Source organism: Gymnoscopelus braueri (genome assembly GCF_963280865.1).
Source record: "Gymnoscopelus braueri genome assembly, chromosome: 9".
NCBI lineage: Eukaryota > Metazoa > Chordata > Actinopteri > Myctophiformes > Myctophidae > Gymnoscopelus > Gymnoscopelus braueri.
In genome coordinates, this window is record NC_137610.1 from 41,792,359 (window position 1) to 41,863,761 (window position 71,403).

The 71,403-nt window shown below is 39.7% G+C and overlaps 7 protein-coding genes across 8 annotated transcripts in view; 6 read left to right on the plus strand and 1 right to left on the minus strand.

The window, feature by feature from the left end:
* Window positions 1–3,457, plus strand: part of LOC308091891 (integrin alpha-11-like) — a 53,578-nt gene extending 50,121 nt beyond the window's left edge. Inside the window, exons 27-30 of the mRNA XM_080437636.1 lie at window positions 8–118; window positions 1,443–1,538; window positions 2,420–2,533; window positions 2,614–3,457. Of these exons, the coding sequence (XP_080293762.1) occupies window positions 8–118; window positions 1,443–1,538; window positions 2,420–2,533; window positions 2,614–2,700 (408 nt within the window). The 3' untranslated portion in view covers window positions 2,701–3,457. The remainder of the gene's footprint in view (window positions 1–7; window positions 119–1,442; window positions 1,539–2,419; window positions 2,534–2,613) is intronic.
* A 4,881-nt stretch (window positions 3,458–8,338) lies between these two features.
* Window positions 8,339–16,935, plus strand: actr6 (actin related protein 6). The gene is made up of 11 exons (XM_080437738.1): window positions 8,339–8,480; window positions 9,652–9,769; window positions 10,490–10,558; window positions 11,491–11,614; window positions 12,499–12,634; window positions 12,841–12,897; window positions 13,143–13,241; window positions 13,379–13,457; window positions 14,750–14,921; window positions 15,165–15,303; window positions 15,765–16,935. Exons 1-11 carry the CDS (start codon window positions 8,413–8,415, stop codon window positions 15,892–15,894), a joined length of 1,191 nt encoding a protein of 396 aa, XP_080293864.1. The 5' UTR covers window positions 8,339–8,412; the 3' UTR covers window positions 15,895–16,935.
* Window positions 16,936–17,749: 814 nt separating this feature from the next.
* On the plus strand, window positions 17,750–23,874 carry sycp3 (synaptonemal complex protein 3). Its single transcript, XM_080437854.1, has 9 exons — window positions 17,750–17,814; window positions 18,455–18,605; window positions 19,946–20,033; window positions 20,595–20,629; window positions 20,809–20,926; window positions 21,488–21,587; window positions 21,937–22,035; window positions 23,174–23,278; window positions 23,381–23,874. Exons 2-9 carry the CDS (start codon window positions 18,476–18,478, stop codon window positions 23,432–23,434), a joined length of 729 nt encoding a protein of 242 aa, XP_080293980.1. The 5' UTR covers window positions 17,750–17,814; window positions 18,455–18,475; the 3' UTR covers window positions 23,435–23,874.
* A 2,788-nt stretch (window positions 23,875–26,662) lies between these two features.
* Window positions 26,663–36,873, plus strand: LOC308091941 (uncharacterized protein). Of its 2 annotated transcripts, none has more exons than XM_080437711.1 (12): window positions 26,663–26,761; window positions 27,974–28,155; window positions 29,070–29,127; window positions 30,500–31,019; window positions 31,497–31,612; window positions 32,655–32,732; window positions 33,359–33,451; window positions 34,006–34,096; window positions 34,956–35,059; window positions 35,175–35,296; window positions 35,433–35,532; window positions 36,218–36,873. In XM_080437711.1, the coding sequence occupies exons 2-12, from the start codon at window positions 28,016–28,018 to the stop codon at window positions 36,284–36,286; spliced, it is 1,491 nt and encodes a 496-aa protein (XP_080293837.1). In that variant the 5' UTR covers window positions 26,663–26,761; window positions 27,974–28,015; the 3' UTR covers window positions 36,287–36,873. The 2 variants fall into 2 exon arrangements, with proteins under 2 accessions (XP_080293837.1, XP_080293838.1); XM_080437712.1 differs by having other exon boundaries at window positions 33,365–33,451.
* A 5,102-nt stretch (window positions 36,874–41,975) lies between these two features.
* LOC308091484 (RING finger protein 44-like) lies at window positions 41,976–43,888 on the plus strand (the record flags this gene model as incomplete). Its single annotated transcript, XM_080437123.1, has 4 exons — window positions 41,976–42,074; window positions 42,190–42,311; window positions 42,448–42,547; window positions 43,233–43,888. The coding sequence occupies 4 exons, from the start codon at window positions 41,976–41,978 to the stop codon at window positions 43,299–43,301; spliced, it is 390 nt and encodes a 129-aa protein (XP_080293249.1). The 3' UTR covers window positions 43,302–43,888.
* Window positions 43,889–49,015: 5,127 nt separating this feature from the next.
* On the plus strand, window positions 49,016–50,928 carry LOC308092087 (RING finger protein 44-like; the record flags this gene model as incomplete). Its single annotated transcript, XM_080437888.1, has 4 exons — window positions 49,016–49,114; window positions 49,230–49,351; window positions 49,488–49,587; window positions 50,273–50,928. The coding sequence occupies 4 exons, from the start codon at window positions 49,016–49,018 to the stop codon at window positions 50,339–50,341; spliced, it is 390 nt and encodes a 129-aa protein (XP_080294014.1). The 3' UTR covers window positions 50,342–50,928.
* An 8,841-nt stretch (window positions 50,929–59,769) lies between these two features.
* LOC308092328 (protein FAM3C-like) lies at window positions 59,770–68,387 on the minus strand (the record flags this gene model as incomplete). Its single annotated transcript, XM_080438180.1, has 11 exons — window positions 59,770–60,299; window positions 60,972–61,098; window positions 61,697–61,781; window positions 62,632–62,682; window positions 63,222–63,280; window positions 64,659–64,767; window positions 65,085–65,144; window positions 65,570–65,656; window positions 66,662–66,697; window positions 67,988–68,179; window positions 68,369–68,387. 11 exons carry the CDS (start codon window positions 68,385–68,387, stop codon window positions 60,189–60,191), a joined length of 936 nt encoding a protein of 311 aa, XP_080294306.1. The 3' UTR covers window positions 59,770–60,188.
* Window positions 68,388–71,403: the final 3,016 nt, after the last annotated feature.

The window sequence follows — 71,403 nt, forward strand, 5'->3', positions numbered from 1 at the left end:
GTTGTAGAACCAAAGTAACAGTGTGAGTATAGGTGTTGAGTGCAGACTGAGTGTTCCTGCCTACAGAGAAGTCAAAGTGATGGTCAGAGGACAACTACAACTCCACACTCTACTGTCTGTAAGTCGGTGTGTGTGTGTGTCTGTCTGTCTGTCTGTCTGTCTGTCTGTCTGTCTGTCTGTCTGTCTGTCTGTCTGTCTGTCTGTCTGTCTGTCTGTCTGTCTGTGTGTGTGTGTGCGTGTGTGTGTGTGTGTGTGTGTGTGTGTGTGTGTGTTGTACCAGGTGAGGTTGTAACTGTCTGTCTTACTCTGTGTATTGTTATACAAGGTTATGTTTGTCTGTATTGTTCCATATGTCCATCCGTGACCCAGGTTTATTACTAGCTAACAACATGAGCCCTAGTGTCTCTGTTCTGGGGTGAACAATCTCATTAGCCAATCTACTTCACTGGTTTCTTTGCCTCAAGATGACGTCTTGCTGGCATAAGGGTCAGTCCACGGGCCAATCAGGCGCCATTGGGAGGCAAAACTGGATCCGGAAGTTCTGTGAAATACATTGGACTCAATGACAGCCAGCTGGACCAGCTTGTGAACAAACACTATTTCCTGTTGCCTCCCACAATTTTCGAATGTTTCGGGTCATACAGTCTGGGACTTGGATGCTCTGATCATGATTAAAATATAAAGCGGATATGAAGCCTCCTCCCCACTTCCGTTTCGTCTTTACAGTCGTGCAAAATTATCCTAACATGAATCAAAATCATCTAAGTATATATATCTTGCTGCTTAGCAGAAATGGAAATAAAAAAATTAAATGTAAAGATATTTTCAAATATATTTTCGTGAACGGAAGTGCCAGCTTCTTCTCTCGGATTTTGGGAGATGTAGTTCCAGACTCTATATAGTATTCGGAGATTGTGGAACAGTTGTCTGGCTACGCGAGACTAATGATCGACAGTCTCGCGATACTTTGGCACGTTCAGAAACATACTTTGTGCTCTTTAGATAGGCTACCTCAATAAAATTATACAGTGTACACATCGAAAAGCAACACAGCAGAAAACGATGTCTTCTTTTATTTTCCTGGGCCGAGTATTTTACAAAGATCGCAGTCGTTCAATCGTGTACGTTCATAAGCTGGTCCACCTGGCTCTCATTGACTCCAATGTATTCAACCAAAATTGGCTACAGTTTGCCTCCCTGTGCAACAAATCTGTCCTTAAATACACAGTATTTATAAAAAACAAATAAATACACACATACAAAACAATAATGGTTTAATCCATTGATCAGATCAGAATAGACGTGTAGTCTATTCTGATCTGATCAATGGATTAAACCATTATTGTTTATGTGTATATTTCTGTACCATTGATTTGATTTATATTGTGGTACCAAGTGATGTAATCATTCATTGTCTGTGTGTGTGTTGTATGGTGTACCAGGTGAAGTTCAGATCTCTAGGCATGCTGGTCTCTGCTTCTATCCAGCTGAGTCCCTCCAGTCCCATGTTTCTACAGGAGGACCGGCCGCTTCGACAGGTATCACACAACATCACACCAACAAAATACATTGACACACAACTACAATACAGTACAACACAAGATGATGTATCACTGCTTCAGTTGTGGGAAAAAAACACAACTGTCTCCATCTCTCTCCCTTTTTTCTTCTGTCTGTCCCTCCTACACTGTCTCCCTCTCAGCTTTCCCAACCTGTCTCTCCTACACTGTCTCCCTCTCAGCTTTTCTTCTGTCTGTCTCTTCTACACGGTCTCCCTATCAGCTTTACTACTGTCAAAATAAAGAAAATGCTTTAACAAATAATGCAATAACTCTCCCCTAATAGCCTAATTTCTGTTGCATTTCTGTAGCACATTGATTGACAGTGGAGAAGTATCAGAGATACAACAATGCTGCCATCTGCAGTCCAAAATGTGTATTACAATAATCTTAATGTATACATACTACCATTACCATATACGTAATCTATGTATATTCCATTATAATATAATGGAATATACATAGCTTAAATTGAATAGAAGAATATAATTTTATACTTTATGTTCTTCATCATTCTAAAGTCAGAAAACAGTAAACGGTTTTCAATGCCGTGATGGTCATTTGATATGTTCAGCCATGTGATCACTTTTTCCTTCATCTTGAAAACTCATCACTCAAACATCATAAAACAACCAGAAGAGATGATAAACTCCAGGAAAAATGTTTCTGAACAACATGTTTAATGTCCAAACACACTGTTAAAGCTGTGTAGGTCTGCCTTCACTCCTCTAACTTATTAAGGTGTGTGTGTGTGTGTGTGTGTGTGTGTGTGTGTGTGTGTGTGTGTGTGTGTGTGTGTGTGTGTGTGTGTGTGTGTGTGTGTGTGTGTGTGTGTGTGTGTGTGTGTGTGTGTTATATAGATTGTGTTGGAGATGCGTAGAGAGGATGAAGTGACTATTCCTTTCTGGGTCATACTGGGCAGCTCACTGGGAGGCCTGCTGCTATTGGCCTTACTGGTCCTAGCTCTCTGGAAGGTACTCTCACACACGCACGCACAGTTTAGAATCTGCCTTTTCTTTCCATGCATATTTTAATTATATTTCTAATCTGTCAGCTGGGCTTCTTCAACCGTCGGAGGAGAGAGGAGGAAAAGGAGGAACAGGAGCCAGTGACCAATGGGAAGCCAGCAGCTGAGCTATAAAGGCACCAATTGGCTGTATGACTCTTATAGACAGCCCACTTCACTCAGGGACCCTACAGCCCCAGACAGCCAGACTGTTACTGCCCACCAGCAAATGTTTTAACATTTTAATTTGCATTATTAGTGAGAGCAGAGGAGGAAAGTATAGAAGGAGAGTTCTGGTTTGTCAGGAGAGCGGGGGATGTGAGGTATTTTGTAAAGAGATGAAATGTAGATCATGACAGAGAGAGACTGGACTGACAGTACCTAGTGAAAACTCACTGGGTCATTTTACAAAAATGTTTGCACAGCTTCTAGCCGGCTTTTGCATCATGGAACGTATAGCAGCTCACAAACCAACTTCCACTGTTACTGCAAGACATTTTGAATTTCCCTAGTTGATATCAAGTCTGATTTATTCGCCAAAAATAGCTGCCCTGCAGATGCATTGTAACTTGTAGCCTGTAGATCTGCTATTTTCAGACAGCCAGTGGTGGAAAAAGTACTACATGTTTTTACCTAAGTAAAAGTATAATACTGCAATGTAGAAACACTCTGTTACAAGTAAAAGTCCGTTAATCAAAATTAAAAGTACAAAAGTATTGGCATCAAAATATACTTTACCAAAGGTACTCATTATGCAGAATGTCCCGAATGTCCCGTTTTACAAGTTATCATTATGTGTAAAATGTATTTAAAAAATCTTTTGAAAATAGCAGATCTACAAGCACACAACATGTCGCGATGCGATGTGTTGTGAGCTTGTAGATCGGCTATTTTCAAACGATTTTTTAAAGTATGTTTTGTAATAATAATCAAAATCTACAAAGTATTAGTAACTAAAGTTTTCAAATAATTCTAGTGGAGTAAAAGTACAATATTTGTCCCTGATATGTAGTGGAGTAGAAGTAAAAGTATAGAAAATTGGAAATACTCCAGTGAAGTAAAAGTACCTCAACATTGTACTTAAGTACCGTACTTGAGTAGTTACTTTCCACCACTGACGACACCCACATGCAACTAGAACTCAGGCTTTAGCATCCCATCTTTCAGCTGAACCCATACCTTCAACTCAAAGCACATCTCATTATGTAAAGGATAATGCACAGTGAGAGGACATTGTATGCACATTTGCCTGCTTATTACACTGCTACTTACGAACAAAGTCAATAATTTGACATGAAATATGAATTTAAAGATGATATTATTAGCTTACAAGCTTCCGCTGCCAATAGCAACGTAATCAGAGGCAGAGCAGTGGCCTACAGAATGCAGATTACCTTGATTGACTAATGAGAACCGAGTTTAGAGGATATGCGCATGCTTAAAGTGAATGGCACATCGAGTGGCAAAGCAACATGCAAAGTGAGTTTAACATTGTTTAATGTTGTTTAATGCAATCAGATATGACTTTTCTGTTTGGATGCATGGGCTGTCAAGGCCAGAAAGTATTTTTTTGACACTCAGTAGGCATTCCTGCATAACTTCCGGGTTTGATGATGATGTCACACGCATATCCTCTATTCAACAAAGCTGTGTTATAAGTAATTATATTATAGAGGTCTGTGTAAAACCTAGACAGGTAATGTGAGGATCATAACAGCCAGAGTGACCTGGTACAGATGTTTTTATATGTAAATAAGAGAACTTTATTCTGATAACTGGTTCAGAATACGACACTACCTAAAAATGGCTGGTTTTTAGTATCAAACGCTCCCAAAATGTAAATGTATCTTTATGACGCATTGTATATTAATGTCAGTTTTATATCTGATGCACTTTGGTTGTATAAAGCTGAACTTGAAGTTTGTTTTGTAAATATGCGACTGTACCGTCACCACTAAAAGTTGTCAGAGAATTATTAATAAGGATAGTGGCATTATTGATAGAATGAATCATGTAACTGTGGTGACTGTGTTTTATCAGAGTTATCAGCGACCAACATGACACGGCTCTGTGGTGTCCAACCTGTGGATTTGTCTGTCATATAAAGTTATTTGATATAAAATAGCATCTGTGTACAGGAGTTTTACTTTGATAGAGCATTTGGGATCTCTTTCTACGGCACCCTGCTTCTATACAGTTCTATACAGTTAAACAGGGCTGACATCTTTTCAGAAACTTTGGAGTGAGATCTGATGGTATGAACACTGCAATTTCTTTTGTGGCCTGTTCGGGGTCGCCACCGCACGCCAAAGACATTTTTTTTAAAATATATTTTTTGTAAACAAGAATAGTTGCCTACAAATATTTGACTAAGATTCAAGGCTGACATTGTGAGCTTTTTCAATCTTTCTTCCAGGAGTTGTCTCTAAACACTCGTTCTCTAATTAAATACTTAAAAAATGACTACACAGGTTTGTTAAAACTTTGCAAGAGAGCACAAAAGCACTGAAAACAGAGGCTCAAATTAGATCAAAACGGTATGTTACTTTAATAAATAAAAGCCCTGGTCAGTGGTCCTTAAAATGCAATACTACCAATACAACCAATAAAAGTATCTAACACTTCTAGGGCGCCAACTAACGAACTAATCTAAAAGTAAAAAATGGTACGTGAGGAGGGGAGCCGACAAGGAGACGTTCGGGTCCAGGGAAATCCTTCTGGTCACGGCCATGCACACCCAGCGCTATCTGCAAAAGAAAGGCCACATAATTGGACACAATTGCAATGGCTTTGGTGTCAGTCAGTGGACAAAAATATAAAGTTAACAAAAACAAGTGGTGGAAAAAGTACTACTAGTATTACTTTAGTAAAAGTATCAATACTGCAATGTAGAAATACTCTGTTACAGGTAAAAGTCCGGAATTCTAAATTTACTTGAGTAAAAGTACAAAAGTATTGGTATCAAAATGTACTTAAAGTACCAAAAGTAGAAAGTACTCATCATGCAGAATGTCACACATTTTCAAATGTATAAAAATCTTTAGAAAATAGCAGATCTACAAGCTTACAATGCGTCACATTGTGAGCTTGTAGATCGGTTATTTTATGTATATAGGGCTGAAATGGTTAATGTATGTTTTGTAATAATATTCTAAATCTACAAAGTAACTAGTAACTAAGGTTTTCAAATAATTGTAGTGGAGTCAAAGTTGAGATGTAGTGGAGAAAAAGTAAAAGTACTGAAAATTGGAAATACTCCAGTAAAGTAAAACATACCTAAAAGATTTTACTTACGTACAGTACTTGAGTAAATGTACTTAGGTACACTTTACACCACTGACAAAAACAACATACAAAACAAAAATCACACAACTAACTAATGAGCCAAACATGAACCAAAGCAAACACAAATCATAATATCTATATTCCACAAGCATGCACTTCAGTGAAAGATTAGAGCGAGGTACAAACTTAGGGGAAAAAACTTCCTACGTTTTGAACCAAGAGCTTTCTGTTTACAAAGCACTGGCATATCTCCTGCAGCACAGAGGCATGGGAGATGTTGGAAAGTAACCATTTAACTTTGTTGGATTTGGGTGCAAATTGAAAATATTCCAAGTGGTGGCCTTGAACAAAAAACATTAGACATATTTTCTGTACCACCACTGAACAGTGATAATGACCACTGAATGCCTGACCATATTCTTTCTGAAAACGGTCTGCAGGCAGTCTGCAGAGCATGTCACACCAACATTTCACAGCACATACTGTACTTGTATGAGTGTGTGACAAATAAAATGTATTGAATCTTGAACAACAACACCCATTTTAACCACTTTAACCCTATATACTTTATTTACCAGGGTCCCTCGGGGTTTGTACTTAAATCTCTTCAGCAAAAGCTTTTCTACATGCTCACAACATGTCACAATGCGATGTATCAAGTCAAGAGCTTGTACGTCGCTGAATGTTCGCCTTTTTACTGAATGTCCATCTTGTATATCATGCCCAGAATAGGGATGATAGGTTTCATGTGGTTAAGATAGCAGCAGCTCCGATATGTAACACTTAAGGTCTCTTCTCCAAACTCATTGAGACTGAATACCTGCAGTATGGCACTGTCATCGTACAGATGTTCTTGAGTAGACTCCTCCAGATGTGCACGTCACTGAGGGCCACAGGCGTGACTCCTCCTGTCAGCGGGTCCCTCGTGTTGTAGGCGTTTGGAGTAGGACTCCTGAAAATGACACATTTCTGATTTAAGCCTGATTTATACTTTGTCGTATGTCGCCGTCACTTGCCAAAGATATCGGATCTACAAGTTTGCAATGTGTCATGAGTCATGACTCGTGATGTTGTACGAGACAGTCATTTAAGCATTACTGTTGTAGTCATCAGTAGTTTTTCCTTAATATTTGTAATTATTGTAAAAGGGAATTATAGTGCTTTGTCCCTTTATAATAAAATACTGTATTGCTGATACAGTAATACATAAATCTAATCTCTGCTTACCAGTGTGTGCTGACAACTGTTACACTACTCTACAAACAAAGCTGTTTTCAGTCCTTTGAAGTATTTCAAACATCGATTTGCATGTGTACGTAACCTTATCAGAAAATGTCAGAGACTAGATCACAGTAGACTGGCTCTATACACTTCATTCATTTCAACAATCTCTAGACTATTTAAGTTCAGATGCAGTCTGACCATGCGATATATTTTGTGTGTGTGCATGTATAAACCATATATCTCAAAATGATTTTCAGTTGTGATACAGTAACTCTCAGTCTGCTACCTGGCTTGTTGACCGGCGAGGGTTGGAGGAAGCTAGCAGGCATCGACCTGAGGCCATCATTGAGATCATTTTGTAGAGCCACCATGAAAGGTTCTCTCATGTGTCCTGGTGGTAGAGGCAAAGACACTACTGTATTTAGAGAAAGAAAGACAGAGAGAAACCACAAACAGGTCAACTATTCAGCTATTCAACACCTTGGATAAAAACTTTTCAGAGCATGCAGGGCAATATGTCGTCTTTGATTTTGGAAGTGTGAATTTATTAACACATTAACATGGCTGAGTTCTGACATTTCCACAGGCCCTCTAGCAATGTGCACAGTGCACAGTGCTTTGATGTTGTGTTTGTGATATATAAGATGAATGGCTAAACAAACACTATGCACATCTATGCCTGTACAATCAATAGCAGGGCAGCATCTAGCATCTATATGAATAACTATTATTACTGACATCCCACAGTATTTTAATATGCTAATCAAAAAATACAAGAGAGAAATCCTACATCTATGTTCTGACTATAGTCAATACACTGTAGGCCTATGACATTATACATAATTACCAAATAAGTGAACGAATTCACACTAAGTATCATTATATTATAGTATGATTAGGACTAATAATAAAATCCCTGTAGTTTTCAGTGTATATTTATGATAATAAAGAGCGGAACTGTTCGTGGGTGACAGGTTTCATTGGGGGGTTTCTTTCTAGGCGGACTGAAATCTAGACTCTTGATTGGTCCAAAACCAGGGTTGCCATGTCCGCTTATTATAAGCGACTTTGGGCTTCTTTTTCCTGTAAAGTTCCTTGTAAAAATCTATTTTCAAATAGCCGTGAGCTTGCTATTTTCAAATAGCCAATGCATATAGGTTTAACGTGCTCATGTGGCAAATAGTTGCTTCTTTTGGGCTTGTTTTGATAGACCTGGTTGCTTATTTCTCCCACAGAATCTGGCAACACTGGACGGAAATGAAGAGTTGCGCTGCATGTCTGTAGCTGTCTTTACATTGTTTACATTTTGGTGTTTTGCTTGATAAAAAGAATATAAAAATGACAACATTGGTTCTGGACAACGGCGCGTATACAGCCAAGATAGGATACAGTCACCAGAAAGTCAGGTAACAATGTTAAATGTCAGCGGTATATTGTTTTAATCGCACCTTTCACACGTGATTTACGAAGCTAAAAGCTACTGGGAAATTTAAGCAGTACAATATCAGATCAGTGGTGGAAAAAGTACTACATTTTGTTTTACTTAAGTAAAAGTATCAATACTGCAATGTAAAAGTACAAGTAAAAGTCCAGAAAATGGATTTGAATAAAAGTACAAAAGTATTGGTATCAAAATATACTTAATGTACCAAAAGTAGTAAGTACTTAACTTATTATGCCGAATGTCCCATTTCACAAGTTTTGAAATGCATAAAATGTAAAAAATAAATAAAAGAACTGCGACACATTGTGAGCTTGTAGATCTGCTATTTTCAAATGGCCGAAATGTATAGGGCTGAAGACGTGGGTTATTTATGTTTTGTAATAATCAAAAGTAACTAAGTTTTCAAATAATTGTAGTGGAGTAAAAGTACAATATTTGCCTCTGAGATGCAGTGGAGTAGAAGTAAAAGTACAGAAAATGTGAAATACTCCAGTAAAGTAAAAGTACCTCAAAATTGTAGTTAAGTACAGTACTTAAGTAAATGTACTTAGTTACTTTACACCACTGAATAACATAAATTAAATAATTATTGAGTATCGGTTTGTTTTCAGTAGTGGTAGCAGGTTAGCCACGTTGTGTAATACTAGTATTACATGGGCTTTTAGTAACGTATGTGGAACATGATTGAAGTAAGAGGGGGTTCCCAGCTAAATGATTGATTGTTAATCTTCACCACCTGTACAACTACGAGAAAATGGGGAAGAAGGGATGTTTGATTTGATCAAAGTTTCACTGTTATCTCTATACCATAGGACCACAATGGGAACAAGTGCCCAGGACATTTTTGTGTTATCCTTTTAGCCCAAATGTCTGACTGTACCACGTGCTGTTTGCATTTCGGTCTTATAAAGTATTCAGTCAATCAATCAATACATACATTAGACAGTTATGGAATTCTGGACCAAATGACATTTAGTTTGACTCGGTTCCACAGATAAATGTTTGCCCCTTTCTTACGTAATATTTGATAATTTGGCCAATTTGGTATGAAAACGTTCTTAAAAGTCTACAGTGATAATGTATTAATAATGCCCTAATGAACTGTAAATAACGCCTCTCTCGCTCTGTCACAGTGTGGTCCCAAACTGTCAGTTTCGCTCCAAGACAAACAGACTGAAGACGTTCACAGCCAACCAACTGGACGAGATCAAAGACCCATCTGGCTTATTCTACATCTTGCCTTACCAAAAGGTCACTGGTTCCTATTCGTTCAGTTCAGTCATCCTGTGAAGTGGAGCTGTCTTTGCGTGTTTTTGTCTTTATTGGGTAGAGATTGGGTAGGTGTTGTACGATATAAAAAAAAATCCGTTGTGATACCGATTCCGATAACTTGCGTATCGGTCGATACAGAGTACCGATCCGATACCAGTGTTTTAAAAATAATCTAGGACATTGTTTCTCAAAGCGGGGTCCAGGGACTCTCTGAGTTCCTTGAGGGGGTTCCAAATGGACCCTTACAGGTTTGTAACTCTGAATGGAACCAAATAGACTCTTACGGGTCCATTTGGTTCCATTATGGGGGTCCTTGAAATCAAAAAGTTTGAGAACCACTGATCTAGGAATAATAATGGTAAAATAATCATGTAAATAGTACAGTAAGAGTATAAAACAGTAAACTGAAGCATTCAAAATACAAAATAATTGATGACTATAAATGACATATCATCATGTGATAAAATGACATGGTATCGGACTGGCATACTCGCCGATACCAGAATTTTAGGTTGTATCGCCCAGTATTTTCAGATACTGCTTGGTATCAGTATCGGAAGATTCGGAACAAACTTTATTATTGGCACAGTTGTGTCTGTGGTTGTATTGTTGTGCTGTTGTGTTATTGTATTGTTGCATGTTGAATTTTACGTTGTTTTTTTTCTTCTTTGTGGTGTTGTGTGTTGCTGCTATGTACAGGGGTATCTGGTGAACTGGGATGTACAGAGGAAAGTGTGGGACCATCTGTTTGGGAAGGAGATGTTTAAGGTGAGGAGTTCTATTTTTCTGCGGTAGTAAAGCTACAGTAACACGAGACGCTAAGAGCCTGTAGATCTGCTATTTTTGAAAATAAAGTATAACAGACCGGGCTTCAGTGGTTCAACTTCTTATTTGGCATTAGTAAATATAAGCGTAAATGTTTACAGAGTGATAAGAGTGTTATGGAGGCTATTTTGTGTAGCATTTGGAGTTATGGAGGCTGTAATATGTGTAGCATTTACAGGTGTGTAAATGCTACACATATTAATAGGGTACCATCCATTACAGATGCTATGCCATGGCATACAGTAGACTAGAGAATAAAGCCAAGTTATGTGATCCCCAGAAAACTTAATATCCATTGAACTGTGTTGGTATACTTGTATTATAATGAGCCTTATATGAGCCTCTTTCACTGTTTACTTTGTGTTGCGAGCGCCGTGCGTCGCAGCCATCAAGATCAACACATTCTCAAGTAATCCGGGCTCATTGAACTCCTCTCCTTTCATTATCGATAAAAGGAGAGAGTTTAATAAGACTGACTCTGACTCAAGCCTGATATATTAATTTAAAAAATGGCCTGAGCCCAGCCTTAATGAACGAGTCGAGCTAGGCTATGGGGCGCCCTTCACATTGTTTTATTATGAAGGCTCAAACAAGTAGCTTATATCTGACCACGAGACCAGCCCAACAGGGGCTGTAGGATTCCTCCTCTCAGGTCCGGGCAGAATCTTAGCTCTTACACAGATTGCATTGTAGACCAGGCATGGTTCAAACGTGTGGTATCAGTGGCACTGGAGTGCAAAATAAATGGAGCAGGGGTTAAAAGGCTCATCATTGTATGCTGTGGGGACAATGTCTATAAAACACTACACAAACTATACTACTGCTCTCAAACCTCATTCGTGTCGTTGATTGGATGCTTCTCTTATCTTATCCAGGTGGACTTTGCAGAGAGCAGTATTGTGATTACAGAGCCGTATTTTAACTTCTCGTCCATCCAGGAATCTATGAATGAGATTCTTTTTGAGGAATATCAGTTCCAGTCGGCTCTCAGGATCAATGGTCTGTTTAATTTTAAACTTTTGTAAAATGCAGTTATTTCATAGTGAAAACAGCACATTGTTCTTGTTTATTACATAAAAAATGCAGGCCAGATAGACTTGAGCCCTATTTTCCAAGTTGTTTCCACCATGCTGAACGGTTATGATGAAAATGTCATCACTTCTTCGCTGTCAAATACATATGGTGGTGGACCAGATGAACCTTGAAAAGCATTTAAAACATAACACTCACACAACGGGTATATATATACAACTATCACAGTAAATATCAGTAATAGTAACCCATTTGATACTTTTTGAGCACACAAAGATATTTCTTTATGTGCTCATGCTAGTATAGTGCCAGTCGAATAACTAATACCAGCCAGGGAGCATGAGTGCCGCAGGGGTAAAGTACCTGCCCACCACCACGGAGTCAAGGGGTTCGAATCCACCCTGGTGCATCTGAGACTGAGCGTCTTCTACTCTATACGAACACAAGGGAGGGGAGCCAGGCGAGAAGGATTTTATTTGTCTGTATACTCCTATGGGCAATGTGGAATGCGGGAGGAATTAATTGGTATAACGACTAAATTGGGGAGAAAAGGGAAAAAACAGCAGTTAGAATTTAGTTTTTTTTTTTTTTTACTTATTTTTTATCATTTTCCAGGTAGAAAATTCAGTGAACAAAGAATCAAGTGTGAGAATGACACAAACTCAGAGAAATAAAATGAAATGAAAATAAATAAAGTAAAGACAAACAAAAAGGCAAACAACATTGTGTTGAGGTGGGCGTTAGAACACAAGGATTAACTAGAATTTGGTTTTTTAAGGTTTGTTTTGGTCGTTGTTTTTCAGTGTGTATAGTAATCATTAATGGGGGTGTAACAACTGTTTGTCTTCCAGCTGGTTCTCTTAGCGCCAATCACTACTTCCTGTCACATACATCAGAAGTCTGCTGTCTTGTTGTTGACTCTGGCTTTTCATTTACCCACATCGCCCCCTACTGCCGCGGCAAGATAATGAAGGAAGGAGTAATAAGGTAAAAATAACAATGACCAACAATAATGGCAATAATTATAGTACTTTACTGCTGCCACTATAATGATCAATAATAGTAACAATACTTTTTATACTATTAAAAAAAAATAGTACTACTACTGTCTGCTATTAATAACAAGTAATAATGATAATTAGATCCATAATTGTAGAAACAAAAGGTTTATTTGGGTGTGTTTTATGTTTCAGGATAAACGTTGGTGGGAAGCTGCTAACCAATCATTTGAAGGAAATCATCTCGTATCGGTAAACGACTGTCACTCTGTTGGACAGCTTCCGCTGTCCTTTCTTCGTTCTAAATGATTGGCTGTTAACTTGTCGATTATGATTATGTTGTTTTGTCTGGTCTTGGGAGGTCCACTCTCCCCTCTCGTTTGAGAAAGCAAGTTTGGTTCTTTACAAAACACTTCTGTTAACATTTCTTCTTTACCTTCTATTCTTCTACTGTACTTTTCCCCTCTCTGTTTCCCCTTCTCTCTCCTCTCCTTCAGGCAGCTCCATGTAATGGATGAGACTCATGTAATTAATCAGGTGAAGGAGGATGTTAGTTACGTTTCCCAGCAGTTCTTCAAAGACATGGAGATCGCTCAGTAAGACATGCCTCTCTCTCTCTCTCTCTCTCTCTCTCTCTCTCTCTCTACCATGAGCTGTGTTGTATAGTGGTGGTGTGTCATTGAATAATCTACTGTATGAGGGAAAAGTTTAATTTGTATGTTTTGTGTTTAAGGTTAAAAGGAGAGGAGAATTCTGTGATGAGAGATTATGTTTTACCAGACTTCAGCTCCATCAAGAAAGGATTCTGTAAGGTAGGAATCGCATACCGACGCATACCTGCTGACAGGTGTGTGCCAGACCAGTCACAGGTGTGTGACTGGCACCTGAGCATTGGTCTTTTACAGAGATCTGTCTGTGGTACCGTTGTGCAGATCTTGCCTGTAAATCTCTGGAAGAAAGTCTATGGTTCCTCAGTGAAGAAACCAGTCTTCTTGGGGTGTTGTCTTCCTGGGACGGCCACTGTCTTTGACTTCACCAGTCTCACGAAACTTGGTCCTAAGTTTTGAAATGGTACCAAGGCTGACACCAAATAATGCTGCCACTCTGCATATCGGAACACCAACTTCCACTTGCCCTATTGCACAGGCCTTACCCTGAAGGGACAAACGTGGCATCTTTCTATGTGGGCAGTGTTGCTGCTTGGAACATACACAAACTCAACAAAGTTGCAGGACCCATGCTCAGGTGCCAGGCAGCCGCAGGTGTGAAATGAAATGCTCAAAGCATGGCAGAGTTTGGGACCATTTCACAAAGAAGGACGATGACAAAGTGGCCTGTAAACTTTACGAAACAGTGCTCAAATGTCACAGCAGCACAGGCAATGCGCTGAATCACTTAAAATACTAGCCCCCACACATCCAAGTGATCCATTACACACAGATCTGGACGTAAAGAAGGAGGTGAAATAAATGTCTACCATAAATAAATAAATACAATTTAAATAAAAACAACGGTTGCAAAACTATACATTTATCATCCCTAATTCAGTTACATTGAAGGCAGGGACATAATATACAGGTCAGATGTATTAACTCATTCACTGCCACTGACGTAAAAAACGTAATTTGTCCCGTTTACCAATCCTGCCACTGACGTAAAAAACGTAATTTTTTTTTTTTTTTTTTTTTTTTAGTTTTTTTTTCAAATTTGACCCAAAGACCAAGGAGATATGATTTGTTAAAGATCTACACTCCCATCCACTTCCTTGTTAACTTAAAACTTAAAAATTCTGTATCTCGGCTCCTGAGTACTTTTTTTTTTAAATGAAAAATCTCTGGCAGTGGGCAAACGCGGCCAGCAATAATTGTGGCAGTGAATGAGTTAATGTAGTGAAATGCTTATTTAAATATAGTTTTTGCTTTATCTACATTTGACATTGGAGAGACCGGAAACAGAACAGAGAGGGGAAAGGGACATGGAACCCGGGACTCAAACCTGGGAATTTGTGATGACGTAGTAGTGTGCACTATCTGGTCATGCACTGGCGGCACACCCCTAAATGCTTATTTAAAACCGTTAAAAGAAAGTCTTTGTTGTGTTTCAGCCACGGGAGGAGATGGTGTACACAGGGAAGTATAAGTCAGGAGAACAGATTCTGCGCCTGGTCAACGAGAGGTTTGCGGTTCCTGAGATGTTGTTTCAGCCCTCAGACATCGGTCTGCAGGAGATGGGAATACCTGAGGCTATAGTACACTCCATCCACATGATGCCTGAAGGTTAATACTACTGCTGTGATCCTGTTACTACTGCTGCTGCTGCTATTACTAATAATAACCTTGTCCATGATTATTTATTCTACAAAGACATTTCCATCCATGTTTATTGCTATAATTCCTTTATCAATAAAAAAGATTCTGTCTGAAGTGAGTGTTAAATAATTTCACTGAAACACAGACAAACAGTGTGTGTTGGTGTTGAGGTCGATTATAAACTTGATATGCGTGTTTTGTGTGTTTCAGAGATGCAGCCGCACTTCTACCAGAACATTGCGTTAACAGGAGGAAACACGTTGTTTCCTGGTTTTAGAGACAGAGTTTATACCGAGGTCAGAGCTCTTGCTCCTACTGAGTACAAAGTAAATGTACTACTGCCTGAAAAGTAAGTTTTTCTGCCTGTCTCTGTCTGTCTGTCTACTTACTACAGTGCTAGGTGTCTTAAAATCTTTATTTTAAAGTACTTTATACTGAGGTATCAGCCAGTACATAACGAGCTTACGAGTCTACGAGCTTACAGTTCTCTTGTTCTGTTGCATGTTTTACTCTCTCATAAGTTAACCATAACTTGAGTTGTTTCATACTCTGTACAGTGACTTAAAGCAGCACACATCATTACAACAAAATACAGTATGTCACAACCTGCAGAATGTAGATAAAGCCTCCATTCAAGAATCAGCTCCGCTTTAGCTTAAAATTTAGCTTAAAATACAGTTCAGATGTATTGTGTGTAAAAAAGAAAATCAGGTGGATCATGGGTAAAATAACAGTTCAATTCACCAAAACCTTTCACTACGCTTCTGTTCTGTCTTCTACTCTACTCTACTATGCGTCGTTGTGTTCCAGTCCCATCACATTCTCCTGGGAGGGGGGGAAGCTGCTGGCAGACCACCCAGACTATGATGAGATGGTCGTGACCCGCGACGACTATGAAGAGAACGGACATTTCATTTGTGAAGAGAAGTTTGATATCTGACAGTGCAGCAACGTAACTGACTTGACACCGGGTTCAACGCAGTATCAGGGGTCCATTAGTCCTCTGCTCTGCCCCTTACATTTGTCTTATAGAAATGTTTTTATTCCCTTTTCTCCCAATGTAGATATTATGCCAATTCCCAACAAATTTCCCCTCATGTGAACATACGGTAACAGGAAAAGTGGGCACCTCACTGTAAAATTGGCTATTTGGTCCAAAATGTTAAAGTAAATTTTTGGAAAACGGTCTTAAGTAATCTAAAGTATACATGATTAGAACATGATTGAACATTTGACAATTAAGGCCTAATATTTCTACAATTGCTACAAATTGCTACAAAACCTGTATATCCAATCATTTTGGGCATAAACAAGAACTTGAAGGGTAAATTTAAGTCTGATAATGATGTACCGAGCATGTTCACATCATGTATACTTTACATTACTTTAGACTATTTTTAATTATCTTAATTCTTTAACATTTTGGACAAAATAGTACATTTTACATCGAGGTGCCCACTCTTCCTTAGTGCCCACTCTTCTTGTATCCGTAGTACCGTACATACAGTCCATGTCACTTCTAACACTTGCAGTTGGTCATGTTAGAGACGAGCATCTCTCCTCCACTCCAACACACATGAAGTTGCCAGTTACCACTTGGCCTGAGGAGTTTGCCTGGGAGATAGTAACGTGCATAGAACACACTATGCAACCTGGTTTCCCTCCCTTGAACACAGCCAGTTGTGTTTGAGGGAACGCCTGGCCTGGTCATCCAGTTGGCTACGAGTAGACCAACTGCTTATGGACGGCAGAATCTCTAATACGACTGATTCTTGTTAATCCAAACCCTTCCTGAACCCTCTTAATCCTTGCTTGTTGTGTTTCGTCTGTTCTGGTTCTGTCACCTGCTCTTTTCCATGATCTTTCTAGAATCACAGGATTGTCATCTGTCCAATTATGTCTCTGATAATCTCTCTCCTTGCTGTTGGATGCGGTTTTGTTTTGTTTTGTACATCTGGTTTGACTTATTTATATAATAAAGTTTTTCATATAAAAGTGTCTGTAATTAAGAAGTGTACTTAAATACTCACATTTATCACATCTGCTGTTATAGTTTTTTATGAAAGGGAACTCCCATCTCATCTAAGCATTGAAAATCGAAAGCAATTTTTCCCCCACAATAGGTTATTATTTTTGTATTTATAACAGATTCATTATAGTTGCAGTATTTATACAATAAAAAAAAGTTCATTGGTAGGTAGATCAATATAATTGGATCAGATTACAAATCCGTGTGTAAGTATATTTACTCAAGTACTGTGCTTAAAGCTGCTATAAGTAGTTTGGTCAAATTTTTTTTTATGTATTCAGACAGCTAACAATGGGTTAAATACTCCCCCCCAAAAAATCACTAAATAATACTTAAACCTACTTTAAGTACACTTTTGAGGATTTTTTACTTTCAGTACTTTTACTTCTATCCACTACAAATACAGTCAGTAACCACTGCAGTTATATAATATTTTCAAAAGATTTTTATGCATTTGTAAACTTGTGACGTTCAGCACAATGAGTACTTTCTACTTTTGGTACTTCCAAGTACATTTTGATACCGATACTTTTGTACTTTTACTCAAGTAAATGTTTAATTCTGGACTTTTACTTGTAACCGAGTATTTCTACATTGCAGTAGTATTGATACTTTTACTTGAGTAAAAAAAATGCTGCTCAGTAATTCTAAAATGTTTTATTCATTGTTTTATTAACGAGCCTCTATCTCCCGGGCAACCCATCAGCCAATCAACGGCACACAAAACGGCGGCAGCGCCGTGCCCTTCCAGTCTATGGGATACAGTCCAGACACGACGCTATCTCCCACTTTTTAGAAAATTGCTTTCGTTTATTAATCATTACTAACAGAGTAAGTATATCTTAATGAATTAAACTCGTATTCGAAGGCTTTATAAACAAGAACTCAACGAAAAACACCTCAAATAATAATAACATAGCCTACTTACTTGGTAAGCTAACTTAAGCCAGGAGATAACATTAACTAAAGCACAGTGAGTGAAAGTGAAGTTGTAAAGTTAAAAACTAGCTAACTACTGGTGCTAACCTTGTTGTAACCAGCAACGGTGTGAAGTAAGTACAGTTACTCAAGTACTGTAGCCTACTTAAGTACAATTTTGAAGTGTTTGTTTTAATTTACTGGAGTAGGCCTATGTCCAATTTTCAGTACTTTTACTTCTACTCCATACATCTCGGAGACAAATATTGTTCTCCACTACTTTTATTTGAAAACTTAAGTTACTAATTACTTTGTAGATTTTGGTATAGCAACGCTATTTTCAAAAGAGTTTGAAAACTTGAAGAGGGACATTCTGCATTATGAGTACTTTAACTTTTGGTACTTTTAAGTACTGATACCACTACTTTTGTACTTTCACTCAACTTGTAAACTTTGAAAACCAAACTTTTACTCAGAGTATTTCTATATTGTGGTATTGATACTTTATTTAAGTAAAACGTTTGAGTAATTAACGTGAACTTTATTTCTCCAGGTAAAAAGGACATTTTACAACATGTCGTCAGCTAGAGGGAAACAACCCAGGAAAGCCAAACACTCAGAAGAGAAGAAGTCAGACTCCAAACTCTTTGACTTTGCTCTGGAAGAAGGAAAGGATGACGCCATAGACTACAGCAGCAAACATGGTAAGATATAATGGTTTACTTTAGGGGTCTTCAATAGGGGGTCCGGGACCCCTTAGGGCAGTGGTTCTCAAACTTTTTTCATGTCAAGGACCCCCAAAATGTATTTCGCTGCGGACCCCCCCATTTAAAAATATTTTGTTCCAGGGACCCCCAGAAGCAAAGATTTGAGTTACAAATGTTCTCTTTAAAAATATATATATTCAAAGGTTTGGACACATTTTCACGATAAAAAAAAAAAAGCAGATCTACAAGCTCATAGCACGGCACTCGGTGCCGCACTATGAGCTTGTATATCTCTGCTTTTTTAATAGCCAAAGTATAAAAGGTTAAAGTGGTTAACATTATTGTGATGCTATATTAACACATTTTGCTGGGGACCCCCTGAAACCCCCCAAGGACCCCTGGGGGTCCCCAGACCCCACTTTGAGAACCAATGCCCCAGGGGGGTCCTCAGAGTAACTACAGGGGGTCCATCAAATCTTTGTGTGATAGGAGTTTTTTACTTCTTGAACCCTAGCATTCCTATACTGAAGAGAACTTTAGCCAAAAATAGCAGATCTACAAGCTCACAACGCCTCGATGCAATGCGTTTTCGGCAAAGAGGTTTGGTGTAGAGGGAAAAAAGAGCAAATCAAGTTGACAAAGTATTGAGGGTGTAAGTGGTTAAATGTCTCAGTGCTGTCAAACAAGTCTATGAAGCTATCTATGAAATCTATGAAAAAGTTTAATCTGCAACAAAATTTCATACAATATGTAGTGGGGGTCCCGGTTGGACCCCCTGTACTCAAGTAAAAGTATCAATACTGCAATGTAGAAATACTCTGTTACAAGTAAAAGTCCGGAATTCAAAATGTACTTCACATTTAACCACTTGAACCCCAGCATCCCTATTCTGGGGGTAACATTCGCCAAAAATAGCCAATCCACAAGCTCTCTCAAAGAAATTTGGTGTACTCGAAAAAGAATGCACCTACAGTGCAACTCAGGTCTGTTTTTCTAAGTACTGTATAGAGGGTGTAAGTGCTGAAAGGATATAAATTCCAAATATTATCATAGTATTCTGCGGCACCCCTGGACTTGCGCTATGGCACCTTAGGGTGCCACAGCAGTGACGGCACCCACTTTGAGAAACCCTGGTCTACATACAGATTTGTTAAATGTTTTATTCATTCAATTAAGTTCTTGATCGCAGCTTAGATTTACCATATTTTCATGGTCTGTAGTATTAATCCCCAAGTAGTCTGAAATACATACACATTTTGATTATGAAGATAGGCCAAATGTTTTTTTTACAGCCGTGGGTGGTATCATTAGTCTTTTTGTAAATTGTCATCACCCAGATGGAACTCCAGTTCCTGACAAGGCGGGGAAGAAGAGATCAGCTGATTTTGAGGAGGAGGATGAGGTGGAGTTGCCTTGTGGGGTCGGGTATGTATTCTAAAATTATATTTATAATATGAACATAGGGTCATTTAAAAAGCTGAAAAAAAGTATTTTATCTATTCGGGTTCTGTTACTTATTCCTTCTATGATTCTTTCTTGAATCACAGGAATATTGTGTGGAGTATAATACAAGAAATTGAGGGTAATCAATGTAGATACAGGAACTGGAAGATTATTCTAATGTTGTTGGGAGTATCCCTGCAGCTTACATCAATCATTTGAAACGGTTTTACTTTCAAGGACCCCCAGTTTGATTTGCATTAGGCCACATACCCCCATTTGATATTATAATGACTTTTTATCTCTGGGATTGCGATACACTTTATTGAGAGTGAGAGTGCACAAATGGAACCAAATGGACATGCCAGGATCAATGTGGTTCCATTTGTGCACTTTCAGGATCTGAAAGTGTCCATTTGGTTCTTAACTTTAAGTAATTTAGCTGGGGGATCCCCTGGAACCCCCTCAATGAAAATCTGAATATGATGTCGGTACCCCTCAAAATGTTAATATATATTGAACTCTTCTCCCATTTCACCTCTGAAGGAATGAAGTCCAATCCATGCTGGAGAGATTTGGAGGTGTGTACCAGGACAATACAGTCTCTCTCTCTCTCTCTCTCTCTCTCTCTCTCTCTCTCTCTATATATATATATATATATATATATATATATATATATATATATATATATATATATGTATATATACACACACATTGTAAGTTTTTATATTGAAGATGATGGATTTTTCCTGTCATGTAGCTGACATCAGTAAGGCAATGCAGGCCAAGAAGAAGCGGGTGGAGGTCCTCACCAAGAACACTCTGAAGGGAAGTCAACAGAAACTGGAACAACTCTGGAACTCCCAGCATACACAGAGGTCTGGTACAAGTACAATTGGCTGACCAAATAGTTGACTGATTGCCTGATAGATTGAGTTAATAATCTAATTGCATAGATTATTAGATTAATCAACGCAGTCAATGACATTTTAGTGAAATAAAGTCATTATGTTTTAAATTGTGTTTGATGGGATGTGAATCACAAGTTATCGAGAACTAAACTGACATCTTGAAATTACTTAAAGGCCCAATCCCTATGTCCTGTGGTAATTTGAAGTATAATGATACAATTATTTATTTACAGCAGATACAGTTTTTTTTATCGCTTCACCAGCAGACAATAACTCTCTACTGGTGACACCCACAGCTCCACTACATGGTTTCTTTTTCAAATAAACATACACAATCCAAGATCAGGGCGAACGAATGGTGTTGTTTTGAAGTTGTGGATTGGGACTTTAATATGTTTTCCCAGCAGTCAAAAACATTACTTTTCATTTATGGAACAAAGACAAACATTAGCATTTTGGTGAAGTTGTAAATTGCACATAATAGAAATGTCAACTTGTTGTGTTGTGTTGTGTTGTGTTATGTTGCAGAAACAAACAGACTCAGGATTACTCCCAGCAACTCTCTGCTGTCCTACAGCATTGGGAGACTGAGGCTCACAAGGCTGACGAACAAGAGGAGAAACTCAATGTATTACTGCTCTCATCTAATATGATTTACTCTATCAGTTTGTATGTTGTAGTTAGATAAACTGTCCTGTAACCACATGGTCTCACATTTGAGCAGAATACAGGAGATTTTTTATTCTTTTCTCACAGCTAACCTTTTATTATTGAATTTGTCTGATATTTTATGGAAATATTAAAACATAACGATCTATCATACAGGATAATTCAATATATTTCCTAGCCTTTGAGTGATTATGGTTTAAGTGTTTTGCTAAAGGGTACGCACATTGACTGTTATTTAGTCATGGAGAGGAGAGACAGCAACATTTTCAGTGACAAGCCTGCCTGTCCTGAATGTGTTCCTCCCATAGAACCTGTTCCGACAGCAGCAGAAGTTGCTCCAGCAGACCAAACTGGCCCAGAGCCAGAAATTGAAAGCCATCAAGGAGTTGCTTGAACAGTTTGTGAAGGTAAGGATTTGAGGCATGTTTATATACCATTTTGCACATTGTGATCAGCAAACAAACCCCCCTCATTCAGGACAGCAGCTTTGCTCCCTATTTTACACCACACTATGAAACTCACCTCGAGACTTCAGTCTCCACCTCACCCCCAGCATTCCTTATTTCCTTGCATCACTACTTGTTGCCTATTTTGTGAAATGTTATCCAGATATACTGTGTACAGTATGTTGGTTGCTTGCTCACATACTGTATGCTAAGGTCAAGTTCAATGAGTTTTATTGTCATTCCATGCAAGTACAGAACAAAATGTGTTACTGTTTCCATGTCTTTTCTAAATAAAGTATTCAATCAATCAACCCAGGTCCCGGTCATGGCAGAATAAATTAATATTTATGTATGTAAGTATGTATCTATGTATGTAGACAGGCTAGGTTTGATGTTTACCTGCTATCCTAGGTAAGGCAAGACAAGGCCAGTTTATTTGTATATCACATTTCAACAACAAGGCAATTCATTGTGCTTTACATAAAACAGTAAGCAAAATAATTAGAATTCAGTTAAAAGAAAAAGTGAAACACCTATCTCCCTAATAGGAAACACATATTCAGGACACAGAGCAAAAAAACACAATATAAAAATACATTTATAAGAACCAAAGAAGTAAAAAAAATGTATTAATAGAAAAATAAGTAAGGACATTTCAATAAAAGGCAGTGGCACTGTTTTTTCATGTTGCGCAGAGCGTGCTGTTTTTCTTTTGTTTATCTGATGGCGCTGGGTGTGTATACAGGATTTTGGTTTATAAACACAATTCTGTGAATCCATCATGGATTTTTCAAAACGGCTTATCTCAGGCAAGGTGCAATTGCGTTGAGGAAATATGTTATTTATATTATATATTACGTATATTGTATATATATATATCAATATTTCCTCTAGATATCTCCAACTTATTTATGCTAACACAGTAGAAGTGTTACATTTTGGTTTAGAGACTAACAGTGTGTGTGTGTGTGTGTGTGTGTGTGTGTGTGTGTGTGTGTGTGTGTGTGTGTGTGTGTGTGTGTGTGTGTGTGTGTGTGTGTGTGTGTGTGTGTGTGTGTGTGTGTGTGTGTGTGTGTGTGTGTGTGTGTGTGTGTTTTAGAGCGTGGAGGAGCTGGACAAGAGCCATGAGGGCTGCCTTCAGGATGCTCAGCAGGAGCTGAAGAGAGAGATGCACGCTCTGCAGAAGAGAATCCTCATGGAAACAGTGAGAAATAAATACTGACATACAGATTACATTACACACAGCTACAACAAACTCTCTTATCTAGAGTGAGCAGGACATTTATCAGCTCTCTCGTTTCCACAGCAACAGCAGGAGATGGCCACTGTTCGCAAATCACTCCATTCCATGCTGTTCTAGACTGCACCACGCCGAGGCAACAGGATACCTGTTACCGCTGTTTTTCCACAGTTACAGCTCTCATCTCAAAACCACAGTACTAGTGTTATTGTTTTTGTTGCTGCTTTCTTTTGTAATAACATTTGTAATGTCTGTTCTCTGAAGTTGCATGATTAGTTAGCCTAATTTGACAGCCCAACTGTAAAGTTCACGCGTTATGCAGGTTTTGCTGTTTCCCTTTTTTTCTGTTTCTCGGTTGTAGGGAGTAGCTTTTCATGAATGTTATGACATTTGAATTTGGTTGTGGATGTGATTGATTTTAGCTGCAACTTGTGCAAACAATCTAAAAGTATTGAATAAAGATATATGATATTATAATTTATTAACTCATTGAGTGCCAATGACGTCGCAGACGTCACGTTTTTCATAAGCCCAGAGTGCCAATGACGTCTGAGACGTCATGGAAAAAAAAAAAAAAAAAAAAAAAAAAAACTCAAAAAAAAATCTTTTTTTTTTTTTTTTTTTTTTTTTTGAAAAAAAAGGTTCAGAACCCAAGATATGATGATTTGAAGATTTGCTGCTCCATTCACTTCTTGTTTAACTTTTTACTGAAAAAGGCTGTATCTCGGCTCCAAAGCACTTTTTTTTTACAATGTATTTTTGGCCTTGGCACAGGGGTGATATAGCCAGAAATATTTTTGGCACTGAATGAGTTAATTTATATAACACCAATAAAAATCTAAATATCTATAAATGCTTGGAATCTGTTGTGTCTTCCTGTCCCTGGCATATCTCAAGAACCATCTGACCGATAGACCTCAAACTTGGCCGAAGATCCGAGGGTGTGTTGTGCTGAGTGGGAGGTCGGCCAGACTGAAAATCCAAACATCTTTGTATCTGTCTGTCGGTCTGTGTCCCTTTTATGCCCATATGGAGATCGGTGATGTCATCAATATGACGTGATAGTACTGACATCATCATCATCGGACTGGCCTCCAAGTACAATGATAATGGGTGCTGCAATAATTACTCTGACCGAACAGGTTCAACAGGTATTGCATACCCAGAGGGGCATGCGTTCCCAACGGGCATCATTCCCAGACTGGGTATCGTTCCCGACCGGCATCGGCCTATTTAAAAATGTTTCAAAGGTGTTCATTTTAGTGTCATAATTGGCTTCGGGTCAGAAATGTTCTCAGTATTTCATATTTCATATGTTTCATGTGTTGAGTTGTGAACTGTCTGATGCCATGTTCAGTATGGGTAAAGTTAAGAGCAGTCTTTAATGTGAATGCCATGGCATGACAGTTAAAATGCTGACTGCCGTGAATAAAATAATACTTTTGTTTAATCACTCTGACATTCTGCAATTCAACCACTAGATGACAGTAATTGTCAATTAACAGACCACGCCATAGAAAAACTTTCATTAATGGGATGGATTCTAGCCATCTGCACAAAATTTATATTCCGTCAATATACTTACAAATGTACATTGTATCACCTGTAGCCTAAATATGAACATAATTAAATAAAGTGGATTTATAATGAGGCTGTAGTCACCATTTGGTGGGTATGTATATTGTGGTGTAAAGTAACTAAGTACACTTAAGTACACTTTTGGGTTACTTTGGAGTATTTCCAGTTTTCAATACTTTAACTTCTACTCCACTATATCTCAGAGGCAAATATTGTACTTTTTACTCCACTACAATTATATGAAACGTTAGTTACAAGTTACTTTGTAGATTTCGATTATTATTACAAAACATGCATTAACCACTTCAGACCTATGCAAACAGCCGATCTACAAGCTCACAACGTGCTGCTTTGCGAGGCGTTGTGAGCTTGTACATCTGCTATTTTCAAAGCATTTTTAAACATTTGGAAACTTGTGAAATGGGACATACTGCAAACTGACTACTTACTTTCAGTACTGATAAGTTTACTTTCAGTACTGATAGTATATTTTAATGTGAACACTTTTGTACTTTTACTCAAGTACATTTTGAACTCCGGACTTTTACTTGTAACAGACTATTTCGACATTATGGTATTTGTAGAAAATCCCCTCATGCTCAGTCCCAGGTGGAAGGAGACTGAGTAGTCACACTGCACACCTGATTGGGATGGCAATGGCAATTAGGTGCAGATGGTGCTATTATCACAGTGGGCCGTTTAAAAAGCAGCCACTTCCCTGGAAAGATACATTATGCCATTTGTGTTCTGTTCCCAGTTATTTTTATTATTATTATCCTAGTTATTTTCCTGCGTTTATCATCCCTGGGTTATTTTGAGTAAGTACCAATTTGTCATTTGTGGTTATAGTTTGTTCCTGATTTAATCCTGTTAATCATCATGTTTCCATCAGTCCATCATCATGTCCAACCTGTATTAACCTGACTCTGCCAGATGGGAGCGGTATTGAGTAACTACGTTTCTCAAGACAGAAACAAATGTGTGACGTAAGCTTCTTGGATCTGGAAGCGTCAGGTTAAACCAGTATGCCAGCGGCAATAAATGAGAGACTTTTAAACCCATCCATTTGATCCTGCCCTCAGTGCCCTGCCTGCCTGGTCCTAATACTTTTACCGGTATACCAATGTCTGAGTGCTAACCCAACTACCAGCTAGCATAGCCCACGAATACAACAGTATTGCTACTTTTACTTGAGTACAAAATGTGAGTACTTTTTCCACCACGCTTTTTTTCAAATAAAAAAATGAATTTTCTGGCCGGAAATGTATGTTTGACGTAGGCGGAAGTCAGATGGTCGCTGTGTGCCTGTGTCAGTGTTGCCATGTCCGCTCATTATAAGCGACTTGGGGCTTGTTCTTCTGTAAAGTTGCTTGTAAATATTGGTATTTGCGTGTTCCGTTTTTGGGTCTTGTTTCTAAATCTAAAGTGCTGTTGCTTATTTGATTTTGCTTCCTAAATGTTGTTTAAACCAGTGTTTCTTAAATATTTTCAAGCCAAGGACCCCCAAATTAATATGTATTTGTCTGCAGACCCCCCTCTGAAAACATTGCATACCATGCAAGATTTGTGTTATTTAATGCTTCAAAAATATTCCAATTTTTTTTTTAATTTCTGACAAGATTATTATTTAGATAGTAGATTTACAAGCTCACAACGTGTTGTAGATTGGCTATTTTCAAATAGTCAATGTTGAAGGGCTCACTACTTTTGGGTTTGTTTTTTCATAGGCCCGGTTGCTTGTTTCTCTCGCGCAACCTGGCAACACTGGCCTGTGTGTGTGTGTGCTCCTGCCCAGGCGGGTCAATGAATTGTATTGTGACGATTTAAAATGTGTAACCATTTCAGCTGTTTTGCGGAGTCGTTACGAAGGTAAAAAAAACCGAAAGACCACCTTTATTGTAACTATTACTTCTCACGGGTGTTATTATTTTGATATTAGTTTCTGTCGCTTCGTTGTCTGTTCAATCTAACAGCCTACAGGTAAAACTACCTCAGTGTTTACATGCAAATGGCTTTGTAACTAGAGTTGGCTCTGGTCCATAGCGCTTTGGACCAGAGCTAGATAAATGTTCTCAGTTTTGACTATAATTGCTCTATCTTTTTACGGTTAAGTCTCTTTACTTAGTTTGTATTGCTGCTATAATAATATTAGAGAAGTAACGTTGCTTTCGCTTTCACAGACAAGCTGTAGGCTGTGTGTGTGCATCGTCCTTTTTATTTACTGTCTTTTACCGTTTGACTCTGTTCAAATCAAATGAGATAGTAAGTAAGCACTCCGAAGTCCTTCTGGTACTTTTCACGTACTTTACTCTCCTTTACTGTGAATCTTCGTGAGCCGTGCACCATTTAAACTGCATTGAGTGGTCTTTTTAGTTTTCTACTCTATTCAAATGAGAGCCAACGGTAAGTAGAATGGTCAGTCTCGATCTACAAGCTCACTGTAGATCGGCTATTTTTAAATGGCCGAAATGTATATAGGGCTGAAGTGGTTAATGTATGTTTTGTAGTAATAATAATAACTAGTAACTTAAGTCTTCAAATAGTTGTAGTGGAGTAAAAACTACATTTGCCTTTACATGTAGTGGAGTAGAATATTGGAAATACTCCAGTAAAGTAAAAATAGCTCAGAATTAGTACAGTACTTGAGCAAATGTACTTAGTTACTTTACACCACTGTGAAGGACCCGATATGTATGTAATGTTGCATGTATTTGAAAAGATGTGCCATGGCATGGTCTCTCTCTCTCCTAAGAGAAGCGTTGTCTGCATTTTTCGAAATGAGCCAATCTAACGTCAGCTGCTATTTTCGAATACCTGAAAAATGTAGGCCTTATACAGTAAGTTTCTAAACATTTGAAACAAACAAGAGCTTGAAGTGTTTAAACTGTTCATTTAGCTGGGTACCCCCCTGGAACTGGAACACCCTCAACAAGGACCCCTGGCCACTTTGAGAATGAGAACCAGTGATTTAATGCTTTTTGTTTCAGATGGTGACTCCAGTTTAATGTCCAGTTGAGATTTCAATATTATGAATGTAATCGTAACAACAATTGAATGTGTTGTATTATGATCTTGTCTCAGATTCTGTTAGTGTGGATATGGCCTGAGCCTGTGATTAACAACATGGATGACGCTTCAGATAGCTTCTCAGAGGTGGACAGTCCTGGATGTCTGAACAAAGCATTCAGTCTCAGTGACAGTGTTTACCTGTTTGAACACAGTGTCAGTACCATCGTCTCAGCAGCCGTCCCAGAGACGCCCAGGTAAACTTACCCACTGTCTTCCTTTTTTAACCCATTAAGACCCGAGGTCGAATCTACAAATTCAATACAAGTTCTTAAACTTTTTCGTGCCAACAAGGACCCCTAAATTGATATGTATTTGGCTGCGGACCCCCCATCTGAAAATGTTTTGTGCCAGGGAGGGACCCACAAGAGAAGATTTGTGATTTTTCTAAAGTGTTCAAAAATAGCAGATGTACAAGCTCACAGCGTGGCACGAAGTGACGCGCTGAGCTTATAGATTTGCTGTTCTATATCTAAATGCTGATATATATATATTTGCTCACAGCGTGGCACGAAGTGACGTGCTGAGCTTGTAGATCTGCTGTTCTAAATCTAAATGCTGATATTTATCTCACTCTCACTCTCTCAAACGACGCGGATTCCCTGTTTTAGTGGGTTAAAGATTCTAAAGTTAAATCTTTGAGTCTTTCGGGTCTCACAAATGAGTCTCTTACGGCTTCGTTCAACTAGAGACTGAAGACCATGAATTTTCCAACTTTCGTCGGCAAAACTCGGTGGAAACTGGAAACAATCGCAGAACCAATCCAAAATCTTTAGGGTAGTACTTCATATTGTAGCTGTGACATGATTTCCAAAGCAGTAAACATAGGTTTGTTAGCGGCTGTTCTAGCAGTTACCCATGTTTTACTTTAGTTACATTATGTAGCTAAGTCAGCTAATTACTGATGATTATTCATAAAAAAATTCATTGTATGAGTATTTTGTGAAAGCACCAATTGTCCTCCTCGCAATATCATCACAAATGATCGATTTATAGAAGTCACAAATGATCGATTTATAGAAGTTTCTTAAGTTAATGTTTTTAACTGTGTGTGTGTGTGTGTGTGTGTGTGTGTGTGCGCGTGTGTGTGCGCGCGCGTGCGTGAGTGCAGTCCTCAGGTGAGGAGAAGGAGGAGGCATCATAGTCGCACTGAGGAGGATGTTCAAGCGGTAAGGAGTGGCTCTGTATTCAGTTTTCAAAACAAAACATATTTTTTATTTGTCCATTTATGATTTATTGTCCAGTCTTCCTTTTAGAGGTGAAAAAGCAAAGTTCTTTTATGATTATTTTCATTCATCATGTTTGTCTGTCTCCTGGAGCATTGAGGATAGAGGGAATGTTATTTTATTACCCACATTGGAATTGAACAGTGCAGTTATCAACAAAAATAAATAAATGTGTTAAACACATATTACATTAAGTGCCTTTAAATACAACAGGATGGGAAGCATGGCTAAGAATCCGTAGAGTAGTCTGTATCAAATCTATGCTGTTGAGCATTTATTGGCAGGATAGGGTACGCGTGGAGCCCCTGGCATCCCTCTTTTGGGCACGTAATAGGTGGACATTTGGCGAGAATAGCAGATCTACAAGCTCACAACATGTCGTGTGACGTGTTGTGAGCTTGTAGATCATCGACTATTTTAACTACTACTTAAAGGGATACTTCACTTTCAAATAAAATAAACATAAAAAAAAAAAAAAAAATTAAATGAAAGAAGTTATGGCAAAATAAAGGCCCCCTCACGCATTAGAGTGTCCTACTAATGTGTGAGGGGGCCTTTATTTTGCCATAACTTCTTTCATTTTTTTAAAATATTTTTTTTTAATGTTTATTTTATTTGAAAGTGAAGTATCCCTTTAAGTATTTTTGTGAAAGAACCAATTGTCCTCCCCACAATATCATCACAAAATATCGATATATTATATATGTCACAGGGAGATTGGAGAACCAGGGAGATTGAAGACAGAGCGCTCGTTTTTAGGCACGGGGCTTCAGGGCGGGGCTTTGATGCGACGCGGACCTGTCTTTTGTTGTTCCCCCCCCACGTAGCAACCAGGAAGCTACGCTAGGGGAACGCTGAACACGCGTTCACACGCACACGTGATAATAGTTATTGTCCATGACGGAGGCACGCCGACTCAGCAGAGCTTGAGGCCGAGGAGGCGCGAGGGCCCGCGCTGACCGGCCGATGCTCTGCTAGTCGAATTAGCGCCGTCCGAGTTGTGAACCGATAAGGACAGAATAGTTATTTGTATGTGTGTGTGTGTGTGTGTGTGTGTGCTTTGGGAAGCCTGGCTCGTGGCTCCCTCTAGTGTTGTTTCTAAATTGAAAGCCTGAGCGCGTGTGTGTGGTCGCGGCCATATATGTGTGTGCACTTAGTTTGGAAGCCTGGCTCGTGGCTCCCTCTAGTGCTGTTTCTACAGAATTGCTGGTTGGGTGGTAAAAACAAGCACGCTTTCTTCAATCTCCCTGGTTCTCCAATCTCCCTGTAACATATATATACTGTAGTTATTGAGTCAATTTTTTTGTGTCTTTAGGCTGCTGTTCGACTCCCAGCCCCAGTCCCGTCTCTCGGCCCCCGCCAGTCCAAGCGAAAGCTGGGTCTACGGGCTGCGGTTCAACCTTCATCCCCACGCCTGTCTCCCCGCAAGTCCAAGCGAAGGAAGGTCAGTCCTTCTCGGAGGCAGAAGGAGGAGAGCAGCGCCCCCTCACAGACTACAGGCTTCGTTCCTGCTTCTTCTCTAGACAGAGACAGCAGTTTTCTGGATGTCTGGCTGGAACCTTGCCAGCCATCTACATCTTCATCCTCCTCATCATCTTTCTCCGTCTCGTGTTCCGTCTCATCTTCCCTGTTCTCCACTCACGAAGCAGCCTCCACCTCGGAGTGGGAGGAGGAGGTGTCTGTGGAGAACGAAGTGGTCGAGATTGACCCCTGCGGTCCGGCAGGCGCTGCCGCTGGCCCGTCAAATCGGGACAGGAGGAGCAGCGAGACTAATGTAGGCTCCCTGTCATTCCTCACAACCGAGGAGAGAGCCTGGCTCGGCACTGAAACCGCAGGTACACAACAGCAATGTCGTCTTAGTCACATGAACCCTAAGCGACCCTATTCTGGGCATGTCATAATAGGTGAACATTTTGGGGAAAACGGCAGATATATAAGTTCAAATGTGATATGGTCTAGAGGGGAAAAAAGGAGGGTCCAAGTAGAGAGAAGTACACCAGCACAACATTCTATTGCCGTTAGTTTTTGTCAAAGTACAGTTTACATTAACTAAAATTATGACCAAAAAAACCCAAACATTATGACAATTGCAACCTTCCAAAATGAAGCAATAGACCATAAAAACGGTCTGTGTTTATGCTTGTATATGGCAAACAATTGCATTTTCTGTGTGACTGAAGTTCATAGATTTCAACACCTTGTGAAATGATCTGGCGATATGTGGTCAGGTGTTACATGTTTTCACCAGCAAGGAGAACAGTGCAGTATTAGCTCCATAAACTGATCCTTTGTACCTCTGTCCGTTTCTGTAGAGCAATCGGCCCCGCCCCCTCCAGAAGAAATCCTCATCAGCAGTGATAATGAAGATGACGCCATGGTTCGCATTGCTCAGATGGAGGAAGACGAGGTTATGGCCCGACGAATGCAGGTACAAAGCCACTGGCAACTCTTCTCCTCTACTCAAAATCACACTCAGTGGGGTAAATTCCAGAAACTAGTGAGGCATTAGCAATGATCAATGTGAAAAAGGTAGTGCAAGCACATCCGTGGTCCAGGTGCAAGACAAAAAAAAGTATAATAAAAAAGGAATAGCGTCTGTACACTGTTAATGCTGAAAAAAAGCTCTGCTTTGTATTTATTGCGTTCAACAAACGCAATAAATACAAAGCAGATCTTTTTTCAGCATTACCAGTTTTTTATTATTAGCAATGATCAGAACAACATCAACCAGGCAAGCTAAAACATTTGTTTTAAACTTTGTGGGCTTTGGGTCAAGAGCACATGTTGCAGATCTTAACTCTTGGACCACATATTGTAGCTCACTCTTATTGATGGACGTGAAGTTGGAAAAAGTGATGCCAATAAGGCATTGGGTGGATGCAATGGGATCACACCCACCAGGAGAGGGAGACCTGATGTTGTTCTTGATATTAACAATTTTACTGTTAGAATAAGAGGCAAATTCATTGGATTTCTCCTAGGAGTGGAGTTCAACTGGTATTGATCTTGGTGGATTAATTACTGTGTCAATGGTGTTAAAGAGAAACTTGGAATTATGCAGGTTATCAGTGATGAGTTGAGAAAAATATTGCTGTCTATTTTTTGAGCAACTTTCTATATGCATTTATAGTCAACCTCGAGTTTGCTCTTACGCCATTTCCACTCATATTTGCGGCAGGTCTTTTTTTGTGCATTCACGGTTCACGCTTTCTGTTCCTCCAAGATGATTTTACTTTACCAGTAACTACCTTGGTTTTTATAGTGCAATATCATCCATAATTTGTGTTGTAGTGTTAAAATTACTGACCAGGTTCGGGTTGTCACATAACGACAAGGCTGGCAGGACAGAATTAAAAACTTTTAACAGGTTTTTAGCCAGTCAGAGGTGCTAGTTGTAGCCTACACATCGTATGGCTAATTCACTATTTCTTTAAATATAATTTTTATTGTGTCAAATCTGTTGCCATTAGGAACAGTTTAACAGCGAGCAAGAGGAACCGCCGTCTTCATCCAGGAGCCACCAGCATCATCACCACCACAACTACATGGTGAGGCTTTTTCTGTCCTTTTCACATCTCTTAACCCATTAAGATCTCCAGACAGATTCAAAGAATGTCTTCAAAATCGTTTTCTGTTTTCTGAAAAACATATGTTTCTATGTCAGTGGTTCTCAAACCTTTTCATATCAAGGACACGCAAAATTATATGCATTTGGCCGTGGACCCCATCTAAAAATATTTTGTTCTAGGGACCCCCAGAAGCAAAGATTTGAGTTTTAAAAACTTGCTTTAAAACATTTTCACAAATCAGATCTACAAGCTTTGTGAAGCACAAATTCTCATTGAGAACTTAGGAATTTCTAGTTTTTAATTTCACTGAGCTGGATTTAACATTACCAGTAATAAGCAAGTGTCATTTTATTTTTGTCTGAATTTGTTTACGTGCTAAAAATGATTTTGAGATCAGGTCATTGGTGATCAGATCACCATGAGAATAAATGGATTTCATTCCTGTTCCTCGCTGATGGACAAAATTTAGGCTTAGACCTACAGTATCTATCATGAACATGTACTGTAGCTAAACAGCAAGTTCTACCAGTCAGAGGTGCTGGTTGTACACATAATATGACTTTATATTGATAATGCTATAATTTATGTAAAATATTTTGCCATAGGAACAGTTTGAAAGGGATCAACGGGAAGCTCAGTCGTCCAGGAGCCATCCACATCACCATCACAACTACCATGGCAGCCACCATAGTCCCATGGTAAGACTTTAACATTAACGGTTCATTCCACAAAACGCACATGATGATAAAACTGCTAACAGTCTTACATGATCAGTATTACATTTAGCACTTTGAGGTTTGCAAAAATGTGCGTTGTAAATCATTTGTTTTTGCGTCTGGAGACTTCCGTCTAGAACAGGCTTCAGACACGCCTCCTATAAATAAAATGTATTATTTTTGATCTCATTTGTCTTGAGAGTTATTGGATTGCCGTTGAAAAGGACACTTTATTCAATGTAATGTTAAATCCAATGTACATTTCTATATATGAACAAACGCTTTATAACATAGGTTCTGGCAGTGTCGCTCAGAGAGAATTTATGCCATTTCATAGTTTTTGTCCTTTCACTGACCTGGATTTATCATTAAATATAAATTTCTTGGCCAACTAATAGCTCTCCAGATAAATGAGATAATGTCAAACTGTTAATTGTGCATTTTGTGAAATGTACCTTCTATTGAGCAGTCTTTAGGATTGGTATTCTATTGACTGTGTTGTGTTAAATGTGTTTTTTGTTTTTCTGTCTGGTTAGTTTGGTATGCTGTCAAGCACAGATTGGACTCCACCTTGGTTAGCTGCTGTCCAGATGGCTGCTCTTGCTCCTTTTCTGCACGGAGACAATGGTAAGACCCTGATGTCATTCCAACTGTACAACAGAGAAACACACACTGACTTGGATAAATGGCCATGTCTGCGAATATCTACTATATTAACTGTACACAAATGATTTGTCAACTTGGTAACTGGTTGACATTTGAATGTTATTCAGAGTAGACTTACTTGCTTTACGAGCTACTTGGTGCTGACATTAGCTTCCTTTAGGGAGCACAGATGTGCACACGCTTGAGATCTTCAAGTGTCCAAAAATAAAAGTTTTATCTGTAAATATTTTACAGTGACAAAATAAATACCAGAGGAGTGGGAACTAAATTATTGTATTAATCATATTGATTGCAATATTCCAAAAACACATGTCAAACTCCTACAGGTTGGTCAGGGCACCTTTTCAGAAGGGGGACCTGGTATCCTATATTTTGTATGATTTCAATGTACATATTATTTATTTTTTGATATTATGATTTTGATTACTGAGGCACTACACTATCTTGCATTTGATGTATTACCTTGTGTTTACCTTGCTTACTGTAAATCGCTATGAGCGTCTGCTAAATGCCTTTCTTGATTCCCTCCACTCAGCTACTGCTTTCCTTAACCATTTATCACAGACACATGCTCGTCTCCACCTTCCCACATTACGCAACTGTAGGGTTTAGCAATGACAGGGACTACATGTGTGTGGGGATCATTAAGAATTTGCATAATGACTCAACTGGGAGAAAATGGGGGGGGGGAAAGAATGGAGAAAAAAGTCTACAGAACGAGTATACATTGGTTCAAACTGTATTCACAAAGGGAATAGATTTTTTTCCACAAAGGATTGGATAATGTCCTAACGTTCTCGTGTGTGTGTGTGTGGTACAGATGCAATGACTGGTCAGCGTAGAGGAAGGGGTTCCCGCAGAGGTTCCCGTCAGCGAGGCCGCCCTCCACAGTACTTTGACGATTTACCTGGAAGCGACTACGAGGTCAGGAGTGTTCTGTCCTAGACTTATCAATAGAACTGATTCTCTCTAAGAGACATTTTCTCTACGGTCTACAGTTTATAGTTATGTTGTAATATTGTGTGTTTGTGTGTTACAGGCTCTATTGGAATTTGAGGAGAGACAGGGGACGGTTGTAGCAAAGAAGACATTAAGTAAGAGCGAGATCAACAGGTTCCCCACCAAGAAATATGACTCTGCTCGGAGCGCTGCAAACACACGGTCAGTCTACTCTCTGTCTGCTGTCTGCCTGTCTTGCTGTTTGTATCAATTTGTATCACTGTCTGCCTGGATGTAAATAGTTTATAAGTAAAACAGATTTTGAATGAAAATCACTAATTGACTGATTGATTTACAGTTGTCAGATCTGTTTCTGTGATTACACCTGTGGAGAAGAGCTCAGGATCCTGTCCTGTTTCCATGACTACCACGTGGGATGTATTGACAAATGGCTTAAGGTAGAGTGATGATTGTTCAGTCTACATCGAGGAGAACTGGTGTCACTGGTTCAGACGACATGGACCAAATCTAGCACAGTGAAGTTAGCTGCTATAAACCTGCAGGAACACTCTACACTGTGACCACTCTTTACTGGTCATTTATATACAGATTTTTGAGTCTCCAGATGATTAGCTAAATGTGCAACATTGTTTTCTCACTCAACAGTAAATATACCAACATGCAGTGTATCTGCATAATTCTAAAGTTACAATTGAATTACTAAAGACCTTTTTTAATACCAAATTGTCAAATATTACCCAAGAAAGAGGCAGACATTGACAAAACAATAGCCGAACTACAAGCTCACAACGCCTCAAACTGCAAGGCGTCGTGAGTTTGTAGTTTGGCTATTTACACACAATTTATCTGTGTAACCGAGTAAAACTATATGTAAGGCCTAAAATTCCAAGTGCTTGTTAGGATGGGGGGTCCCCAGTTCAAATATGATTATTTTGGGCGGTCGTAGCCTGAAAAGTTTGGGAACCCTTGTCCTAGACCACTGATTACTTATGTTTTAGCCAACATTTTGCTAAAAAAAAAGGGGGGGAAATGCTAAAGTTGCTATTTGAGATCATTTCACTTGATTTTGGACTGATTGGTTTGTGGTATTTCTTTCTTTTCTGTTTTTTATTTCAACAACAGGTGAACGCTACCTGTCCTGTGTGCCGCTGCAACATGACTGAAGGCGAGTCTCTGGGCGGTGAAGCATAAGTCCTACCTCAGACGGACTGACAGTGAGATCAGTCTGTCTTCATTCCACTGGTCGTAGAGCCTCTACCTCAGTCTCTCTGCCTGCAGTCTCAACATGACAGGAGACTGTCATGTTGGACTTGTCTACTTTTCATTTGTTGTATTGGTTCTCTTAACATGTTGGGCTTGTTTTCCTGTCAGCCTTGACTCTGCTTTATAAAATGGCTGACATGGATTGACATTTATTCCATTTTTAAAACTATGTTCCATTCTGCTGACTGTCACATTTACACACATTCACACAGGCATTTTAAAAGACAATGCTGCCTGCACCACACACCGGTGAATCTCCTCACTGTCGAGTGAAAATACGTTTTATTTTAATTGATTTATATCGTTTTACATAATTAAAAAAAAAGTTTTATTTGTGTGTGCATGTGTGTGTTAATTTCCCATATCGTATCACAATCTGTAGTCTGGAGAGAGAATATAAGCTACATTCTCTGTTCTGTGTTGACAGTGGTGGTAAAAGTACTCAGCTTTTTTACTTGGAGTGAAAGTATGATATTTGCCTCTGAGATGTAGAAATAAAAGAAAATACCTCAAAATTGTACTTATGTACAGTACTTGAGTAAATGTATTTACATCACACCACTGTGTGTTGATACTAAGTTTTGACATATGACCCAAACTAAGCCATACTATAATTGTTTTGATTGTCAGAAAGAATCCTATAAGCCATACTATACTAGCCTGGTAAACCCTCCCTCCGGAAATCTCAATTCCATTTCATTCAGGAATCAAATAGAAATGAGATTTCCGGAGGGAGGGTTTACCAGGCTAATACTATACTAGTTTGTCAAGAAAACCGCATGGTAAAACAAAAGAGGTAATGTTTAGTAGAACCCTATGTTTTCACCCCTGTGTTTGTTTCAAGATTTCAATATTTGTGTGTGTCTGTCCATGGCTAATCTAGCAAATTACCAGATTATGAGCTTAATTTTCTTCTTGCCAGCAGTCCAGATGCAAACCTTATACAAACCTTAGTCCAGACCAGTGGTTCTCAAAGTGGGGTCCATGGGTTCTAAATGAACCCTTACAGGTCTGTAACTCTGCGAGTGTGTACAAATGGAATGAGGTTTGAGAACCACTGTTCCATTCCTCTCTCTTCTCCATCTCTCTGCCTGTACTTCCTCCACTGATCTTTTCTGGATTTTTTTGTTTTTACTTTACTGGAGTATTTACAAATTTCAATACTTTTACTTCTACTCCACTACATCCCAGAGGCAAATAATTGCACCTTTACTCCACAGCAATTATTTGCATTAACCACTTCAGTCCCATTTAAACTTTGGCTGTTTGAAAATAGCAGATATACAAGCTCACAACATGTGGCATTGCACAGTTGTGAGCTTGTAGATCTGCTATTTTAAAAATATTTTTTATACACGTTATATTATACCTTGTGAAACAGGACATTCTGCATAATGAGTACTTTCACTTTTGCTACTTTAAGTATATTTTGATGACATTGCTTTTGTACTTTTACTCAAGTACATTTTGATTACCGAACTTTAACTAAACAGAGTTTTTCTACAATGCAGTATTGATACTTTTACTTAGTAAAAATAAATGTACCTTTTCCACCACTGCTGCCTTCACAGATACTACCCTGCTCTCCACCAGACTTTGTTTAGATCATCTAATCACACTAACCCTGGCATCTCTATCTTGGGGGGAAAAAAATCATAGAATATAATATATTGGCAACAGTTTAACACAGTATCACCAATTAAAAGCGCCAAATGCATTAAACACCAAAAAGCCGAAGCTTGTCAATTAGTCCGTGAGCCAGGACCCCAAATATGGGGTCATCACTACCATCTGGGGGGAATAATTCTCATAGTGATTTTTGGGTAGGTATACACCCCTAGAGCTAGGAAAAATGTGATAGCCTTGCATCGGTGGTAGCTATCTGTGTGTTATCACTCCTTTTATAACCACAAGCCAAAACACAGTTTTCAAAATCCGAATGAAGCATTCTACTTCAAACTGATGGTTCTCTCTTATTATTGACCCTCTCTCTCTGAAAAATGGTTGGGATAAAGCTCAGACTATATATGGTTCAGAAAGGTTGTTAAAATTAGCATATCTAGAATATTTTTCTATTACAGGCAGTGACAACATAGTGACTATATGTGACATAAGATGTACTTCGGTTTTAATGAAAGATGGAACACAAAGGGTTCCTTTGTAAATTACCTAAAGATTTAAAACCATGTTTACATACATAGATTCTAAGGAAATGTATTATGAAATTCAATAAACAGAATATAGTGCAAGTGTGTAAGAAAATATCCAAAATGGCCACTAAACACACGCCTGGCAATTTTTTACTTGTAATCCGCTTGTCTTAGAATACCTCTGTGTAATACCTCTTTTTTTTTAGGGTTTTCATCTGTAGAATCCATTCCTGTTTTTTTTAATATCAGGTCAATCATGTCAAAGGTCAGGTCAAGGTTAAATTTGACCTCTGGGAGAACAACAAATGGAAACAACTTGATGAACTTTCATTCAATTTGTTTTGTGAAAAGTGTCATTAACATGTCACAAGAACTGGTATTCATAATAACCTGAATGTAAAATGATATAATCTAACGGCAAATATGTATCTTTTGCAACTACATCTGTATTCTCCAACCCACATCCTGTTCTACCTCATCCTTACAAGTATCCTCCTTATTGACATCACTCCTCATCTGTAGCATGAACATATCATCAGTAACCATCTTCACCAGAGCAGTTACAGTACATCAGTGATGTACTTCTCACTCTCTGTGCCCTACATTGATATTGCACCATGTCACATAGCTCTGACGGTGCTGGGTCACCCTTAGCAATGACAGGAACAGGAATATCCTGGATCTCCCATCCAAATTTTGTGACATCAAACGACTTGTCAGGTGGAGCTTGGTGGTCTGCCACTTTCCACAACATCACTTGTAAATGAGCCCACATGTGGTGCAACAGGTTGGTCGGTGTTGGAGGAAGGGCCATTGACTTGTGGCACCCACCTCACCCAGCACATCAGGGTAGCCTGGGAAGTTCCCTGCCAGCAAAGTGGTGTGTGCTCTGATCTTGCCATACATATAAGACTGTCCCATCACAATGCTCCATCTGTACTTTACACTGTAGGTCCACCTGATACACCCCAATACACCAACAGGACAAGAACATCAGCTAAATCACTGAGCATGTGTTTCACACCCTTTCCAGAGATGGCTGCATCAGGGATATAGGAAATCATGGTGATGTCTGCCTCATCATGACTAAATGCAGTAGCTATCGTCAGCATTGAAGGTGTACAACATGCTCAACGGCTTCTGCTTCATGTTCTTACTCTTCATGATGACATCTCATATGGGTGATCTTTCTGTGTGTGAGGATACACCCCAATATTTTATGACCAAGACACACCAGTGCTTAAACTCTCCCTCTACTGTTTCTGCACATTTTGGGGAAGGCTTCAGTCCACTCCACTCACATGCATCATGACAGCATCTTTCCTGATCGTTATGGCAGTCTGCTCCCCAGACTGGTGAGCAGAGACAGTGATCCAGAATCCTTCATGGTGCTGACAGACAAGGTCTAGCTTAGCCTCTATGGCATGGAGCACATGCATCTTCGGCAGGCACTGGGTTAGATATCAAGCACACTGCACATGGCCAGCACGGAAGAAGTGCTTCAGTCATGTGCTTCATGAGAGAAAAGGTGAAGTTAATGTCAATGTGTCTCCCTGCACATTCAAACTGGTGGATGTGTAGTGTAGGAAGAAGTTGTCTACCCACTGTCAGCCAGTAGGATGGAAATGCGCAGTGTCCAGGTAGGCTACTGCTGTATCTGTTCAAATGTCTTGAGAGAAACCACTTCAAGAGTGCTGCTGACTCAGGACTGACCACTGAACTTGCCTGTCATGTTCTGCAACCACATGCATTTCCACTTCCAGTGCTGAACCTTGCATCAGTTTTGCAATGCAGCTGAAGAACGACTGTATAACATGCATCCCACCGGGATGCACAATTACATTATAGAGCTTTTCTGGCTGATTCCATACCTGTAAGGTGTCAACAAACGGCTCCATGTCAATTGTGAGGTGAATAGGGCCTACTGTACATGTCAATCAGTGACCATATCTGCTGCCTGCTTGGACACCTGGTTGGACGATAAGGTGCGAGAGAGACCTTGACCTGACCTTTAGCACATAGGCCAAAGACTGACCAGCAAGTGAAAATATAACAGTAGAAATAGATTCTACACCTATGACCCCCCCCCCCCCCCCCGGTCCCCATATGAATCACCATAAGTTCACAGATTCCCTCACACAACTGCAATATTTTGTTGTTTTTAACATAATTTAGTACAATGGAACATCACCATGGGATGGACACCATCTTTGATTTGGCAATAAATAATTAACTGATGGTAATTTCACTGATTCAGCCATATTTCTTGAACCCTAAAACCTAGTTTTAGACACCAAAACCACCTTTCTAGGTTGAACAGTATCATAAAGCCATTTAAGCTCATGGCAGTCATATTGGACGCCATCTTGAAAATTATGGCTTTACGAGAAATATAATTTCTTAGATTTTTTTGTATGTTCTTAAGCATGCCTAGACGTACCAGAACCAATTGAAAAACCTTTTGTATATTTTTTTGGGGGGGTTAATAGTATGTTTTCATAGACTGACCCATGTCATTTTCGCCTAGTGTTATAAAATAAAATGCATGATAGCACCCATAAAGCTACCATTGGTGCAAGGCTATCACATATTTTCTAACTCTAGACATGCATACCTTGACAAAAATCACTATGAGCATTATTCCCCTCAGATGGTAGTGACCAACCCCCCTGGCTCAATATCTACTATATTAACTGTACACAAATGATTTGTCAACTTGGTAACTGGTTGACATTTGAATGTTATTCAGAGTAGACTTACTTGCTTTACGAGCTACTTGGTGCTGACATTAGCTTCCTTTAGGGAGCACAGATGTGCACACGCTTGAGATCTTCAAGTGTCCAAAAATAAAAGTTTTATCTGTAAATATTTTACAGTGACAAAATAAATACCAGAGGAGTGGGAACTAAATTATTGTATTAATCATATTGATTGCAATATTCCAAAAACACATGTCAAACTCCTACAGGTTGGTCAGGGCACCTTTTCAGAAGGGGGACCTGGTATCCTATATTTTGTATGATTTCAATGTACATATTATTTATTTTTTGATATTATGATTTTGATTACTGAGGCACTACACTATCTTGCATTTGATGTATTACCTTGTGTTTACCTTGCTTACTGTAAATCGCTATGAGCGTCTGCTAAATGCCTTTCTTGATTCCCTCCACTCAGCTACTGCTTTCCTTAACCATTTATCACAGACACATGCTCGTCTCCACCTTCCCACATTACGCAACTGTAGGGTTTAGCAATGACAGGGACTACATGTGTGTGGGGATCATTAAGAATTTGCATAATGACTCAACTGGGAGAAAATGGGGGGGGGGAAAGAATGGAGAAAAAAGTCTACAGAACGAGTATACATTGGTTCAAACTGTATTCACAAAGGGAATAGATTTTTTTCCACAAAGGATTGGATAATGTCCTAACGTTCTCGTGTGTGTGTGTGTGGTACAGATGCAATGACTGGTCAGCGTAGAGGAAGGGGTTCCCGCAGAGGTTCCCGTCAGCGAGGCCGCCCTCCACAGTACTTTGACGATTTACCTGGAAGCGACTACGAGGTCAGGAGTGTTCTGTCCTAGACTTATCAATAGAACTGATTCTCTCTAAGAGACATTTTCTCTACGGTCTACAGTTTATAGTTATGTTGTAATATTGTGTGTTTGTGTGTTACAGGCTCTATTGGAATTTGAGGAGAGACAGGGGACGGTTGTAGCAAAGAAGACATTAAGTAAGAGCGAGATCAACAGGTTCCCCACCAAGAAATATGACTCTGCTCGGAGCGCTGCAAACACACGGTCAGTCTACTCTCTGTCTGCTGTCTGCCTGTCTTGCTGTTTGTATCAATTTGTATCACTGTCTGCCTGGATGTAAATAGTTTATAAGTAAAACAGATTTTGAATGAAAATCACTAATTGACTGATTGATTTACAGTTGTCAGATCTGTTTCTGTGATTACACCTGTGGAGAAGAGCTCAGGATCCTGTCCTGTTTCCATGACTACCACGTGGGATGTATTGACAAATGGCTTAAGGTAGAGTGATGATTGTTCAGTCTACATCGAGGAGAACTGGTGTCACTGGTTCAGACGACATGGACCAAATCTAGCACAGTGAAGTTAGCTGCTATAAACCTGCAGGAACACTCTACACTGTGACCACTCTTTACTGGTCATTTATATACAGATTTTTGAGTCTCCAGATGATTAGCTAAATGTGCAACATTGTTTTCTCACTCAACAGTAAATATACCAACATGCAGTGTATCTGCATAATTCTAAAGTTACAATTGAATTACTAAAGACCTTTTTTAATACCAAATTGTCAAATATTACCCAAGAAAGAGGCAGACATTGACAAAACAATAGCCGAACTACAAGCTCACAACGCCTCAAACTGCAAGGCGTCGTGAGTTTGTAGTTTGGCTATTTACACACAATTTATCTGTGTAACCGAGTAAAACTATATGTAAGGCCTAAAATTCCAAGTGCTTGTTAGGATGGGGGGTCCCCAGTTCAAATATGATTATTTTGGGCGGTCGTAGCCTGAAAAGTTTGGGAACCCTTGTCCTAGACCACTGATTACTTATGTTTTAGCCAACATTTTGCTAAAAAAAAAGGGGGGGAAATGCTAAAGTTGCTATTTGAGATCATTTCACTTGATTTTGGACTGATTGGTTTGTGGTATTTCTTTCTTTTCTGTTTTTTATTTCAACAACAGGTGAACGCTACCTGTCCTGTGTGCCGCTGCAACATGACTGAAGGCGAGTCTCTGGGCGGTGAAGCATAAGTCCTACCTCAGACGGACTGACAGTGAGATCAGTCTGTCTTCATTCCACTGGTCGTAGAGCCTCTACCTCAGTCTCTCTGCCTGCAGTCTCAACATGACAGGAGACTGTCATGTTGGACTTGTCTACTTTTCATTTGTTGTATTGGTTCTCTTAACATGTTGGGCTTGTTTTCCTGTCAGCCTTGACTCTGCTTTATAAAATGGCTGACATGGATTGACATTTATTCCATTTTTAAAACTATGTTCCATTCTGCTGACTGTCACATTTACACACATTCACACAGGCATTTTAAAAGACAATGCTGCCTGCACCACACACCGGTGAATCTCCTCACTGTCGAGTGAAAATACGTTTTATTTTAATTGATTTATATCGTTTTACATAATTAAAAAAAAAGTTTTATTTGTGTGTGCATGTGTGTGTTAATTTCCCATATCGTATCACAATCTGTAGTCTGGAGAGAGAATATAAGCTACATTCTCTGTTCTGTGTTGACAGTGGTGGTAAAAGTACTCAGCTTTTTTACTTGGAGTGAAAGTATGATATTTGCCTCTGAGATGTAGAAATAAAAGAAAATACCTCAAAATTGTACTTATGTACAGTACTTGAGTAAATGTATTTACATCACACCACTGTGTGTTGATACTAAGTTTTGACATATGACCCAAACTAAGCCATACTATAATTGTTTTGATTGTCAGAAAGAATCCTATAAGCCATACTATACTAGCCTGGTAAACCCTCCCTCCGGAAATCTCAATTCCATTTCATTCAGGAATCAAATAGAAATGAGATTTCCGGAGGGAGGGTTTACCAGGCTAATACTATACTAGTTTGTCAAGAAAACCGCATGGTAAAACAAAAGAGGTAATGTTTAGTAGAACCCTATGTTTTCACCCCTGTGTTTGTTTCAAGATTTCAATATTTGTGTGTGTCTGTCCATGGCTAATCTAGCAAATTACCAGATTATGAGCTTAATTTTCTTCTTGCCAGCAGTCCAGATGCAAACCTTATACAAACCTTAGTCCAGACCAGTGGTTCTCAAAGTGGGGTCCATGGGTTCTAAATGAACCCTTACAGGTCTGTAACTCTGCGAGTGTGTACAAATGGAATGAGGTTTGAGAACCACTGTTCCATTCCTCTCTCTTCTCCATCTCTCTGCCTGTACTTCCTCCACTGATCTTTTCTGGATTTTTTTGTTTTTACTTTACTGGAGTATTTACAAATTTCAATACTTTTACTTCTACTCCACTACATCCCAGAGGCAAATAATTGCACCTTTACTCCACAGCAATTATTTGCATTAACCACTTCAGTCCCATTTAAACTTTGGCTGTTTGAAAATAGCAGATATACAAGCTCACAACATGTGGCATTGCACAGTTGTGAGCTTGTAGATCTGCTATTTTAAAAATATTTTTTATACACGTTATATTATACCTTGTGAAACAGGACATTCTGCATAATGAGTACTTTCACTTTTGCTACTTTAAGTATATTTTGATGACATTGCTTTTGTACTTTTACTCAAGTACATTTTGATTACCGAACTTTAACTAAACAGAGTTTTTCTACAATGCAGTATTGATACTTTTACTTAGTAAAAATAAATGTACCTTTTCCACCACTGCTGCCTTCACAGATACTACCCTGCTCTCCACCAGACTTTGTTTAGATCATCTAATCACACTAACCCTGGCATCTCTATCTTGGGGGGAAAAAAATCATAGAATATAATATATTGGCAACAGTTTAACACAGTATCACCAATTAAAAGCGCCAAATGCATTAAACACCAAAAAGCCGAAGCTTGTCAATTAGTCCGTGAGCCAGGACCCCAAATATGGGGTCATCACTACCATCTGGGGGGAATAATTCTCATAGTGATTTTTGGGTAGGTATACACCCCTAGAGCTAGGAAAAATGTGATAGCCTTGCATCGGTGGTAGCTATCTGTGTGTTATCACTCCTTTTATAACCACAAGCCAAAACACAGTTTTCAAAATCCGAATGAAGCATTCTACTTCAAACTGATGGTTCTCTCTTATTATTGACCCTCTCTCTCTGAAAAATGGTTGGGATAAAGCTCAGACTATATATGGTTCAGAAAGGTTGTTAAAATTAGCATATCTAGAATATTTTTCTATTACAGGCAGTGACAACATAGTGACTATATGTGACATAAGATGTACTTCGGTTTTAATGAAAGATGGAACACAAAGGGTTCCTTTGTAAATTACCTAAAGATTTAAAACCATGTTTACATACATAGATTCTAAGGAAATGTATTATGAAATTCAATAAACAGAATATAGTGCAAGTGTGTAAGAAAATATCCAAAATGGCCACTAAACACACGCCTGGCAATTTTTTACTTGTAATCCGCTTGTCTTAGAATACCTCTGTGTAATACCTCTTTTTTTTTAGGGTTTTCATCTGTAGAATCCATTCCTGTTTTTTTTAATATCAGGTCAATCATGTCAAAGGTCAGGTCAAGGTTAAATTTGACCTCTGGGAGAACAACAAATGGAAACAACTTGATGAACTTTCATTCAATTTGTTTTGTGAAAAGTGTCATTAACATGTCACAAGAACTGGTATTCATAATAACCTGAATGTAAAATGATATAATCTAACGGCAAATATGTATCTTTTGCAACTACATCTGTATTCTCCAACCCACATCCTGTTCTACCTCATCCTTACAAGTATCCTCCTTATTGACATCACTCCTCATCTGTAGCATGAACATATCATCAGTAACCATCTTCACCAGAGCAGTTACAGTACATCAGTGATGTACTTCTCACTCTCTGTGCCCTACATTGATATTGCACCATGTCACATAGCTCTGACGGTGCTGGGTCACCCTTAGCAATGACAGGAACAGGAATATCCTGGATCTCCCATCCAAATTTTGTGACATCAAACGACTTGTCAGGTGGAGCTTGGTGGTCTGCCACTTTCCACAACATCACTTGTAAATGAGCCCACATGTGGTGCAACAGGTTGGTCGGTGTTGGAGGAAGGGCCATTGACTTGTGGCACCCACCTCACCCAGCACATCAGGGTAGCCTGGGAAGTTCCCTGCCAGCAAAGTGGTGTGTGCTCTGATCTTGCCATACATATAAGACTGTCCCATCACAATGCTCCATCTGTACTTTACACTGTAGGTCCACCTGATACACCCCAATACACCAACAGGACAAGAACATCAGCTAAATCACTGAGCATGTGTTTCACACCCTTTCCAGAGATGGCTGCATCAGGGATATAGGAAATCATGGTGATGTCTGCCTCATCATGACTAAATGCAGTAGCTATCGTCAGCATTGAAGGTGTACAACATGCTCAACGGCTTCTGCTTCATGTTCTTACTCTTCATGATGACATCTCATATGGGTGATCTTTCTGTGTGTGAGGATACACCCCAATATTTTATGACCAAGACACACCAGTGCTTAAACTCTCCCTCTACTGTTTCTGCACATTTTGGGGAAGGCTTCAGTCCACTCCACTCACATGCATCATGACAGCATCTTTCCTGATCGTTATGGCAGTCTGCTCCCCAGACTGGTGAGCAGAGACAGTGATCCAGAATCCTTCATGGTGCTGACAGACAAGGTCTAGCTTAGCCTCTATGGCATGGAGCACATGCATCTTCGGCAGGCACTGGGTTAGATATCAAGCACACTGCACATGGCCAGCACGGAAGAAGTGCTTCAGTCATGTGCTTCATGAGAGAAAAGGTGAAGTTAATGTCAATGTGTCTCCCTGCACATTCAAACTGGTGGATGTGTAGTGTAGGAAGAAGTTGTCTACCCACTGTCAGCCAGTAGGATGGAAATGCGCAGTGTCCAGGTAGGCTACTGCTGTATCTGTTCAAATGTCTTGAGAGAAACCACTTCAAGAGTGCTGCTGACTCAGGACTGACCACTGAACTTGCCTGTCATGTTCTGCAACCACATGCATTTCCACTTCCAGTGCTGAACCTTGCATCAGTTTTGCAATGCAGCTGAAGAACGACTGTATAACATGCATCCCACCGGGATGCACAATTACATTATAGAGCTTTTCTGGCTGATTCCATACCTGTAAGGTGTCAACAAACGGCTCCATGTCAATTGTGAGGTGAATAGGGCCTACTGTACATGTCAATCAGTGACCATATCTGCTGCCTGCTTGGACACCTGGTTGGACGATAAGGTGCGAGAGAGACCTTGACCTGACCTTTAGCACATAGGCCAAAGACTGACCAGCAAGTGAATATATATAATACTGTTATATATATAATATAACAGTAGAAATAGATTCTACACCTATGACCCCCCCCCCCCCCCCCCGGTCCCCATATGAATCACCATAAGTTCACAGATTCCCTCACACAACTGCAATATTTTGTTGTTTTTAACATAATTTAGTACAATGGAACATCACCATGGGATGGACACCATCTTTGATTTGGCAATAAATAATTAACTGATGGTAATTTCACTGATTCAGCCATATTTCTTGAACCCTAAAACCTAGTTTTAGACACCAAAACCACCTTTCTAGGTTGAACAGTATCATAAAGCCATTTAAGCTCATGGCAGTCATATTGGACGCCATCTTGAAAATTATGGCTTTACGAGAAATATAATTTCTTAGATTTTTTTGTATGTTCTTAAGCATGCCTAGACGTACCAGAACCAATTGAAAAACCTTTTGTATATTTTTTTGGGGGGGTTAATAGTATGTTTTCATAGACTGACCCATGTCATTTTCGCCTAGTGTTATAAAATAAAATGCATGATAGCACCCATAAAGCTACCATTGGTGCAAGGCTATCACATATTTTCTAACTCTAGACATGCATACCTTGACAAAAATCACTATGAGCATTATTCCCCTCAGATGGTAGTGACCAACCCCCCTGGCTCAATATCTACTATATTAACTGTACACAAATGATTTGTCAACTTGGTAACTGGTTGACATTTGAATGTTATTCAGAGTAGACTTACTTGCTTTACGAGCTACTTGGTGCTGACATTAGCTTCCTTTAGGGAGCACAGATGTGCACACGCTTGAGATCTTCAAGTGTCCAAAAATAAAAGTTTTATCTGTAAATATTTTACAGTGACAAAATAAATACCAGAGGAGTGGGAACTAAATTATTGTATTAATCATATTGATTGCAATATTCCAAAAACACATGTCAAACTCCTACAGGTTGGTCAGGGCACCTTTTCAGAAGGGGGACCTGGTATCCTATATTTTGTATGATTTCAATGTACATATTATTTCTTTTTTGATATTATGATTTTGATTACTGAGGCACTACACTATCTTGCATTTGATGTATTACCTTGTGTTTACCTTGCTTACTGTAAATCGCTATGAGCGTCTGCTAAATGCCTTTCTTGATTCCCTCCACTCAGCTACTGCTTTCCTTAACCATTTATCACAGACACATGCTCGTCTCCACCTTCCCACATTACGCAACTGTAGGGTTTAGCAATGACAGGGACTACATGTGTGTGGGGATCATTAAGAATTTGCATAATGACTCAACTGGGAGAAAATGGGGGGGGGGAAAGAATGGAGAAAAAAGTCTACAGAACGAGTATACATTGGTTCAAACTGTATTCACAAAGGGAATAGATTTTTTTCCACAAAGGATTGGATAATGTCCTAACGTTCTCGTGTGTGTGTGTGTGGTACAGATGCAATGACTGGTCAGCGTAGAGGAAGGGGTTCCCGCAGAGGTTCCCGTCAGCGAGGCCGCCCTCCACAGTACTTTGACGATTTACCTGGAAGCGACTACGAGGTCAGGAGTGTTCTGTCCTAGACTTATCAATAGAACTGATTCTCTCTAAGAGACATTTTCTCTACGGTCTACAGTTTATAGTTATGTTGTAATATTGTGTGTTTGTGTGTTACAGGCTCTATTGGAATTTGAGGAGAGACAGGGGACGGTTGTAGCAAAGAAGACATTAAGTAAGAGCGAGATCAACAGGTTCCCCACCAAGAAATATGACTCTGCTCGGAGCGCTGCAAACACACGGTCAGTCTACTCTCTGTCTGCTGTCTGCCTGTCTTGCTGTTTGTATCAATTTGTATCACTGTCTGCCTGGATGTAAATAGTTTATAAGTAAAACAGATTTTGAATGAAAATCACTAATTGACTGATTGATTTACAGTTGTCAGATCTGTTTCTGTGATTACACCTGTGGAGAAGAGCTCAGGATCCTGTCCTGTTTCCATGACTACCACGTGGGATGTATTGACAAATGGCTTAAGGTAGAGTGATGATTGTTCAGTCTACATCGAGGAGAACTGGTGTCACTGGTTCAGACGACATGGACCAAATCTAGCACAGTGAAGTTAGCTGCTATAAACCTGCAGGAACACTCTACACTGTGACCACTCTTTACTGGTCATTTATATACAGATTTTTGAGTCTCCAGATGATTAGCTAAATGTGCAACATTGTTTTCTCACTCAACAGTAAATATACCAACATGCAGTGTATCTGCATAATTCTAAAGTTACAATTGAATTACTAAAGACCTTTTTTAATACCAAATTGTCAAATATTACCCAAGAAAGAGGCAGACATTGACAAAACAATAGCCGAACTACAAGCTCACAACGCCTCAAACTGCAAGGCGTCGTGAGTTTGTAGTTTGGCTATTTACACACAATTTATCTGTGTAACCGAGTAAAACTATATGTAAGGCCTAAAATTCCAAGTGCTTGTTAGGATGGGGGGTCCCCAGTTCAAATATGATTATTTTGGGCGGTCGTAGCCTGAAAAGTTTGGGAACCCTTGTCCTAGACCACTGATTACTTATGTTTTAGCCAACATTTTGCTAAAAAAAAAGGGGGGGAAATGCTAAAGTTGCTATTTGAGATCATTTCACTTGATTTTGGACTGATTGGTTTGTGGTATTTCTTTCTTTTCTGTTTTTTATTTCAACAACAGGTGAACGCTACCTGTCCTGTGTGCCGCTGCAACATGACTGAAGGCGAGTCTCTGGGCGGTGAAGCATAAGTCCTACCTCAGACGGACTGACAGTGAGATCAGTCTGTCTTCATTCCACTGGTCGTAGAGCCTCTACCTCAGTCTCTCTGCCTGCAGTCTCAACATGACAGGAGACTGTCATGTTGGACTTGTCTACTTTTCATTTGTTGTATTGGTTCTCTTAACATGTTGGGCTTGTTTTCCTGTCAGCCTTGACTCTGCTTTATAAAATGGCTGACATGGATTGACATTTATTCCATTTTTAAAACTATGTTCCATTCTGCTGACTGTCACATTTACACACATTCACACAGGCATTTTAAAAGACAATGCTGCCTGCACCACACACCGGTGAATCTCCTCACTGTCGAGTGAAAATACGTTTTATTTTAATTGATTTATATCGTTTTACATAATTAAAAAAAAAGTTTTATTTGTGTGTGCATGTGTGTGTTAATTTCCCATATCGTATCACAATCTGTAGTCTGGAGAGAGAATATAAGCTACATTCTCTGTTCTGTGTTGACAGTGGTGGTAAAAGTACTCAGCTTTTTTACTTGGAGTGAAAGTATGATATTTGCCTCTGAGATGTAGAAATAAAAGAAAATACCTCAAAATTGTACTTATGTACAGTACTTGAGTAAATGTATTTACATCACACCACTGTGTGTTGATACTAAGTTTTGACATATGACCCAAACTAAGCCATACTATAATTGTTTTGATTGTCAGAAAGAATCCTATAAGCCATACTATACTAGCCTGGTAAACCCTCCCTCCGGAAATCTCAATTCCATTTCATTCAGGAATCAAATAGAAATGAGATTTCCGGAGGGAGGGTTTACCAGGCTAATACTATACTAGTTTGTCAAGAAAACCGCATGGTAAAACAAAAGAGGTAATGTTTAGTAGAACCCTATGTTTTCACCCCTGTGTTTGTTTCAAGATTTCAATATTTGTGTGTGTCTGTCCATGGCTAATCTAGCAAATTACCAGATTATGAGCTTAATTTTCTTCTTGCCAGCAGTCCAGATGCAAACCTTATACAAACCTTAGTCCAGACCAGTGGTTCTCAAAGTGGGGTCCATGGGTTCTAAATGAACCCTTACAGGTCTGTAACTCTGCGAGTGTGTACAAATGGAATGAGGTTTGAGAACCACTGTTCCATTCCTCTCTCTTCTCCATCTCTCTGCCTGTACTTCCTCCACTGATCTTTTCTGGATTTTTTTGTTTTTACTTTACTGGAGTATTTACAAATTTCAATACTTTTACTTCTACTCCACTACATCCCAGAGGCAAATAATTGCACCTTTACTCCACAGCAATTATTTGCATTAACCACTTCAGTCCCATTTAAACTTTGGCTGTTTGAAAATAGCAGATATACAAGCTCACAACATGTGGCATTGCACAGTTGTGAGCTTGTAGATCTGCTATTTTAAAAATATTTTTTATACACGTTATATTATACCTTGTGAAACAGGACATTCTGCATAATGAGTACTTTCACTTTTGCTACTTTAAGTATATTTTGATGACATTGCTTTTGTACTTTTACTCAAGTACATTTTGATTACCGAACTTTAACTAAACAGAGTTTTTCTACAATGCAGTATTGATACTTTTACTTAGTAAAAATAAATGTACCTTTTCCACCACTGCTGCCTTCACAGATACTACCCTGCTCTCCACCAGACTTTGTTTAGATCATCTAATCACACTAACCCTGGCATCTCTATCTTGGGGGGAAAAAAATCATAGAATATAATATATTGGCAACAGTTTAACACAGTATCACCAATTAAAAGCGCCAAATGCATTAAACACCAAAAAGCCGAAGCTTGTCAATTAGTCCGTGAGCCAGGACCCCAAATATGGGGTCATCACTACCATCTGGGGGGAATAATTCTCATAGTGATTTTTGGGTAGGTATACACCCCTAGAGCTAGGAAAAATGTGATAGCCTTGCATCGGTGGTAGCTATCTGTGTGTTATCACTCCTTTTATAACCACAAGCCAAAACACAGTTTTCAAAATCCGAATGAAGCATTCTACTTCAAACTGATGGTTCTCTCTTATTATTGACCCTCTCTCTCTGAAAAATGGTTGGGATAAAGCTCAGACTATATATGGTTCAGAAAGGTTGTTAAAATTAGCATATCTAGAATATTTTTCTATTACAGGCAGTGACAACATAGTGACTATATGTGACATAAGATGTACTTCGGTTTTAATGAAAGATGGAACACAAAGGGTTCCTTTGTAAATTACCTAAAGATTTAAAACCATGTTTACATACATAGATTCTAAGGAAATGTATTATGAAATTCAATAAACAGAATATAGTGCAAGTGTGTAAGAAAATATCCAAAATGGCCACTAAACACACGCCTGGCAATTTTTTACTTGTAATCCGCTTGTCTTAGAATACCTCTGTGTAATACCTCTTTTTTTTTAGGGTTTTCATCTGTAGAATCCATTCCTGTTTTTTTTAATATCAGGTCAATCATGTCAAAGGTCAGGTCAAGGTTAAATTTGACCTCTGGGAGAACAACAAATGGAAACAACTTGATGAACTTTCATTCAATTTGTTTTGTGAAAAGTGTCATTAACATGTCACAAGAACTGGTATTCATAATAACCTGAATGTAAAATGATATAATCTAACGGCAAATATGTATCTTTTGCAACTACATCTGTATTCTCCAACCCACATCCTGTTCTACCTCATCCTTACAAGTATCCTCCTTATTGACATCACTCCTCATCTGTAGCATGAACATATCATCAGTAACCATCTTCACCAGAGCAGTTACAGTACATCAGTGATGTACTTCTCACTCTCTGTGCCCTACATTGATATTGCACCATGTCACATAGCTCTGACGGTGCTGGGTCACCCTTAGCAATGACAGGAACAGGAATATCCTGGATCTCCCATCCAAATTTTGTGACATCAAACGACTTGTCAGGTGGAGCTTGGTGGTCTGCCACTTTCCACAACATCACTTGTAAATGAGCCCACATGTGGTGCAACAGGTTGGTCGGTGTTGGAGGAAGGGCCATTGACTTGTGGCACCCACCTCACCCAGCACATCAGGGTAGCCTGGGAAGTTCCCTGCCAGCAAAGTGGTGTGTGCTCTGATCTTGCCATACATATAAGACTGTCCCATCACAATGCTCCATCTGTACTTTACACTGTAGGTCCACCTGATACACCCCAATACACCAACAGGACAAGAACATCAGCTAAATCACTGAGCATGTGTTTCACACCCTTTCCAGAGATGGCTGCATCAGGGATATAGGAAATCATGGTGATGTCTGCCTCATCATGACTAAATGCAGTAGCTATCGTCAGCATTGAAGGTGTACAACATGCTCAACGGCTTCTGCTTCATGTTCTTACTCTTCATGATGACATCTCATATGGGTGATCTTTCTGTGTGTGAGGATACACCCCAATATTTTATGACCAAGACACACCAGTGCTTAAACTCTCCCTCTACTGTTTCTGCACATTTTGGGGAAGGCTTCAGTCCACTCCACTCACATGCATCATGACAGCATCTTTCCTGATCGTTATGGCAGTCTGCTCCCCAGACTGGTGAGCAGAGACAGTGATCCAGAATCCTTCATGGTGCTGACAGACAAGGTCTAGCTTAGCCTCTATGGCATGGAGCACATGCATCTTCGGCAGGCACTGGGTTAGATATCAAGCACACTGCACATGGCCAGCACGGAAGAAGTGCTTCAGTCATGTGCTTCATGAGAGAAAAGGTGAAGTTAATGTCAATGTGTCTCCCTGCACATTCAAACTGGTGGATGTGTAGTGTAGGAAGAAGTTGTCTACCCACTGTCAGCCAGTAGGATGGAAATGCGCAGTGTCCAGGTAGGCTACTGCTGTATCTGTTCAAATGTCTTGAGAGAAACCACTTCAAGAGTGCTGCTGACTCAGGACTGACCACTGAACTTGCCTGTCATGTTCTGCAACCACATGCATTTCCACTTCCAGTGCTGAACCTTGCATCAGTTTTGCAATGCAGCTGAAGAACGACTGTATAACATGCATCCCACCGGGATGCACAATTACATTATAGAGCTTTTCTGGCTGATTCCATACCTGTAAGGTGTCAACAAACGGCTCCATGTCAATTGTGAGGTGAATAGGGCCTACTGTACATGTCAATCAGTGACCATATCTGCTGCCTGCTTGGACACCTGGTTGGACGATAAGGTGCGAGAGAGACCTTGACCTGACCTTTAGCACATAGGCCAAAGACTGACCAGCAAGTGAAAATATAACAGTAGAAATAGATTCTACACCTATGACCCCCCCCCCCCCCCCCGGTCCCCATATGAATCACCATAAGTTCACAGATTCCCTCACACAACTGCAATATTTTGTTGTTTTTAACATAATTTAGTACAATGGAACATCACCATGGGATGGACACCATCTTTGATTTGGCAATAAATAATTAACTGATGGTAATTTCACTGATTCAGCCATATTTCTTGAACCCTAAAACCTAGTTTTAGACACCAAAACCACCTTTCTAGGTTGAACAGTATCATAAAGCCATTTAAGCTCATGGCAGTCATATTGGACGCCATCTTGAAAATTATGGCTTTACGAGAAATATAATTTCTTAGATTTTTTTGTATGTTCTTAAGCATGCCTAGACGTACCAGAACCAATTGAAAAACCTTTTGTATATTTTTTTGGGGGGGTTAATAGTATGTTTTCATAAACTGACCCATGTCATTTTCGCCTAGTGTTATAAAATAAAATGCATGATAGCACCCATAAAGCTACCATTGGTGCAAGGCTATCACATATTTTCTAACTCTAGACATGCATACCTTGACAAAAATCACTATGAGCATTATTCCCCTCAGATGGTAGTGACCAACCCCCCTGGCTCACGGACTAAATTGGCTCTTGTCGGCAAAACCTAGCTCAACTCCACTGCGCCCCCTACAGATCTTGTCAATAGAAAGATTCCATTGACCAGGTCTATAGGGGGCGCAGTTGAGTAACTAAAACATTTTTCCATCCGGTGGAATATTCTCTTTTTTGGCCTGAAAGTGTGTTTTAGACGTAAGGTGGGGGGCTCCGAGTGTTCCCACTAAGGAAAGTAGGCTTTCAACATCTTAAAACCGTGTTTGTTTTGGTGAGTAGCGAAAGTGTATTATTGTATTTTTTTTACTACAGTCGAGAGGCTGCGCTACCGGTAGTATGCGGGCAATGTCCGAAAAGTCACACAGAGTTAAGGAGAACTTCTAACGCTATTAATGGACCAGAGCCGATATATTATAACTCTATGACCAGAGCTGCTAGCTAGGCAAAACCGTAACGACACCGTTGTAACTTGTACGAAGGATCATAATGTATCTGGCCCACTGTTTAGCTTTACGTTTATCAAAACGGTTTCGGCTGGAAAACGGCATCGAAATAAATAGCCTGTGGAGCGAAATGGAGAACGTCGAACTCCAAGAGCTCCTGAGCTGACTGTGCAAACCAGCGTCCAACCAACGCGTTGTGTTGCGCGCTACGCCAGGCGTCCATATAGCAACCGTTTGTGTTAACATGCGTGACGTGACGTCAGACCAGCGCTCTGCTCAATGTGGTCATGGCCATTTTTGGTCACGGAACACGTTGTGTTGTGTCACGGTGTGACGTCACGCCAGCGCTTCTTATATAATCAAGATGATTCATTCAAGATGTCTAGTTACACTTTGACGTCCGTAGAGGAGTATCAGATACTGGCCTACTCATCACAGCATCATCAAAGCATCACTCAGAGCCACCAGACGAGACTGACCAAACAATGGCCACATCACATACTGAGCAGCAGCAGCAGCAGCAGCAGCAGCAGCCACATCATTTGACAAGTAAACTGAGTCAAACTGAGTCATCTCCTATCGCAGTGGGGATGAGTGCAGAAGAGCAGGCAACAGCACAACCTCCTCATCAGTCATCCATGGTCCTAAGCAGGCCCTCATCATCTGCCTACCCCCAGCCCGGGCATGGACAGTACCCTGTGCATCCTCATACCATCCCCCTGCCCCCTGGTGGGAGGATGGTGCAGCAGCAGGTGCACACATACAGCTATTACCTACCTACCAGCCAGCCAGCAGGAGCTGCCACGGGAGGTCAAATGCGTAACCCCGGCTCCAACCCTCCCCAGGGGACCATGGTGATGGCCCCCACCACCACCACCACCACCACCTCCATGGCACACGGCAGCAACAGCCCTGTCGATCCCTCCAAGAGGAAGCTCCGTCTGAAGAGCAACAGGGAGTCTGCCAGAAAGTCCCGGCAGAAGAAAAAGGAGTATGTGGACCAGCTCAGGGGTCGCATTGAGAAGCTGGAGGCCGAGAAGAAGGACCTGAGTTTCAAGTTGAAGAACTGCGAGAGATATTGCGCGACTTTTGCTTTTTATCAGTGATGATGTGCCCCAGAGACCACATCATTGGGGTTTGGTTTTTTATTTAGTTTGAATTCTGGGTTATTTATCCTGTCCAATACAATAGCCCCATTCTGTCTGTTGTGATTACAGTTAGAAGAAAGTGTTCAAATGGGGAAATAATTCACAGCCTCAAGGTCTCGCCATGAATTTTTCAATCCTTTTGTTTCGCTGGAGAGCCGGTGTATTCCCAGCCTATACAACCTGTGTTATTATCTCCTATACTGCACTTGTCAACCAATCTTTATTAGATTTTTTGTTTTGTTTTGGGGACCTGCTGCTGCTAGTTGTGCATCTAGGAGAAAAAATACCCCTACCCCACTACCTTGTGGTATAAATGAATAGAAAGGCTGGTACTGTATTTTTGTGCATTTTGAATTTCTTGTCCATACACTGAAAAAGATAAAAGACATTAAGAAAAGCAACTACTGTATCTTCATGCTCATTGGCATTTCTGTGATGTAGCAGCATGTAGCTGTCATATTACAGCTCTAAATGCGCTTTTAAGGGCCACTTTCCTCTCCTGTTGCTGTGACCTTGCGTGGTGGAGAGGCTTGAGTGGCTCAGTGACCCGAGGACCTCTGCTGGTGGAGGGAGTTTACAACCTCTTGGCAGGGTTCACCCATACAGTATTGTGGTTCCCAAACTTTTTTGCTCGAGACCCAAAAGAGAAATCAGATGCCCGAACTAGTGAAAATAGCAGATCTACAAGCTCACAACGCATGTGCTATTTTCACCAATTCTTAAACATTTGTTTTCTAATTTTGGGAATTTCTTTGATATATATTTTTTTATTCACGAAATTCTTTTTGAAAAATGTTTGAATTTGTTTTCAGCACATGAAAATGTGTGAGATGTTTTTGTGTAAATCTTTAGACAATCTTTTAGAATAATGATAATTAATGACGAAATGGTAAAAGGAAACAAAAAGTAAATGATTGGCCCACAATCAATCAATACAAAAAAGAAAATAGAAAAAAATATATCTTAAATATATTTTAGATATATTAATAACATTATTATTACGTTAATAACATCCAGTATTATATTAAAAATATCACTCATCAGAACCGGAAGTTACCAGACTCACCTGACTGACTCCAATTTACAATTTACTTTTGTTGCAATCAGCAGCAGCAAGCACCCAATGGTTGATGACTTGATGCCAAAAACGTCACTTTAACCCCAAAGATGACGATGATTTAGCTTTTTTTTATTAAACCATCTCATGCCAATCATTTAGCACTGTGTTTCATTTGTCAAAATACAGTTTCACCAATTTGATCCAATGGCCCCTTTCCATTTTCTTAATTTGGCCCTTGGGTTAAGCTATTTGAGTATCCCTGTATATTGCCGCTGTCGGGTGGAAAACTTGTATATCCAAAACAGTACATTTTCAGGAAATGGAAAAAGAAAAGAACCTGTGATCCAAAACAGTTAGTATTTAGTCACAAGCTCTTGTTAATACTCACTTTTCATTGGTTCAATCAATATTTATAAAACCCACGGGACACACTTTCACACAAAAAAAATCCAAAATACAAAAAATAGCCGATCTACAAGCCCACAACACGTTGCATTGCAGAGTGAGCAACTATTACCCTGTGTAGCCTACCCATTGTCAGAGTACCTGTGTGCACATAGTCAGAGCAGTGTTGCCAGATTCTGTGAGAGAAACAAGCAACCAGGTCTAGGAAAACCAGCCCAAAAGAAGCGACTATGGGCCACATGAGCACTTTTAACACATACATCAGCATTTGAAAATAGCAGATCTACAAGCTCACAACGCGTCGCGATGCGACGCGTTGTGAGCTTGTAGATCGGCTATTTTCAAATAAAATCTTGCGGGGAAATTATAATAAGCAGATCTGGCAACCCTGAGTCAGAGTACTTGGAGGCCAGTCTATGATGTCAGTACTGTGATGTCACATTGATGACGTGGGATCGCCATATATGGGCATAGTATACTTGGCGGACAGTATTATGAAATCGTATTGATGACATGAGGGATCTCCATATATGGCCATAGCATACTTGGAGGCCAGTCTTCATCATCAGCATTATGATGTAATATTGATGACGTATAAGGGATCTCCATGTATATCCATAGTATACTTGGAGGGCAGAATATGACATCAGCATTATGACCTCATCTTGATGACATCAGGGATCCATGGAGATTTGTGACTTTATAGATATATTTTTTGAGAGCTGCCTATCCAACCATCTTCTCACTTGGCACATCACTCAGGGTGCTCAACGTTCATGAAAGTCCTTGCGGTCTTGTTTCCAATGAGGGCCTGTGAGCAATTAGGGGTTAAGAGTCTTGCTCAGGGACAAATTTCATTTCATCGACACATTTGCTGGCCTGGCCTGGAAACGTACCTGGGGCAACCAGGGCCTCTGGCTCCCTAGGCGGGCTCACTAACCACTCAGCTATGGCCGCCCCCTATGTCATATTTTGATGACATCAGGGTACTCCATATATGGGGATTTGCTAATTTATTGATATTTTTTGGACAACTGCCAATCCAACCGACTTCCCACTCGACACATCACTCCCTCGGTTCCTCTGCGATATGCACGCCGAGTTTGAGCAACTTAAACCTCAGGTCATCCTGAAGTGCCAACAACAGTGTGCGTGTTCAGTGTGCTTATGATGCAGAAAATATCAAAAAAGTTGATAAAATATATATTAGCTTGTAGATTGCTATTTTCGGTGCAACACATCGTTTTATAAGTATAAATCAGGCTTAATGTGCATGCCTTCTTGTTTTTTCCCTGCCTTTATTGATAGTAGAGTGGAGAGAGACAAGAAACAGGATAAGAGTTGGGGTAGGGGAGTGACACGAAGCAAATGGTCCACCCAGCCTGTGAGTCAAACCGGGGACTGGCTGTCAGGCACTCAGCTTTTGGGCGCCCCCCCACACTGCATGTCTTTTTCAGTAACTCCCCATGTCTGCTCTGCATAAAACGAGTCAAGGATTCAGTTTGGTTCATGTTTATTTCATTCTATGAAAACATCAGGAAGTCCAAAATATACCAGCAGCAGAACAACTATGTTCAAAACAAAATGGACAAAACCTTTTACAATTAATTTACTGCTCGCTTTCATAACTTGGCTGGGCCTGGCCCCTGCATTACTGTAGAGACCTCTAAACTGCATATACCTGTCTTTATTGGAATTTTCATAACAATTGTTATTGTTTATACAATGTACAAATACAAATTAATGATAATATTAATGAACAAGAAAATTAACCACAGCTTCCTCTGATTAGTATTCAATATAAAGCTGAAGAAAGGTACACAGTAGGGATGTGGTATGTGGACATGTAAAATAAAAATACTCCATCTCCAGGCACTTTGTTATCTTATATAATATCTTCTCCAGCCTCTCAGCATCAGGAATCAGATGGCGAATCAGGTGGCATATACCGAGGGATGCAGCCTTCCAGTTCCAACATCTCCGGCCAGCCATCGTATTTATTGTTTGCGCCATCACTTTTTAGAAACTACAACAGACAGACAGACAGACAGACAGACAGACAGACAGACAGACAGACAGACAAAAAGTAATATGATTGATTGATTGGTTGGTGGGAGGCAGAGAGATTATGTGTATCCATTCCTTTCCCAAGAAATGTACTGCTGGTATATGAAAGTGAAAGTTCTATTGTCTTGTACTGTTAATAATAAATCCTATTCATAATGACCTAAATCAGCTCCGCTTAGCTGTAAGACAAAGAGAGAGAGAGCGAGAGAGAGAGAGAGAGAGAGAGAGAGAGAGAGAGAGAGAGAGAAGCAATGGTTGAGAGATATGAGACCAGCTTGGTCGTATTTCAGGTATTTCAGGTTTTTCTTTTACGTGCCAATGGCTTGCCTCCAAGTGATACTACAAGAGCTTGATGGCTTGATAGATTTGTTTTACAGCTCTATCATCAGTGTTTGTGTAAATGTATTTTGTTTTCTTGTTTGTTTGCAAATTATCTTTGCAAATATGCCATGTTTATGTATATTTTAAGACTAAAAGATTTTTGAAAAATACAAAGCAAAACAAGAACAAAATCTTTTCCTATCACAAAACAAATTGGCAGCTGTTTGTTGTGTTATTGAACAATGCAGTAGGAGTAGATATCAGATTTCAACAGTGCGTAATGTAGCAGTTGTTGGAGTTTTGGGATTACCTTCTCAAAACTGGACTTGACGCTGATTCCTTTCCCACCAACAAACGCCCAGTTGGATCTGAAGCCTATGGATTCGACATGAGAACTTCCCAGTTCACCAATCAGCTTCCGCACTTCTGCCGTTAATCTGACAATCAAACAGCAAGGGTCAGGGAGTGTTTTTTTTAGATTGGAAGTGATGAGGCAAAAAAATTGGAACTGGAACAATCTAAATTTGAAGCTTATAAATGGGTTCTCTCTCCTGATTGCAAATAAGTGACTTGCCTGAAAATGTATTTTCTGTTTACTAAAGGGCTGGAGAGACGGGGAGGCCCCTGTTACTTAATTAATGTAAAGAATTATAATAGGCCTAATAATAATAACATTAATAAATTCCTATCACACAAACATTTGGCGACCCCCCTATAGTAACTCTGAGGACCCCCTAGGGGTCCCGGACCCCCTGTAGAAGACCTGTGCTATTGTGTAGTAGTGTTTTATTCCAAAAAGACTTCTACTCCTCCTCTCCTCTGATCTCCTGTCTCTATTTGGGTTTTGTTACTTAATCGTCCTTCCATGGTCTTTATTAGGATCACTCCATGGTGACTCTGACCCTTGTACTCCTTACTGTTGAACATCATTGTACTGTTGGACTTGTTGTAAGTCTGTCTGTTTAAGAACAGCCGTTAAATGACGAGGATATGAACCATAAAATGTGAGTGTTTGGACGTGTGAGGGTTGTTTACTTTGAAGAAGGTTCATCGAATGTAGCCATCAAAGCCAGAGAGCCCTGGTCCATGTCATGCAGGAACTTGATTAGTGGTTCAACGTCTACAACACACACACACACACGCACACACGCACACACACGCACACACACACACACACACACACACACACACACACACACACACACACACACACACACACACACACACACACACACACACACACACACACACACTTAAATAAACATTTCACATGAAAATACACAAGCATAATCCAACACTTCCCAAAACGGTTGTATTAGTGCCTTGCTTTGATAGTAAATGGAACCCCAAACCCTGTTGCTGCTGTTACTCCTCTCACTGAGCTACACAGAATCACATGTTAGAAGTGACATTGCATACAGTAGAGTATATAGATAGACCTTTATCGATCCCAGGGGAAATTCAGCTGCCATAGCAGCAGTGGAGTAAGGAAGAAACAAATATAGGATAACAATGTAAAGGACAGTAAGACCATGTCTTTAACATCCGTCTTTGCCCTCTGTGTCTGGGCTGGTCAGGTGTATAAGACATTAGTAGATAGAAATGTGCATTTTAATCAACAAATAAAAACAACGTATGAATAGACTTAAAGACCTCAGGACTGACCTGGCTGTCTGCACTTGAACTGACCAGGATTAGCATATGGTATTATGAACCATTTGCACATTATAGGCACAAATATCATGTGCAATCTATCACCAGTTTTTACTGATTATTGGGTGTATAAAGTATGTACAGTATGTACCGAGTATCAACAGTAATATGGATCAATATGTACACATAGGCATGTACTTATAGGTATGTAGTTAAAATATAAAAACATATTAGGTATAATGTACAATCTATCACCAGTAATATCTATTATTATCAGTAATCTGCATATTATTGGAGATATGAGTTCTGTTACATACCACCATCAAACGTGTTAAAGCGTTTCGCCTTAATGACGTCTCCTGTTTGCCCTGCAGGAAAGACAGCCACACGGAGGGAAAGACATAGACAGAACGACAAAACAGTGAGACAGCAGTTTATGACTGTAATCATTAACTGATGTTCAGAGTGATTCTTTTGAGTAGCTCTGGGTGAAGCTTGATTTATGCATGTTGTGAGCTTGTAGATCAGCTCTATGTTCGGTGCATGACAGCATCGTGCGACGGAGTATAAATCAGGCTTACGATCCATCCGCTCAAAATGCTTTAAATTGTAAGGAAGAAATGAATGCATCACATCTGAAATGCTAACAGCTGTGGTATCATGTCCTTCAGAGACAAACAGCTTGGTCTCTGCCCTACAGCATTATCAGTCAGTACTTTCTCTCTGTCCCATCAAATATTGTTCTTGATACAGAAGTAGATAGTACAGTATATTATTTCATTCATATCATTTACTAGAGGCATTAAGTCTTATAGATAAAAATAAGCTAATTTATGTGTTTTGGAATGTTTTATCAGTAATATATTATTATAATGTTATTGAGGTGTGATGAGTTGCTGTCAGATACCGTTTAGAAGGACTATGTTTATTCCAATTCCTGCGTTGTTCAGCACAGCTCCAAGAACCCTGAGAAACACAGAGAAAAATCACATCATACTACTTCAAATGTCAGCTTTGCTACAGTCTGTCTCTCCTACAACGTCTCTGAGTCAGGTTCCTTCCTATATAGTCTGTTTCTCCTTCACTGTCTCCCTCGTCTTAGTTTCCTATAGTCTGTCTCTCCTACATGGTCTCCCTCTCAGTTTCCTACAGTCTGTCTCTCATACATTGTCTCCCTCTCAGCCTTCGTAATGTCTGTCTGTCTCTCCTACACAGTCTCACTCGTAGCTTTCCAACTACTATCTGTCTCTCCTACTCTGTCTCCCTCTTAGCTTTCCTAAGTCTGTCTGTCTGTCCTTCTCTGTCTCCCTCTCATTCTTATAGTGTCTGTCTCTCTCCTGCACGGTCTGTCTCTCATGCGTTCCTACTGTCTGTCTCTCCTATACGGTTTCCCTCTCAGCTTTCCTACTGTCTGTCTCTTTTACGTTCGTCTCCCTCTTAAAGCTTCCCCGGTGCCTGTCTGTCCTACACTGTTTCCCTCTCAGCTTTGCTACTGTGTTCTTACATTAAAACCGGGAAAACATGTGAGACCCATTAAGACCTGAGGCCGATTCTACAAATGTCTTCTAAATCAAAGAATAAAACTGTTTTCTGAAATACTTATGTTGCTATAATATCAGTGGTTCTCAAACTTTGTCATGTCAAGGACCCCCAAAATTATATGTGTTTGGCCACGGACCCCCATCTCAAAATATTTAGTTCCATGGACCCCCAGAAGCAAAGATTTTAGTTACAAATGTTTGCTTAAAAAAATACATATATATTCAAAGATTTGCACAAATTGTCATGATTTAAAAAAAATAGCAGATCTACAAGCTCATAGTGCGGCACTCGGTGCCGCGCTATGAGCTTGTATATCTGCTATTTTTGAATAGCCGAAGTATAAAATAATGGTTAAAGTGGTCTGAAAAAAAAATCTAAAATGCCAGATGCTTTCCCGGTCTTAAAGGGTTAAGTAAAGAATCTGGGTACTTTCTTCCACTGACTTCATGTGAACATGAGCCCGGATGACCTGCCAATAACCTCCTCCGTTCACGGTTTACATTGTTGTTTCAGTAACGCTTATCTGTGCCACGCACAGAAAAACGATGTGCCAACTGGAACCGAAGCTGGTCCTTCAGAGTGACGTCATAAAATAAAAAAATGTTGGTTCCAGAAAAGAACCTTTCAGACCGATTCACTAGATAAAATTGTTCTTTAGGAGATGAAGGTTCTTCGTGGGACCATATAGCCTTTTAAGATAAACTGGACTTCTCCCATGAGTAGTGATTAAATGCAGACAAAAGAACAGGCACACAGCCAAATGGAGACGATAGACAGACAAGTCAGTTTGATAATATCTTACAGTTTTCCTTGGACGCAGATTTTGGGCAAAATGACGTTAGCAGCTCCAGTGAGCATATAGAAACTGAAATGATCCTCTGGACAACTCTTCATGGAAGCACATGGGTCTGCTGTGTGGACAGATATTACAGTTGTTAATCCCTACTGAAGAAAAACATTTTGCCCTACTCTGGTCAGACACATATCAACACTTCCCACTGGCCCACTGTTAGTCCTCCCACTGTTAGTCCTACATATCAAAAATATATATATATATATATTTAAAAACAATATGTTTCCAAATATTTAAATTGTCCAGAGGTGTGTCACACACACGCACACACGCACACACGCACGCACGCACGCACACAATATGGTCAGTTCAACTGAAGAGACACATTAACAGTTAATTGCATGGGTAAATTAGTGGTTTGAATGGCAGACTAACGTTTGAAAATGAGTTTTGACGTCTTGGTTGGTGCAGCAGGTTGGTCTTGGTAAAAAAAATCTGTGACACAAGCAGAGAGTTTCACAGTCAATACACAGTATGTGCTTAGAGGATAAAAGTTAGGTAACACATGATTCTGTATTTGCTTTGTGTGTTCTGTACTATCGCTGCATTTGACAACTTTTCCCAGTAGATCAGGCAAATTCTGGGTCTATGTAGGAGGAGTGGGTATGCATTAAGGGGAAATACTTGTGAGAGAATATCAGATTGGGTTAGAACTTATTAAACTTTGTACTTAACATTTAAACTCATACAAGATACGTTTTATAAATGATATTGGTAAATTCCCGGCACCCCTTGACTGGCGTCACAGCACCCACTTTGAGAAAAGGCTATGGGGTCACCAAAAGCAATACGGTTCATCCTATTATCCGCCCATTTGATTTTGAGATATTTTATGGAGAATATAGAATAGAATAGAATACCTTTTTTGAAGTAGTGTGGCCGATAAATTGATAAGGAAACTATGATGAGGACGATGACCAACAGCAATGCAACAATCTGACACAACCCTGGAAAATGAAGTCACACGCACGCACGCGCACGCACACGCACACACACACACACACACACACACACACACACACACACACACACACACACACACACACACACACACACACACACACACACACACACACACACACACACAGTGGAATAATGTAATACAACAGATGATTTCTCCCAACCAGACTGAACCAGTCCAACTACATAGTTGTACTCTGAATGGGAAGAGTTTGCATGTAGTGTGGGCTGTCGGGTGGTGGCTGAGTTCTTAGCAGTCGTCAGACCTGTCCTGAGGTCTGCTATTTTTTCTAACCAATTATGAACACTGTCAGGAGAGCCTCTGTCATGACAGCATGTTGTTGTGCTTGTACCATCTTATACCACCAACTATTCTGTTGAAAGAGTGTGCCTGTCTGGACGTTACTTGAGCAACACAGAGACTAAAATTACGCTGAAAGAGAGTGGGTTCGAGACATAGGATAGGATACCAGAATTTCCGTGTGCAGATCTACTTTGTGATTAGATACCTATATACGCATGGCAAGTAGCTTACTAAAAACTAAAAAGAACCAAAACCCCTGCTGTCGTCTATTCCCTCCTACAGAGCCCTCTCACATTACAGTGAAGACATATTAGATATTGCATGTTTTAGACATATACATAATTGTATAGATATTGCACTTGCAATAGGTGCATGTCTGCAAATAGCTAAAACTTAAGTTTTGTATGCATACATATAACTTGGCGTTATGTCAACCAGCATGTTTTGGAAACATACAGTAGGAAGTCTTGGAACCATAGGATAAATCCTAGTTAAGCGCCTTGATTTGGCAAGATTTAGATTTAGAAACATGCGTATTGACCCGTGACCCTTAGGCTTACTTCCAGTTATTTTAATGGTTAAAACATATAATATGATTATAATATAAAATAATATGATATGGTTTATACAACCCTATCCTGTACAAGAACTCAGTAGTAACATACAGTGTGTGTTCATTTCAACTTACTTCTGAGGATGTGCGTATTCTGCCTATTCATGATACCTGTAAAAACACAGAATGAGTGGTAGGTTAATCAGCAATATATTTTCACTATTTTTGAAAGTCTAAAATAGGGCTTAAGTGCTTATGCCATATCCCAATATCGTGATATGCAAAGTTTCATATCACAATATCCATAATGTTTCATATATATTGCACAGCACCTCTATCTCAAACCCTACTCAACCAGTGTATGCACATGCGTGGATTCTTGGAAGAAATCCGCAAGACCAAGAATCCACGCATTTGCATTGACAAAGCATTGGCAGATTCCGCCCCAGAGGTAAAATAAAAGTGCGGTGGGGCCGTGCCCTAACTGACAACATTGATGCGTCATCATACATCATACTGATTCTCAACTAGTGGTCGATAAAATAAAATATAATACAAATCTTCACTTTCCTACATTACTAAATGCATGGTCAGGGACCACATGCAATACCTTCACGGACCACCAGTGGTCCACGGACCACCAGTTGAAAACCCATGGCCTAGATTACAATGACATTTTCAGTTCACTCAGTGGTTCTCAAAGCCCAGGGGTCCTTAGGGAGATTCCAGATGGTCCCCAGAAAAAAATTAGTTAATATAGCATCAAAAACCCTATATACTGAAAATATCGTCCAATTCAAAAAAAGAAAATGTGAAAGAAATGGAAAAATCTTTTCGACACAGACTCTAGTGGGACTTTTAGACTCTTGTTATCTCACAACGTATTCCAATTTTGCAATCAATTGGGAAGAAATTTGAAGTGTATCAAATGTTGCAATATAATCACGTAGGCTTGGTTAATTTGTAGAAATGTAGCTGATTTGAATAAATGGACCACCTGAATGTAGTAGTTACTGTACACCAAACACCCTGTGTGTATCACATCAGAGATAAACAGTGTTGCTTTTAGTCAGAGTTTGATAGCAGGAAGTCAGAAAGAATGTCATTTAGGCCTATTTGAAAAAGCATTTCCATCACTTTGATATGACAAAAACGTTGCTGTATCAAATGTCTCACAGCTATTTATAGCATTTAATAATTATACAATACGTATAGCATGTTGTGATACATCATGATAAGCACAAAAATACCAGGCTAATTAGCATAGAAAGATGACCAACATCATTACAAACAATCAAGAATCTCAGTTAACAGGTGATAGGATAGATCAAGGATTAGAAAATTAGGAATACTCCAGTAAAGTAAAAATCCCTCAAAGTACAGTACTTGAGCACATTCCATCACTGACTAAACTAAACTAAACGGTTAAAGCAGTGGTTTAAAGGAAGATAGAATACTGACCAATGCGTAGGTTGAACATGATGTCTTCTTGTGTAAAGTCCTGTAGTATGATGTCTTCTTGTCTAAAGTCCTGTAGTATGATGTCTTCTTGTCTAAGGTCCTGTAGTGTGATGTCTTCTTGTCTAAGGTCCTGTAGTGTTCTAACAGTGGGTATCAGGCAGGTGAGGCTGACTTCTTTTCTCAACTTCCCGTCTTACCTGTCCAACAGGCGCAATCCTGGTCTAGTAAGCCACGCCCCCGCACACTCAACTAACAGCCAAATGATGATTACAATAATTAAATAGTTTATAAAGGAATGCAAAGACAGTGTACAATGAGCTTCTAATGTTCAACAAACAGTGATTCCTGTTTCCTAGCCATGTCCTTTAGAGACATCCTTACGGTAACTCTGCAGGCGCATTGTTTACCTATAGTGGGGCAGAGCTTTGGTCTATTAATAACAAAGGTCACCATTGTGTTTTATTGGTTTTATCTTTTCTTTTTTATGTGTGTGTGTGTGTGTGTGTGTGTGTGTGTGTGTGTGTGTGTGTGTGTGTGTGTGTGTGTGTGTGTGTGTGTGTGTGTGTGTGTGTGTGTGTGTGTGTGTGTGGGTGGGTGGGTGCGTGCGTGCGTGCGTGTGTGTGTGTGTGTGTGTGTGTGTGTGTGTGTGTGTTTTAAACAAATTCAATATTGTAAAAGGTCACAATCCTTCGCAGCGGCTCGCAATTTGGTCACAATCAAAGGCTCCTATCTCCCCCACACCCTACAACAAGGGTTCCCAAACTTTTCAGGAATTGAATTGCAGGAGTTGAGGCGTTACATTTAGTTTGACTCGGTTCCATTGTATATTGTGAATATAGCCGAACTACAAGCTCACAACGCCTCGCAGTGTGAGGCGTTGTGAGCTAGTGGATTGGCAATTTTCACAATGTTTGTCTCTTTCGTTATATTTGACAATTTGGCCAATCTGGTATTAAAAAGGTCTTAAAAGTCATTCATTTGTAACTTTAGTAATGCGCCGATACCCTGTACACTGCTCCAAGATGGAGCAGAGGCCGCAATATCACCCCGCCATCGGACTCTGTTTTGGACCGTTTTCTTCAGCTGGGCCCACGATAGTCCGGTTATCTTTGCCTCACTCTTGACTGATCTTCTCCAGATCTGTTTTGGCCTCCCCACTTTTCTTTTGCCCTGTGGATTCCAGTCCAGTGCTTGCCTTGTGATGGTGTTAGTTGGTTTTCGGAGGGTGTGTCCAATCCACCCCCACTTCCTCTTCTTCACATCCTGGCTGATGGAGTTTTGGTTTGTTCTCTCCAACAGCCCGGTGTTTGATATTTGATCAGGCAAACTGATTAGGCATTTTTGTTAACAAAGGTCTGGAGTTTGTTTGAGGTAATATTGGTCACTCTCTCCATGTCTCTGATCCATAGAGGAGAACTGACTTTAAGTTGGTGTTGAATATTCTTATCTTATTTTGAAGGGACAGTGCCTTGGAGTTCCAGACGGGTTTCAGCGTGGTAAAAGCATGTCTGGCTTTGTTGATTCTGCTTTTGATGTCATCGTCTGATCCACCATCTTTGCTAAGTATGCTCCCGAGATATGTGATCAGTCTCTTTGATGTTCTCTCCCTGTAGTTGGACTGGGAGTTTCTGTTTGTTATTTAACCTCATAGCTTCTGTCTTCTTCACATTTATCTTCAGGCCAGTCTCTGCTGCCTCTTCGGAGAGTCGTGTTAGTTTGGACTGTGCATGTTGTTGCTTGTGAGAAAGCAGACAGACATCATCTGCAAACTCAAGGTCTTCAAGTTGTTTGGTGAAGGTCCGCTGGATGTCTTTCTTACTGGTCATGTTTGCGTTTCTCATGATCCAGTCGATGACCATCAAGAGAATTGTTGGAGACAACATGCAGCCTTGTCTCACCCCGGTCTTAACTTCAAGAGGGCTAGTTAGCTTTCCGCTGTGGATAATCTGGCAGTTGGAATCCTCATACAGATGTTGGATGATGTTAATGAGTTTCTGAGGGAATCCATAGTGTTGCATCAGGTTCCAGGTGGTTTCTCGGTCCACACTGTCGAAGGCCTTCTCAAAGTCCACGAATGTTAGGTAGAGAGAAGACTGCCATTCAATTGATTGATTGATTGAATACTTTATTAGCAGTTTGCAAAAACAAAGCACAGGAAAGCAGTGGTGGAAAAAGTACTCAAATGTTTTACTTAAGTAAAAGTATCAATACTGCAATGTTGAGTAAAGTAAAAGTCCGGAATTCTAAAATTACTTGAGTAAAAGTACAAAAGTATTGGCATCAAAATGTACTTAAAGTACCAAAGGTAAAAGTACTCATTATGCAGGGTCATCACCATGCCAGTTTTGTGATGGACATTTCCATCAATATTTTATTTTTGCCACGGACATGCAAAACAAGTGATCTATAGACCCCTTAACAGACAACGTCACACTGATAAGAACCAGTATGTGTGCAACCAGTATGCTCGCAAAGAAACCCATTCTGTCAGGTCTCGCTAGGACGCGCCTCACTAGCCAACACACAAGAGGGGGTTGGGGTGTGCTGAAACCAGCACACCCCGAAACAACAGGTTGAGAATTGATTGCATGAAACAATCACCTGTGCATCCAGTCTCAATGTTGGTAAACAAATAATTGGTCTATAATATTACCAGAAACACATACATAGGCCTAGCCCCAAATGTTAGTACTATGGATGGACTCTTGATGTGCCATAGTGTCTACTCTATTCCACTGCGCTACACATTTTAAAACAAGCCACTTTTTGGGGAAACAAAGCTACAAGCTCACAACACATCACAGCATGAGCTTGTAGATCAGCAATTCTATTTTCTTTTTAGCCTAAAATGGCATGCCCAAAATTGGGATGTCAGACATAAAGTGATTAGCTATACTTGAAAAAAACAACTAGAAAACCTGGAGACTGGGAGGTTATCCACTGCATACTAAAGGAATGAATTTTATTTGTATAGCGCTTTTCCAAACAAAGTTACAAAGTGCTTTACATACATGTTAAAAACAGTATATATCAGCATATATAACATCAGCAAGAGAAAGAATAAAACTTAACACTTTTCATACATATGTGTTTTCAAAAGCGATTTAAAAGAGGACACTGACTCTGCTAACCTAAGAATCTAAGATCCAAGAGTAGGGCATTCCAGAGCAACAGTGCCCGGGCCGAAAAAGCCCGGTCCCCCCGTGTGACAAAGTGAGTTGTTGGAGGATCCAGGAGGGCCCTATCCGAGGATATTGTCCACAATATAACTGGGACCCAGTCCATGTAGGGCTTTATAAGTGATCAATAAAATCTTAAAATCTATTCTGTAGCTCACAGGCAGCCAGTGTAGAGCAGCCAGGATGGGTGTGATATGGTCTTGTTCTTTGTGTTGGTGAGTAATCTTGCAGCAGAGT

Bases quoted from the DNA above. Each gene is read 5' to 3' on its own strand.
- actr6 (XM_080437738.1), top strand. From the start codon at position 8,413: ATGACAACATTGGTTCTGGACAACGGCGCGTATACAGCCAAGATAGGA. The intron at 12,898-13,142 runs GTAAACGACTGT...CCTCTCCTTCAG, and splicing joins AAGGAAATCATCTCGTATCG to GCAGCTCCATGTAATGGATG. The intron at 13,242-13,378 runs GTAAGACATGCC...TTTGTGTTTAAG, and splicing joins AAAGACATGGAGATCGCTCA to GTTAAAAGGAGAGGAGAATT.
- sycp3 (XM_080437854.1), top strand. From the start codon at position 18,476: ATGTCGTCAGCTAGAGGGAAACAACCCAGGAAAGCCAAACACTCAGAA. The intron at 20,034-20,594 runs GTATGTATTCTA...TCACCTCTGAAG, and splicing joins GAGTTGCCTTGTGGGGTCGG to GAATGAAGTCCAATCCATGC. The intron at 21,588-21,936 runs GTATTACTGCTC...TTCCTCCCATAG, and splicing joins AACAAGAGGAGAAACTCAAT to AACCTGTTCCGACAGCAGCA.
- LOC308091941 (XM_080437711.1), top strand. From the start codon at position 28,016: ATGGATGACGCTTCAGATAGCTTCTCAGAGGTGGACAGTCCTGGATGT. The intron at 28,156-29,069 runs GTAAACTTACCC...GCGTGAGTGCAG, and splicing joins GCCGTCCCAGAGACGCCCAG to TCCTCAGGTGAGGAGAAGGA. The intron at 31,020-31,496 runs GTACACAACAGC...CCGTTTCTGTAG, and splicing joins GCTCGGCACTGAAACCGCAG to AGCAATCGGCCCCGCCCCCT.